General features: G+C 44.0%; 4 protein-coding genes and 1 long non-coding RNA gene across 5 annotated transcripts; 3 read left to right on the top strand and 2 right to left on the bottom strand.

The window, feature by feature from the left end:
* Positions 1 to 11,635: 11,635 nt before the first annotated feature.
* LOC110500752 lies at positions 11,636 to 18,400 on the bottom strand. The gene is made up of 3 exons (XR_002470156.2): positions 17,838 to 18,400; positions 17,591 to 17,687; positions 11,636 to 13,944 (listed from the first exon to the last, which is right to left on the bottom strand). It is a non-coding gene; the product is annotated as an uncharacterized LOC110500752 (long non-coding RNA).
* A 9,047-nt stretch (positions 18,401 to 27,447) lies between these two features.
* On the bottom strand, positions 27,448 to 28,656 carry smim20 (small integral membrane protein 20). The gene is made up of 3 exons (XM_021578449.2): positions 28,421 to 28,656; positions 27,817 to 27,873; positions 27,448 to 27,658 (listed from the first exon to the last, which is right to left on the bottom strand). The coding sequence occupies exons 1-3, from the start codon at positions 28,527 to 28,529 to the stop codon at positions 27,621 to 27,623; spliced, it is 204 nt and encodes a 67-aa protein (XP_021434124.1). The 5' UTR covers positions 28,530 to 28,656; the 3' UTR covers positions 27,448 to 27,620.
* Positions 28,657 to 28,725: 69 nt separating this feature from the next.
* man2b2 (mannosidase, alpha, class 2B, member 2) lies at positions 28,726 to 39,623 on the top strand. Its single transcript, XM_021578281.2, has 18 exons — positions 28,726 to 28,919; positions 29,134 to 29,280; positions 29,461 to 29,566; positions 29,670 to 29,842; positions 30,135 to 30,250; positions 30,489 to 30,666; positions 30,785 to 30,983; positions 31,242 to 31,432; positions 31,613 to 31,781; positions 32,222 to 32,358; positions 32,621 to 32,889; positions 33,101 to 33,292; positions 33,477 to 33,720; positions 33,967 to 34,077; positions 34,149 to 34,341; positions 34,860 to 35,116; positions 38,967 to 39,096; positions 39,328 to 39,623. Exons 1-18 carry the CDS (start codon positions 28,794 to 28,796, stop codon positions 39,423 to 39,425), a joined length of 3,036 nt encoding a protein of 1,011 aa, XP_021433956.2. The 5' UTR covers positions 28,726 to 28,793; the 3' UTR covers positions 39,426 to 39,623.
* Positions 39,624 to 45,570: 5,947 nt separating this feature from the next.
* LOC110500750 (transmembrane and immunoglobulin domain-containing protein 2) lies at positions 45,571 to 51,050 on the top strand. The gene is made up of 5 exons (XM_036958253.1): positions 45,571 to 45,779; positions 46,193 to 46,552; positions 46,681 to 46,794; positions 48,822 to 48,955; positions 49,428 to 51,050. Exons 1-5 carry the CDS (start codon positions 45,722 to 45,724, stop codon positions 49,488 to 49,490), a joined length of 729 nt encoding a protein of 242 aa, XP_036814148.1. The 5' UTR covers positions 45,571 to 45,721; the 3' UTR covers positions 49,491 to 51,050.
* Positions 51,051 to 53,001: 1,951 nt separating this feature from the next.
* On the top strand, positions 53,002 to 53,939 carry LOC110500749 (protein S100-P). The gene is made up of 2 exons (XM_021578278.1): positions 53,002 to 53,358; positions 53,570 to 53,939. The coding sequence occupies exons 1-2, from the start codon at positions 53,221 to 53,223 to the stop codon at positions 53,708 to 53,710; spliced, it is 279 nt and encodes a 92-aa protein (XP_021433953.1). The 5' UTR covers positions 53,002 to 53,220; the 3' UTR covers positions 53,711 to 53,939.
* The last annotated feature ends 3,595 nt before the right edge of the window (positions 53,940 to 57,534 follow it).

Below are 57,534 nucleotides of genomic sequence, written 5' to 3'. Positions count from 1 at the left end.
GTCATAACAAAGAGGGAAAGGACAGAGATGTCAGAACAAAGAGGGAAAAGGACAGAGATGTCATAACAAAGAGGGAAAAGGACAGAGATGTCATAACAAAGAGGGAAAAGGACAGAGATGTCATAACAAAGAGGGAAAAGGACAGAGATGTCAGAACAAAGAGGGAAAAGGACAGAGATGTCATAACAAAGAGGGAAAGGGACAGAGATGTCATAACAAAGAGGGAAAGGACAGAGATGTCATAACAAAGAGGGAAAAGGACAGAGATGTCATAACAAAGAGGGAAAAGGACAGAGATGTCATAACAAAGAGGGAAAAGGACAGAGATGTCAGAACAAAGAGGGAAAAGGACAGAGATGTCATAACAAAGAGGGAAAAGGACAGAGATGTCATAACAAAGAGGGAAAGGGACAGAGATGTCAGAACAAAGAGGGAAAGGACAGAGAGGTCATAACAAAGAGGGAAAAGGACAGAGATGTCATAACAAAGAGGGAAAAGGACAGAGATGTCATAACAAAGAGGGAAAAGGACAGAGATGTCATAACAAAGAGGGAAAAGGACAGAGATGTCATAACAAAGAGGGAAAGGACAGAGATGTCATAACAAAGAGGGAAAAGGACAGAGATGTCAGAACAAAGAGGGAAAGGACAGAGATGTCATAACAAAGAGGGAAAGGGACAGAGATGTCATAACAAAGAGGGAAAGGACAGAGATGTCAGAACAAAGAGGGAAAGGACAGAGATGTCAGAACAAAGAGGGAAAGGGACAGAGATGTCAGAACAAAGAGGGAAAGGACAGAGATGTCATAACAAAGAGGGAAAGGACAGAGATGTCATAACAAAGAGGGAAAGGGACAGAGATGTCAGAACAAAGAGGGAAAGGACAGAGAGGTCATAACAAAGAGGGAAAAGGACAGAGATGTCATAACAAAGAGGGAAAAGGACAGAGATGTCATAACAAAGAGGGAAAAGGACAGAGATGTCATAACAAAGAGGGAAAAGGACAGAGATGTCATAACAAAGAGGGAAAGGACAGAGATGTCATAACAAAGAGGGAAAAGGACAGAGATGTCAGAACAAAGAGGGAAAGGACAGAGATGTCATAACAAAGAGGGAAAGGGACAGAGATGTCATAACAAAGAGGGAAAGGACAGAGATGTCAGAACAAAGAGGGAAAGGACAGAGATGTCATAACAAAGAGGGAAAGGGACAGAGATGTCAGAACAAAGAGGGAAAGGACAGAGATGTCATAACAAAGAGGGAAAGGACAGAGATGTCATAACAAAGAGGGAAAGGGACAGAGATGTCATAACAAAGAGGGAAAAGGACAGAGATGTCAGAACAAAGAGGGAAAGGGACAGAGATGTCATAACAAAGAGGGAAAAGGACAGATATGTCATAACAAAGAGGGAAAAGGACAGAGATGTCATAACAAAGAGGGAAAAGGACAGAGATGTCATAACAAAGAGGGAAAGGACAGAGATGTCATAACAAAGAGGGAAAAGGACAGAGATGTCATAACAAAGAGGGAAAAGGACAGAGATGTCAGAACAAAGAGGGAAAAGGACAGAGATGTCATAACAAAGAGGGAAAAGGACAGAGATGTCAGAACAAAGAGGGAAAAGGACAGAGATGTCATAACAAAGAGGGAAAGGACAGAGATGTCATAACAAAGAGGGAAAAGGACAGAGATGTCATAACAAAGAGGGAAAAGGACAGAGATGTCATAACAAAGAGGGAAAGGACAGAGAGGTCATAACAAAGAGGGAAAGGACAGAGATGTCATAACAAAGAGGGAAAGGGACAGAGATGTCATAACAAAGAGGGAAAAGGACAGAGATGTCATAACAAAGAGGGAAAAGGACAGAGATGTCATAACAAAGAGGGAAAAGGACAGAGATGTCATAACAAAGAGGGAAAGGACAGAGAGGTCATAACAAAGAGGGAAAGGACAGAGATGTCATAACAAAGAGGGAAAAGGACAGAGATGTCGTAACAAAGAGGGAAAAGGACAGAGATGTCAGAACAAAGAGGGAAAGGGACAGAGATGTCATAACAAAGAGGGAAAAGGACAGAGATGTCATAACAAAGAGGGAAAAGGACAGAGATGTCATAACAAAGAGGGAAAAGGACAGAGATGTCATAACAAAGAGGGAAAGGGACAGAGATGTCATAACAAAGAGGGAAAAGGACAGAGATGTCAGAACAAAGAGGGAAAAGGACAGAGATGTCATAACAAAGAGGGAAAAGGACAGAGATGTCATAACAAAGAGGGAAAAGGACAGAGATGTCATAACAAAGAGGGAAAAGGACAGAGATGTCAGAACAAAGAGGGAAAAGGACAGAGATGTCATAACAAAGAGGGAAAAGGACAGAGATGTCATAACAAAGAGGGAAAGGGACAGAGATGTCATAACAAAGAGGGAAAGGACAGAGATGTCATAACAAAGAGGGAAAAGGACAGAGATGTCATAACAAAGAGGGAAAAGGACAGAGATGTCATAACAAAGAGGGAAAAGGACAGAGATGTCAGAACAAAGAGGGAAAGGACAGAGATGTCATAACAAAGAGGGAAAGGACAGAGATGTCATAACAAAGAGGGAAAGGGACAGAGATGTCAGAACAAAGAGGGGAAAGGACAGAGATGTCATAACAAAGAGGGAAAGGACAGAGATGTCATAACAAAGAGGGAAAGGGACAGAGATGTCAGAACAAAGAGGGAAAAGGACAGAGATGTCAGAACAAAGAGGGAAAAGGACAGAGATGTCATAACAAAGAGGGAAAAGGACAGAGATGTCATAACAAAGAGGGAAAGGACAGAGATGTCATAACAAAGAGGGAAAAGGACAGAGATGTCATAACAAAGAGGGAAAAGGACAGAGATGTCATAACAAAGAGGGAAAAGGACAGAGATGTCATAACAAAGAGGGAAAAGGACAGAGATGTCAGAACAAAGAGGGAAAAGGACAGAGATGTCATAACAAAGAGGGAAAGGGACAGAGATGTCATAACAAAGAGGGAAAGGACAGAGATGTCATAACAAAGAGGGAAAGGACAGAGATGTCATAACAAAGAGGGAAAGGGACAGAGATGTCATAACAAAGAGGGAAAGGACAGAGATGTCAGAACAAAGAGGGAAAGGACAGAGATGTCATAACAAAGAGGGAAAGGGACAGAGATGTCATAACAAAGAGGGAAAGGGACAGAGATGTCATAACAAAGAGGGAAAAGGACAGAGATGTCAGAACAAAGAGGGAAAGGGACAGAGATGTCATAACAAAGAGGGAAAAGGACAGAGATGTCAGAACAAAGAGGGAAAAGGACAGAGATGTCATAACAAAGAGGGAAAGGACAGAGATGTCATAACGAAGAGGGAAAAGGACAGAGATGTCATAACAAAGAGGGAAAAGGACAGAGATGTCATAACAAAGAGGGAAAAGGACAGAGATGTCAGAACAAAGAGGGAAAAGGACAGAGATGTCAGAACAAAGAGGGAAAAGGACAGAGATGTCATAACAAAGAGGGAAAAGGACAGAGATGTCATAACAAAGAGGGAAAGGGACAGAGATGTCATAACAAAGAGGGAAAAGGACAGAGATGTCATAACAAAGAGGGAAAAGGACAGAGATGTCATAACAAAGAGGGAAAAGGACAGAGATGTCAGAACAAAGAGGGAAAAGGACAGAGATGTCAGAACAAAGAGGGAAAAGGACAGAGATGTCATAACAAAGAGGGAAAAGGACAGAGATGTCAGAACAAAGAGGGAAAAGGACAGAGATGTCATAACAAAGAGGGAAAGGACAGAGATGTCAGAACAAAGAGGGAAAGGACAGAGATGTCATAACAAAGAGGGAAAGGGACAGAGATGTCAGAACAAAGAGGGAAAGGACAGAGATGTCATAACAAAGAGGGAAAGGACAGAGATGTCATAACAAAGAGGGAAAGGGACAGAGATGTCATAACAAAGAGGGAAAAGGACAGAGATGTCAGAACAAAGAGGGAAAGGGACAGAGATGTCATAACAAAGAGGGAAAAGGACAGAGATGTCATAACAAAGAGGGAAAAGGACAGAGATGTCATAACAAAGAGGGAAAGGGACAGAGATGTCATAACAAAGAGGGAAAGGACAGAGATGTCATAACAAAGAGGGAAAAGGACAGAGATGTCATAACAAAGAGGGAAAAGGACAGAGATGTCATAACAAAGAGGGAAAAGGACAGAGATGTCATAACAAAGAGGGAAAAGGACAGAGATGTCATAACAAAGAGGGAAAGGACAGAGATGTCATAACAAAGAGGGAAAGGACAGAGATGTCATAACAAAGAGGGAAAGGGACAGAGATGTCAGAACAAAGAGGGGAAAGGACAGAGATGTCATAACAAAGAGGGAAAGGACAGAGATGTCATAACAAAGAGGGAAAAGGACAGAGATGTCATAACAAAGAGGGAAAGGACAGAGATGTCAGAACAAAGAGGGAAAAGGACAGAGATGTCATAACAAAGAGGGAAAAGGACAGAGATGTCATAACAAAGAGGGAAAAGGACAGAGATGTCATAACAAAGAGGGAAAAGGACAGAGATGTCATAACAAAGAGGGAAAGGACAGAGATGTCATAACAAAGAGGGAAAGGACAGAGATGTCATAACAAAGAGGGAAAGGGACAGAGATGTCAGAACAAAGAGGGGAAAGGACAGAGATGTCATAACAAAGAGGGAAAGGACAGAGATGTCATAACAAAGAGGGAAAGGGACAGAGATGTCAGAACAAAGAGGGAAAAGGACAGAGATGTCAGAACAAAGAGGGAAAAGGACAGAGATGTCATAACAAAGAGGGAAAAGGACAGAGATGTCATAACAAAGAGGGAAAGGACAGAGATGTCAGAACAAAGAGGGAAAAGGACAGAGATGTCATAACAAAGAGGGAAAAGGACAGAGATGTCATAACAAAGAGGGAAAAGGACAGAGATGTCATAACAAAGAGGGAAAGGGACAGAGATGTCAGAACAAAGAGGGAAAGGACAGAGAGGTCATAACAAAGAGGGAAAAGGACAGAGATGTCATAACAAAGAGGGAAAAGGACAGAGATGTCATAACAAAGAGGGAAAAGGACAGAGATGTCATAACAAAGAGGGAAAAGGACAGAGATGTCATAACAAAGAGGGAAAGGACAGAGATGTCATAACAAAGAGGGAAAAGGACAGAGATGTCAGAACAAAGAGGGAAAGGACAGAGATGTCATAACAAAGAGGGAAAGGGACAGAGATGTCATAACAAAGAGGGAAAGGACAGAGATGTCAGAACAAAGAGGGAAAGGACAGAGATGTCATAACAAAGAGGGAAAGGGACAGAGATGTCAGAACAAAGAGGGAAAGGACAGAGATGTCATAACAAAGAGGGAAAGGACAGAGATGTCATAACAAAGAGGGAAAGGGACAGAGATGTCATAACAAAGAGGGAAAAGGACAGAGATGTCAGAACAAAGAGGGAAAGGGACAGAGATGTCATAACAAAGAGGGAAAAGGACAGAGATGTCATAACAAAGAGGGAAAAGGACAGAGATGTCATAACAAAGAGGGAAAGGACAGAGATGTCATAACAAAGAGGGAAAAGGACAGAGATGTCATAACAAAGAGGGAAAAGGACAGAGATGTCATAACAAAGAGGGAAAAGGACAGAGATGTCAGAACAAAGAGGGAAAAGGACAGAGATGTCAGAACAAAGAGGGAAAAGGACAGAGATGTCATAACAAAGAGGGAAAAGGACAGAGATGTCATAACAAAGAGGGAAAGGGACAGAGATGTCATAACAAAGAGGGAAAAGGACAGAGATGTCATAACAAAGAGGGAAAAGGACAGAGATGTCATAACAAAGAGGGAAAAGGACAGAGATGTCATAACAAAGAGGGAAAAGGACAGAGATGTCAGAACAAAGAGGGAAAAGGACAGAGATGTCATAACAAAGAGGGAAAAGGACAGAGATGTCAGAACAAAGAGGGAAAAGGACAGAGATGTCATAACAAAGAGGGAAAGGACAGAGATGTCAGAACAAAGAGGGAAAGGACAGAGATGTCATAACAAAGAGGGAAAGGGACAGAGATGTCAGAACAAAGAGGGAAAGGACAGAGATGTCATAACAAAGAGGGAAAGGACAGAGATGTCATAACAAAGAGGGAAAGGGACAGAGATGTCATAACAAAGAGGGAAAAGGACAGAGATGTCAGAACAAAGAGGGAAAGGGACAGAGATGTCATAACAAAGAGGGAAAGGGACAGAGATGTCATAACAAAGAGGGAAAAGGACAGAGATGTTATAACAAAGAGGGAAAGGGACAGAGATGTCATAACAAAGAGGGAAAGGACAGAGATGTCATAACAAAGAGGGAAAAGGACAGAGATGTCATAACAAAGAGGGAAAAGGACAGAGATGTCATAACAAAGAGGGAAAAGGACAGAGATGTCATAACAAAGAGGGAAAAGGACAGAGATGTCATAACAAAGAGGGAAAGGACAGAGATGTCATAACAAAGAGGGAAAGGACAGAGATGTCATAACAAAGAGGGAAAGGGACAGAGATGTCAGAACAAAGAGGGGAAAGGACAGAGATGTCATAACAAAGAGGGAAAGGACAGAGATGTCATAACAAAGAGGGAAAAGGACAGAGATGTCATAACAAAGAGGGAAAGGACAGAGATGTCAGAACAAAGAGGGAAAAGGACAGAGATGTCATAACAAAGAGGGAAAAGGACAGAGATGTCATAACAAAGAGGGAAAAGGACAGAGATGTCATAACAAAGAGGGAAAGGGACAGAGATGTCAGAACAAAGAGGGAAAGGACAGAGAGGTCATAACAAAGAGGGAAAAGGACAGAGATGTCATAACAAAGAGGGAAAAGGACAGAGATGTCATAACAAAGAGGGAAAAGGACAGAGATGTCATAACAAAGAGGGAAAAGGACAGAGATGTCATAACAAAGAGGGAAAGGACAGAGATGTCATAACAAAGAGGGAAAAGGACAGAGATGTCAGAACAAAGAGGGAAAGGACAGAGATGTCATAACAAAGAGGGAAAGGGACAGAGATGTCATAACAAAGAGGGAAAGGACAGAGATGTCAGAACAAAGAGGGAAAGGACAGAGATGTCAGAACAAAGAGGGAAAGGACAGAGATGTCATAACAAAGAGGGAAAGGACAGAGATGTCATAACAAAGAGGGAAAGGGACAGAGATGTCATAACAAAGAGGGAAAAGGACAGAGATGTCAGAACAAAGAGGGAAAGGGACAGAGATGTCATAACAAAGAGGGAAAAGGACAGAGATGTCATAACAAAGAGGGAAAAGGACAGAGATGTCATAACAAAGAGGGAAAAGGACAGAGATGTCATAACAAAGAGGGAAAGGACAGAGATGTCATAACAAAGAGGGAAAAGGACAGAGATGTCATAACAAAGAGGGAAAAGGACAGAGATGTCATAACAAAGAGGGAAAAGGACAGAGATGTCAGAACAAAGAGGGAAAAGGACAGAGATGTCAGAACAAAGAGGGAAAAGGACAGAGATGTCAGAACAAAGAGGGAAAAGGACAGAGATGTCATAACAAAGAGGGAAAAGGACAGAGATGTCATAACAAAGAGGGAAAAGGACAGAGATGTCAGAACAAAGAGGGAAAAGGACAGAGATGTCAGAACAAAGAGGGAAAGGACAGAGATGTCAGAACAAAGAGGGAAAAGGACAGAGATGTCATAACAAAGAGGGAAAGGACAGAGATGTCATAACAAAGAGGGAAAAGGACAGAGATGTCATAACAAAGAGGGAAAAGGACAGAGATGTCATAACAAAGAGGGAAAAGGACAGAGATGTCAGAACAAAGAGGGAAAAGGACAGAGATGTCATAACAAAGAGGGAAAAGGACAGAGATGTCATAACAAAGAGGGAAAAGGACAGAGATGTCATAACAAAGAGGGAAAAGGACAGAGATGTCAGAACAAAGAGGGAAAAGGACAGAGATGTCAGAACAAAGAGGGAAAGGACAGAGATGTCAGAACAAAGAGGGAAAAGGACAGAGATGTCATAACAAAGAGGGAAAGGGACAGAGATGTCATAACAAAGAGGGAAAAGGACAGAGATGTCATAACAAAGAGGGAAAGGACAGAGATGTCATAACAAAGAGGGAAAAGGACAGAGATGTCATAACAAAGAGGGAAAGGACAGAGATGTCATAACAAAGAGGAAAAGGACAGAGATGTCATAACAAAGAGGGAAAGGACAGAGAGGTCATAACAAAGAGGGAAAAGGACAGAGATGTCATAACAAAGAGGGAAAAGGACAGAGATGTCAGAACAAAGAGGGAAAAGGACAGAGATGTCAGAACAAAGAGGGAAAAGGACAGAGATGTCAGAACAAAGAGGGAAAAGGACAGAGATGTCATAACAAAGAGGGAAAGGACAGAGATGTCATAACAAAGAGGGAAAAGGACAGAGATGTCAGAACAAAGAGGGTTATATCTCTCCACTTTGTGTAAATTCTTATGAGATATTCATGTACAGTAAACTAAGCTCAACAGCTGGTTAAGCTTGGGTTTAGTGCCCTTATTCTGCAATGTGCTCCTGACACAAAGTTGGTTCAGTCACATGTAGCGAGAACTTAACACCATATATATTTTTAGAGCAGTCCCAGCAATTACAAAATACTAATACAATCCATGGATAAAACCAACTCATAAAACCTTGCTTGAACCAAAATAAAGCAAAAACCTTTCCTTGATGTTGTTTTAGGTCGTCAGAATGGCAGTGGCGATACCTTACTTTTCAAGTTGATCCTGTCTAAAGTCCCATCACGGTCTCCCTCTCTGTGTGGTGTATTACATGACCCATGTTTCCTCCTTGTTGCTAACGCTAAATGCTATCGTTGTGAAGAGAGTGTTTGGATGGACTGCTTTACTTTGTCAACTGCAGCATTTTTAACCCTGACCTTTGATTCTCTGCCACACACACACACACACACACACTATAAAACACACAGAAAAAAATACAGCGTCACACAAATAGACATAGATTAACACAAAAAAGGCAAACACACACAGCCCCACAGTATGAGCCTGCCAAGTGAGCTGCAATGAGGCCTTGACCCTCTGGTTCCCCCTCGTCCTCCATCTCTCTGACTGTCAGCCGGGGGGCCCAGAGAGTCAGGAAGAGCACTGGTGATTAGGAGAGGGGGCCCGTCGAGGGGGTCCGGTGGCCCTCTGACCCACTGTCCAATTCCTGGCAGCCAGCCGTGGATTCTGAAGAGGCCCCGGAAATGTTTGTTGGAGGATGCATACCCCAGACTAGACAGCAGGGACTGTTATGTGATGAGCAGTAGGAGCTACTAGGAGGACAGAATGTATAGTGATTGTTATGGTAGGCTGTTAAAAGGGAATGAGTGGGTGAGGAGGGAGGAAGAGGGGAAGAGAGACAAGGAGAGGAATAGGGAGGGGAAGAGGAAGCGGGAGGAGGGGAAGGAAAGGAATATGGAGGATGAGAGGAAGAGGAAGACAGACAAGGAGAGGAATAGGAAGGAGAGGAAGAGAGAGGAGGAGGAGGGGAAGAGGGAGGAAGATTGACATTGACAAGGAGAGGAAGAGAGGAGAAGGAGAGGAAGAGAGAGGAGGAGGAGGGGAAGAGAGACAAGGAGGAGAGGAAGAGAGACAAGGAGAAGGAGAGGAAGAGGAGAAGGAGAGTGAGCTAGAGTGCTAGAGGAACAGGAGAGCAGGCCATTCAGCGGGAGAGCTTTTGAAACACAGGTGCCTCATTTGTCTGCCAATAAAGCCCCTACTGAATGAGCAAACCTGTGACTGAATGTTTATTTGAGCTTTTGAGAGCAAGATGAATGCGCAAGGGTGTGAATGAATGGATGAAAGAGAGAGAGAGAGAGCGAAGGAGTGTTTGTAAAAAGAGTGAAGTTGCCATTGAAGGAGCACTCCATGGAGACTGTAGTTCCAGCTGTTAGGGTAGAGGGAGGAGGAGAGAGGAAGGAGGAGGGAGACAGAGGGAGGGGGGGTATAGGGAGGAAGAGAGAGGAAGGAGGAGGGAGACAGAGGGAGGGGGGGACGAAAGAGGGAGGAAGAGAGAGGAAGGAGGGAGATGGAGGGAGGGGGTAGAGAGAGGAGGAGAGAGGAAGGAGGAGGGAGACGGAGGGAGGGGGGGAAGAAAGAGGGAGGAGGAGAGAGGAAGGAGGAGGGAGACGGAGGGAGGGGGGGGGGAGAAAGAGGGAGAGGGAGACGGAGGGAGGGGGGTAGAGGAAGGGGGAGAGAGGAAGGAGGAGGGAGACGGAGGGAGGGGGGAAGAAAGAGGGAACAGGAGGGAGACGGAGGGAGGGGGGGTAGAGGGAGGAGGAGAGAGGAGGGGTTGGAAGAAAGAGGGAGGAGGGAGAAAGATAGAGAAGGATGGAGAAGGGGAGTAGAGGCAGCAGAATGAGGCAGAGAGGTGGAGTGAAAGAGAGGGAAGGCCAAGGCAGAGGGAGAAGTGGGAAAGAGGAAGGGTAGTGAGGGAGAGGAAGGGTAGGGGTAGTGAGGGAGAGGAAGGGTAGAGGAAGAGTAGGGGTAATGGGGGAGAGGAAGTGGAAGGGTAGGGGTAGTGAGGGAGAGGGGTAGAGGAAGAGTAGGGGTAGTGGGGGAGAGGGAGTGGAAGGGTAGGGGTAGTGAGGGAGAGGAGGGGTAGAGGAAGAGTAGGGGTAGTGGGGGAGAGGGAGTGGAAGGGTAGGGGTATTGAGGGAGAGGGAGACAGCAGAGGGAGGGAGAGGGGGGCAGTTTGGTTTTTAGGCAGCCCGTCTCAGACAATGTGACATGGCACACGCTATTAATTCTGGCTCAGCAGAGCCCCTGCCCAGCCATCTGCTCAGGGTCACAGCCCCCCCCCCCCCATCCCTCCCCTTTTTAACCCCTGCCTAGCAGACACCCAGTCAGCACCCGCGCCCAATCTCCATAAACAATGCAGCCAACCTGCTCCTGTGGCGGGGCGCAGGCCCACACAGAACAATGGTCTGTCAGGTGACAAGGGCCCCCTGGAGTTAATATACATTACAAAAGGGCTTTTTTTAAACGCCAGGCTTGCTCTTGCTCTTGCTCGCTCGGCTGCCCGTCATGGTTGAATTTGAGCTTGGCGTTCGGTTGTGTTAGTTTGGCCGTTTGTTTTCTTTCTTCTGGCCCCCCTCTCTAAGCGTGGCAGGGTGGTGCTGTTGAAAAAAAAAAACACTAAAAAAGGAGGGAGGGAGAGAGACAGAGAGGGATGGTACATGTCCCCCCCATCTCAAATCAATGAATTTATGTAGGTTTTAATATATTGTTTTTCCGTGGACTTTTAAGACAGTTGGCAAACCAACATTAATTAATGGTGAAAATAAGTATATATTTGACCTCTAAAACAAACAGGTCCCTTTCAACCTTTTAAGTAAAGGAGTTGGGTGAGGCCAGCTTACAGCTAAACGTTTGGGATCTTTAAATCGTAGCAAGGAGGGGAGGGACCGAAGCCTTGGCTGATCAGACATCTTTACGAGCTATCTACATGTCAACGTTCCCAAGGGGGTGTGTGTTTCCTCTCCTCTTCCATTCTTCAACCCATCTTTTTCCCTCCATCTAATGTTTAATTGGAGAAATAATAGAGACGTGGCAGAGTCAACACACTGATTTTAATTGTGATTATGCGTGTTGCTAGGCTGTGGTTTAAGGCTACATCCCTAGAAATCTGTTCATCGTGTCTGGAGAGAAAAAAAAACAAATCAGACTTGTTGTCACAGATCACAGACGGACACTCCCATAAACCTGCAGAGTGCAAACCACCATGACAACAATGCTGGCCTGAACATCTCTCCCTGTGTAAACACCATTTATAACATACAGTACATTGTGTACATTACAAATTCACTTCAGTCTCTTTTCTGGAGCTACGAGTTCCGTCTGATTCGATGAATGACGACTAAATAAAAGTAGGAATAATCTCAGACATTAGTCCCTTAAACTCAGTTCACATCTAACAGCCGAGACGACACGGTTTTAGTCTCTGGTATCTTCAGATGACTCAAATTGATGGAGTGTGTCTATGTGGACACGACAGTAAGTCATTATATGGATATAGTAGCTAAACAATAGTTAAGGTGACAATAACTTGGTCAGACATCATTTCACTATGCCCATTGCTTCTTGTTTTAGAATTGAAGGGATGGCGAAGGTCCTTTGGGTCAGGATTAGGGTTGGAAGATACCTGGAATCAGGGAAGGAATAATACAACAATTGGGAATTTTAGGAAAGTTACCAGAACAGTGCAATTCTAGTTAGGATGGTATATCGGAAAATCAGTCGTTTATTCCCAAGAGGGACAGACTGATCAATGTTGTGTTTGTACGGCAGTTTTTCCACGTTCCTAGAGAGAAGACTGAAATAGAAGAGGTGAAAGTTCAGAGGTCAGAGGGGCAAAGTGAGCGGGTGTCATCAACAACAGCAAGTCAACTGATGACTGCTGGGAACACAGAGAGAGGGAAAGCGAGAGAGAGAGAGAGAGACATTGAGAAAGAGATGGAGAAACGGAGAGAGGAGGCAGCTGGGGCCTTGTGAAAGGACGCAACAAAGTATGAAGTGAGACAAGAAACTAAAACAAAAAGTTTTAAAAATAAAAAAAACAGATTACAAAAAGCTGTAAAGTTTCCAGACACAAAAGCTAACAATGAACCTGTCTCTGCTTAGTATCACAGCACAGCAAACGTTTTGTCTGTTTACAGACACACCTCGGACTGCCTGGGTTGGGTTTGAGGAGAAACTAGGCCTCTGCCATAACAGCCTGTCCTCTCTAGGACAAACCTCTCCGTCTTCTCCTCTTATCCGTTTAAAGACAGATGATTACTTTTAAATAAAAACAGATTCCAGTCTTTCCCCCTCTTCTTCATTTGGTTTCATTTTTAGACAGTCTTCTTCCTTCTCTGTGGGTTAGCGCCTAACTCTAGAGTGTGATTGGGTGAGATGAGTGATGGGCCAATAGGGTGATGTCATGGATGTTCTTTCAACGGGTGACCTCATTGGTCCAAACCACAATGACTGCATGGCATCCAAGTGTCAGGGAACAGTCTGGGCCTTCTGAGGGTAGTTAGCAAGCTCATCCACATCATCTGTGAAATGGATTTGTGTGACAAGCTCCTTTCTTCTTCTCTCTGCTGGCTAGCTCTGTGATTGTTTGTGGGGATGCTGGGCAAGACATGAGTGAAGGAGAGAGGGAAAGAGAGTGGGAGAGAGAGATGGGCCTCTCATTTGCCCAGAGAGATAGAGGGGGGAGAGAGAGAGAGAGATGGTCCCCACCAGAGGAAGAGAGAGAGAAAGAGGGGCGAGAGAGAAGGCGAGGGGAGAGGGAGGAGGAGAGTAAGAGATAATGGGCCTCAAGCTCCACCAGAGATAGAGAGAGCGAGAGAGGAGAGAGATAGGAGCGGGGGACTACAGGCTAGTTAACCATAACATGGAAACAGTGACACGACCGTCCACAATGTCCCAGAACCCTACTGATAGAACCCTGACTTTGTTGCCTTCTCTTTTAGTCTGGTTCCACTTACTGAAGTTTGAAGACCAGGTCCTGAGCTGGCTCCTGTTTAGCCTTATTGGGTAACAGAGAGGAAACCATTTGACATAAATCAGGTTATTCTATTGCAAACATCGCAAATTGCATCATACACACATTCATTGCTAAGCTGTGGAGGAGACCCGTGGCTGCCTGACCCCATTGTTGTGTGTTACAGAGACAGAGGAACACAGACAGAGGAACACACACACAGGGTCAGTCAGTCTGGTCTCAGGGACAGGAACGTGGAGGGAGTCAAAGGAGATGTCTGGACATACTGCCAGTCACCCAGAGGTCCAGCAGTCACCCAGAGGTCCAGCAGTCACACAGCCCCGGGCACTGCCAGCCTGCACCCTTCTGCACAATAGGCCATCACTACCCTGCATATTTGAAAGAGAGGGTGGGGGTGGGGGGGGGGGGGGCAGAAACAGACATGAAGGGTGTCAGAGAGATGGGGTAAGAGAAAGAAAGGATAGAGTGAGAAGAGAGAAAAGAGAAATTGACAGAGAGAAACAGAGGTAGAAGGGAGATTGACAAGAGAGAGATGAAGAAAGAGATAAACTGATAGAGATCATCTGTTTATTTGTGTTTCTTTATCGGTTTAACAGATGAAGGGATAAACAGAGGTAAACAAATGAACAGATGACAGATCAATTATTAAATGGATGTTTGGCAATGGCCCTCAACAAGGTCATTGTCATTTTCTCAATAGTGTCAAGTGTGCCTCTTGTTCTCCTGTAGCCCCGTCTTCAGTTGTACCCTTAGCCTTATCTCTTGTCTGCTCAGTAGGAGGGAGGGAGGGAGGGGCGAGACAGAGAGGGTGGGTGGACGAGAGGGCAAAAGAGAGACTTTTCAACCAGAGAGAAAAAGAGAGAATGAGATAAAGTACACAGAGAAAGAGAGACACATGCAGACAGAGAGAAAGAGAGATGGAGAGAGAGTGAGAGAGGCAGTGAGAGAGAGAGAGAGGGAGAGAAATAGAGAGAGCGGGAGAGTGAGAGAGAGAATATGTGAGCATGTACCAGAGAGAGGTATAGGGTTTCCTGTGGCTTGTTTTCCTGACTTATCTGTTCTTGTAAGTCCTACGTCCACTCCCCCTCTCTATGTCTCTCCCTCCCTCTCCATTTCTCTATGTCTCTCCCTCACTCATTCTCAATTTCTCTATGTCTCTCCATCTCTCTCCACCCCTCACCCCCTCTCTATCACACTCTCTCTCTATGTGTCTCCCTCGCTCACTCACTCTCCATTTCTCTATGTCTCTCCATCTCTGCCCCCCACCCGTTCTCTATGTCTCTCCCTCCCTCCCTCCTTCTCCATTTCTCTATGTCTCTCCCTCATTCTCAATTTCTCTATGTCTCTCCATCCCTCACCCCCTCTCTATCACACTCTCTATGTGTCTCCCTCCCTCGCTCATTCTCCATGTCTCTCCCCCCCACCCCCTCTCTATCGCGCTCTCTCTATGTCTCTCCCTCACTCACTCTCCATTTCTCTATGTCTCTCCATCTCTCTCCCCCACCCCTCTCTATCGCGCTCTCTCTATGCCTCTCCCTCTTCCTCCCTCACTCTCCATCTCTCTCCCCCCCACCCCCTCTCTCTGTCAGAACTCATTCCCGTCTCTCTGCAGATCATGCTGACATTTCGCAGGAGATAGTTTGGAAAACAGAGCTCCGTTCCTCTCTGGCTAATCCCCAAAACAGTGTTCGGGTTACACAGCAAAGGTCCAGGAAGTCATTCCACAGCGCTCCTCCCATTACCTGCGCTCTAAATCTGTTATTGTAGCTCCAATCTAGAATCAGCCCCGTTTCATCCAAATATTATTGGAGGCAACGCTAACAAATGTGTGGGATTACATTGTAAACTCGTAAGTCCCCATTTCTCACTAGAGGCTTAGTGACGCAGTACGCTGTGTACAATGGAATCATGATAACCTATCCACACGTATGGATTACATACAGGCAAGTATGCATTAATATTGTATATTGATTATACAAAACATAATTTACTACATAGAAATACCAGGAGAGAGACACCAGGAGAGAGACACCAGGAGAGAGACACCAGGAGAGAGACACCAGGAGAGAGACACCAGGAGAGAGACACCAGGAGAGAGACACCAGGAAAGACAGGCCTATAATTGTTCTCTTCTTTTATCAAAAGTGAACAGTCATTGTGCAATAGGGTCACACAGCATTTACCATGCAATCCAAACATACATTTCAGATGTCTGGAGTGGACAAGACTATAGAAGGACTCCAGAAGACACAAACACAAGCTCCATTTATTCTAAACCTCTCCTCTCTTACAAGAAAAGCCCAAACTATCTGATCCTGCTGCCTCAACGATTCATCCATCCACCTAAAAACATTCAAACAAATGATAAGTGTGATTTAAAACAGTGAATACTTTTCCAACCACACAATCATTCATACACACACTGCTACTGTTCTCTGCAGCTTGCCACCCCTCCAATTTCTTCATGATATAATCTGTAACACACACAGCCCCAGCGAGCGCAAAGCCAATGCCGAGCACCCCCACTACAGGCAGACAGCCGCGTTCCAAACCAAACCAGCAATGCCATCATACCTCACTCTCCTCCTTCCTATCCACACCATTGTTCTCCAAACAATGGGCCCTGTCCAACATCCACCGTCAGCCTCCCTGTCCGCCCGTAATTACAGGGCAATCTCAGCCATGCCGGGAGGCAGAGAGGCAGAGAGAGGCAGAGAGAACTCCACTTCTGTCATGGTCCCCTGCCCGTCTGGGTTTCTACACAGAAATATGTGGTTAGTGTTTCTTTCTCTGAATGTAGGGGAGGAGAAGGACGAGGGAAGGGAAGGAGGGAGGTAGAGAACATAGAGCACTCGGGTACAGAGGAAGACGGCTTGAATGTTCAGGTGGGATGTTTAACTTCTATTCAGTGAGTAAAACTCCTCTTCTGCAATGGCACCAGTGCAGTTAGTATCCTCGACGTGGCACGGCTTCACACATTGTGTATGCTTCCATAGAAGGGGATAAGGATGCATAGAGAATGACGTGAACAACACCACGTCATTACTTTATTGCAACGTCACTTCATAGATCATGTCTGTTGCTCTACCGACTGAACTGTCCTGGCTCTTTGACATAACTGGTTTGCTTTGAGGGGACCTCAGGAGCGGTTCTAAACACAGTTGTGATTAAACGTAAAGGAGTCATTATGCTGGGTCAGATCTTTCTGGTCTGGAAACTAAACCCAGCGCTGTGGCCGCTCCCCCAGTATGCACAAAGAGAAGGCCAGGCCAAGAGCAGCCTGTGTTCCATCAACAGTTCCAAAAGTGCATGATTTTCCCAGAATCCTCAGTCCAAGCCAAGTCAAATATTCTGTTGTCATCCACAGGGCTCTAATGAAAACCCATGAGAAAAAGAAGATGTGTGTGTGTGTGTGTGTGTGTGTGTGTGTGTGTTTGTGTGGTTTAGGCTTGGTGACTTCGATAGAAACAGATCCCGTTATATGATTCACGATAATTCATCGTCGATATTAAAACATCCCATTAGCTTGTTTCATTTTGTTCTGTCAGTGGTATGTAAGACAGCGTGGTTGGAGTTATTGAATTAGACAGATAAAGATAATTGGAATTTATGAACATTGATTACAAAATTACTTAACAATCACTAATAATAGGGTACATTGTTGGACAAGACAGACCTGCGCACCAGAGACCTGCGCTCCAGAGACCTGCGCACCAGAGAGCTGCGCACCAGAGAGCTGCGCACCAGAGAGCTGCGCACCAGAGACCTGTTTACCATGACAGGTTCACTCTGGTTCAGTCCAATTCAAACAAAGTGTTCAGTAACATACTATCTAAAAAGGTGGAGGCTGGTGACTTAAAATTGAGGATGGGAGACCCACGGTATAGGCGCGTAACAGAGACGTCAAAATGTGTTTCAAAAATTGTCAAAGACTAACTATTTTAACCTAAAGCATATGATAAAGACATGTATAGTGCAATATTATGTGGAATGGGAATGAGAGGGGCTACTTACACCCTGTTGGAAAGGGATCCCAGCAGTGGTTAGATGAGGGTATGAGGCATGAGATGAGGTGTTCAGAGGCTTGACTTCAGGGCAGGACAGGATTTGACTGGGAAGACAAAACAAGAACACAACACAGTAAGACCAAAGAGCTCCGAATGAGTCAGTCCAAGCAAGGAGTAAAATCACTGATGTGTAATATTGTGTTTGTGATTGACTCCACATACAGGAATGACAGAAAATGTATAGGGGTACTCACAGTGCTTGGATGGGAAACATGCAATGTGTCAGTGGATGAGTGGGCACCATAGGTCCCAGAGTGGTCAGACTGGTGGCACCATAGGTCCCAGAGGAGAGAGTTGACAATGGTAGTGGAGTGGAGTGGTCATCACCTCTTAATCAGGGAACTGAGCTGTAAATACAAACGGCAGATCTACTCCATTACAGCTGCACCATCATAGGTTTGGACAACACGTTTCTCTATCAAGTTAAACTCATCTCATTTTGACATCTCAAAATCCATAAAGTCAAACACAGACTGCGTGCGCATCTTGCTAAGTTCCCACTTGAAACAAAGTATCCCAAGAAATGTTCCTGACCAAAGCCCTGATCATCCACATACCTGACGATAACTGACAACTGCAAGCAGACTGGTGGCACTATAGGTCCCAGAGAAGTCAGGCTGGAGGCACCAGAGGTCCCAGAGTAGTCAGACTGGTGGCAGGTCCCAGAGTAGTCAGACTGGTGGCAGGTCCCAGAGTAGTCAGACTGGTGGCAGGTCCCAGAGTAGTCAGACTGGTGGCAGGTCCCAGAGTAGTCAGACTGGTGGCAGGTCCCAGAGTAGTCAGACTGGTGGCAGGTCCCAGAGTAGTCAGACTGGTGGCAGGTCCCAGAGTAGTCAGACTGGAGGCACCATAGGTCCCAGAGTAGTCAGACTGGAGGCACCATAGGTCCCAGAGTAGTCAGACTGGAGGCACCATAGGTCCCAGAGTAGTCAGACTGGAGGCACCATAGGTCCCAGAGTAGTCAGACTGGAGGCACCATAGGTCCCAGAGTAGTCAGACTGGAGGCAGGTCCCAGAGTAGTCAGACTGGTGGCAGGTCCCAGAGTAGTCAGACTGGTGGCAGGTCCCAGAGTAGTCAGACTGGCGGCACTATAGGTCCCAGAGCAGTGTGGCAATTTTTACTTTCTGGGGCCTGGAGCTCTTCCTTATATGTTAACCTAACTAGGAAAAATCTTGACCCTAAGTGATTAATCAGCTGTAAAGTTTTTATATGGGCTATGACGGGACCAGTTTTTCCTAATCAGGTCACATGACTTTTAAATGAAAACCCTGTCAAACTGCAGCTACCTTATATTTGTTCATATAAATTATATTTAGACTAGATTAGGAGGGGGATTTCCTCTACCCAAACATCAACTGATAGACAATAGAACTCAAAGAGCTGAGCATTATGCATGTTTGCATCAAGCAGGCCTATGCAACTGTAGGCCTTACAAAACATTTACTCACATCCGTCATCACTATTATGTTGATTAATTCATTCCAGTTAATCATTATTGGTTAAAAACGTATAGGCAGCCTAGCCAGCCCAATTTTGAATATAACCTTAATTTGATCACATTCACATTTTTTCCTGACACACAAACGGACTATAAATACATAACGTTACCAATGAGTTTACCCTGACTGTCACGGTTTTCTGTATGTGAAGGAGAGTCGGACCAAAATGCGGCGTGTAGATTGCGATCCATGTTTAATAAACAAACGTAAACCACGAATCGATACAAACACTACAAAACAAAGACCGTACCGAAACCCGAAACAGCCCTATCTGGTGAGAACACAGCGACAGGAACAATCACCCACAAACACACAGCGAAACCCAGGCTACCTAAATATGGTTCCCAATCAGAGACAATGACTAACACCTGCCTCTGATTGAGAACCATATCAGGCCAGACATAGAAATAGACAAACTAGACAATGAAACATAGAATGCCCACTCAGCTCACACCCTGACCAACCAAAACATAGAAATATACAAGGTAAACTATGGTCAGGGTGTGACACTGACCAAATGGACAGCGAACATAGGTTGTATGCATCTGCTCTTATTAGTAGCCTAGTCGTGGCCAAAACTTTTGAGAATGACACAAATATGAATTTCTACAAAGTTTGCTGCTTCAGTGTCTTTAGATATTTTTGTCAGATGTTACTATGGAATACTGAAGTATAACTACAAGCATTTCATAAGTGTCAAATGCTTTTATTGACAATTACATGAAGTTGATGCAAAGAGTCAATATTTAAAATCAAATCAAATGTATTTTATATAGCCCTTCATACATCAGCTGATATCTCAAAGTGCTGTACAGAAACCCAGCCTAAAACCCCAAACAGCAAGCAATGCAGGTGTAGAATCACTCACAGTGGCAAGGAAAAACTCCCTAGAAAGATTTGCAGTGTTGACCCTTCTTTTTCAAGACCTCTGCAATCCGCCCTGGCATGCTGTCAATTAACTTCTGGGCCACACTGATGGCAGCCCAGTCTTGCATAATCAATGCTTGAAGTTTGTCAGAATTTGTGGGTTTTTGTTTGTCCACCCACCTCTTGAGGATTGACCACAAGTTCTCAATGGGATTAAGGTCTGGGGAGTTTCCTGGCCATGGACTCAAAATATCAATGTGTTGTTCCCCGAGCCACGTAGTTATCACTTTTGCCTTATGGCAAGGTGCTCCATCATGCTGGAAAAGGCATTGTTCGTCACCAAACTGTTCCTGGATGGTTGGGAGAAGTTGCTCTCGGAGGATGTGTTGGTACCATTCTTTATTCATGGCTGTGTTCTTAGGCAAAATTGTGAGTGAGCCCACTCCCTTGGCTGAGAAGCAACCCCACACATGAATGGTCTCAGGATGCTTTACTGTTGACATGACACAGGACTGATGGTGGCGCTCACCTTGTCTTCTGCGGACAAGCTTTTTTCCGGATGTCCCAAACAGTTGGAAAGGGGATTCATCAGAGAAAATGACTTTACCTCAGTCCTCAGCAGTCCAATCCCTGTACCTTTTGCAGAATATCAGTCTGTCCCTGATGTTTTTCCTGGAGAGAAGTGGCTTCTTTGCTGCCCTCTTGACACCAGGCCATCCTCCAAAAGTCTTCACCTCACTGTGCGTGCAGATCCACTCACACCTGCCTGCTGCCATTCCTGAGCAAGCTATGTACTGGTGGGGCTCCGATCCCGCAGCGGAATCAACTTTAGGAGACGGTCCTGGCGCTTGCTGGACTTTCTTGGGCACCCTGAAGCCTTCTTCACAACAATTGAACCGCTCTCCTTGAAGTTCTTGATGATCCGATAAATGGTTGATTTAGGTGCAATCTTACTGGCAGCGATATCCTTGCCTTGAAGCCCTTTTAGTGCAGAGTAATGATGACGGCACGTTGCAGGTAACCATGTTTGACAGAGGAAGAACAATGATTCCAAGCACCACCCCCCTTTCGAAGCTTCCAGTCTGTTATTCAAACTCAATCAGCATGACAGAGTGATCTCCAGCCTTGTCCTTGTCAACACTCACACCTGTGTTACCTCTGCAAGCTCCTTGTAGTTGCCCTTGTCGCCGGAACTTTCTATCTCGTAGTGTCCTCTAAATGCTCATTCTTGCATGCCCAAAAACGCAGGCAGGGCCAGCAATACAGTAGACTTGATGAATGGCTCCCTGTTAACCAGCTATACTTTTGATATCAGGTGGTATTGAACACCCTCACCTTTTCATCCTTCTTCATGAAACTGATCTCAGGCAGAGGTCAACCCTTGCTTTTAATTCACACCTTTTCCGTAAACCCCAGAGAATGAAAGGGGTTCTTCAACAAAAAGTCAACAACATTTTCGGCAGCATAGACCATTCTGGCGCAGAAAACTGCACACTCGTGCTGGTAGCTAGCTACTTAAGTAAGCAAGAACAATTTAAATAAATTGCACTAACGGGACACAAAAATAAAGTTCTAAAACCAAGAAAACTATTTATAATATACCTCCTCAGTATCCTATAATTTGAAAAAACGAATTTGAAATTAATAATTGTAACGACCCTGGGTTTATAAGCGCGGATATCGAATCTGGCGCTCGAGCATGCTTTTGCAAAACAGTAATATTTTGTGGAGATGTGGAAAATAGTTAGCTAAATACACGTTATAAAAAATTTAAAAAAATTAAAACACACGTTCAAGACCTCAACTCCCTTTTCCACCTCAGTCTTATGTCTCATTCACCAGCCGTAAGGAGACCCTAAGAGCCTACCTTCCTCCCACTTGCAATGTAGCCTTAAAACTTGCCATCAACTTCCTTTAAGAACCCTTCTGAGCTTAACCCATACAATTCCATAGAATGGCGAAGGAGAACCTGTTTTACATGAGTAAGAGGTTGCTGAGTGTTGTCTCTCTCGCTACCTCACATTTGTCAGATTTTTTTAAATCAGGGTGAAAGAGAGAAATAGTTATTCTGTGTGGAGGGTGGTTGTTATTGTGTAGGTGACACACTTACGAAGCCAATGGGCCGGATAGGTCAGGAGGTCAGTTGTTGGGACTGGAAGAGAGTGAAAAATCACCTTCTGTTGTGCTCACACAAATGTGCTCGGGCGCATGACACATGCACACACACACACAGAGAAAACGTATGTACACACACACACACACACACACAAGCACACACAAGCACACACACAGACTCTTCCATGATGTTTCCACGGACCTCAGCATGTGTCTATTCATTTCAAAAAGACCTCAAAACACAAACAAACACAAACAGTAAGAAAAGGGAGAGCGTCAATACGTCAGTCACATTTCAACGTCTCTGCCCATGGACATGGCTTCCATTAAAGATTTGCTGAAATAAACAAATTACACATCTCCACAAACAGAGCAGAAGAGATGGAACCCAACACTGACCATAATTATGTATTGCGGTTCTTCGCAGAACATTTTTTAACATAGTTCAACACAAGCACACACACACAGGCCTTCCAGTGAGTATAACATTACTGTTTAGTTTAGAGTTTCTGTTGTCATCCACAGTGCTCTGATTAAAACCCAGGAGATACAGAAAATATATGTGCGTGTTTGTGTGAGTTGTGTGGCGTGTGCGTGCGTGAATGCGTGTTCGTATTTGTGTGTGTGTGTGTGTGTGTGTGTGTGTGTGTGTGCTACTGTGTTTTCCAACATGCTTCTTTCTATGTTTCTGGCATTGAGATGATGTAATGTTAGGTAGCTGTTAGCTCGCCCAGGAACACACTGTCACTTGGCCTGTTAGACTGCTTGCTAGGATGTGCTTATTCCAGACATTGCTAAATACTTACGGTATCAGTTTCCACAGCGTTTAGGCCTGGTAACCCAAGATGTGACCCAGCGCTACGGTACACTGTTTTTGAGGGCAAGGAGTAGTTATACTGGAGAACAGGAATTCAGATATGGACCATGGTTAATTGGCCGTGTGTGAAATGGAGAGTGCGAGAGAGAGTGAAAACACAGGCGAGAGAGAGTGAGAGAGCAAGAGAGTGGGAGTGTGTGTGATAATGAATGGAGATGTGGTGTGTGTGTGTGTGTGTGTGTGTGTGTGTGGTGTGTGTGTGTGTGTGTGTGTGTGTGTGCGCGTGCGTGTGTGTGTGTGCGTGTGTGTGTGTGTGTGTATGGACGCGTGCATGCCTGTGTTTTGTGACAACAACAAAAAACATGTTGACACAATTGTCCTCACAACAACCGCAACTTGGACACATGTGTTCCATTGATCCACAGGATCCTCCAAAAGTGACAGTTGACAACAAAGTGTTCACACACTGTAGAGCTGTAAAAGTCATCCCAATTTGATTTGGAAAACTTCCCCAATAACAGAAGCAACATGCCTCAAAGCTCGCTCTGTCTTTCATTAGCGACTGTTAGAACTCTTTACAGTTGTTTGGTTTGTTTATTTTCATTTCCTGTATTCACTCATTTCGTACTCTCAGTTAATTTCCTGTATTCACTAATTCCGTACTCTCAGTTCATTTCCATGCATGACAGATTCCCCATTAGAACTCAAGTAGTATATTACGTTCAGTTCCTCCCCCTCCTAGATGTAAATAAATCCTGCTGCTTCTCTGTCTTTCAACCCCGGGTCCCATAGTAATTAGGGGGAGGAACGTTGCCAATTACCGGCACTCTTGAAGGTGGGCAAAACAACTGGTCGAATTTAAGTCACCGTTGAGTTCAGGAAAGATTCTCAATAGGTATGATTTGTGTAATGGATCGATTGTTTGGTGATAGAACTGTTACGGAGACGCAAGGTGTGGCTGTTGTTGGTTATAGCGGGTCGGGGTCGCGACCTCTATTCAGAGGGCTGTAGAACCAACAGGACAAGATTATGCTATAGGCCTAGGAGTGAGACGTTTGACATTTAAAAGACTTGCCCCAGGTAATTGGAGAGTCAGGGACTTCTTTCACCTAAGTGAAGTGAGAGATAGACTTCAGTAATGAGAACTGATTAATTGAGGTAAACTGTACAGTAAATTGTTCAGTGATAATGCCCGAGAAGCAGGTGTTTGGAGGATATATTGGCACGGGGCAAACCGTTATCACTTTTATACAATGGATTACCAACATATTAAAATGATTGCCATATTTTCATAAAAGCATGTATTTTGATGAATTTATTCATACTATTTCATCCTACCACAAGATATAGTCCCGCAATTTCATTTCTTTCTGTTCAGTGTGTGTGGAGGTGACGAGTACCTTGCAAGAATGTGGTTCTCTTCCTCTCCAGCACTGATTTCTCCTCTGTCGTCTTGCTTCACTCACACACGCCGGGAGCTGTCATTGGAAGAATCTGGAAAACACCAGCGGGGGAATGAGAGGAATTTCGCCTTTCTTTCTCTCCACTCTTTATTTGGATGTGGCTACGCTCATTGGGCTCTTTGAGTTTTCCTTTGTTTCTGAGAGCAGACAAACAATAACAACATCTCATAAACAATGGGGCTTGTTAATTGGGGGGGGGGGGGGGGGGGGGGGGGGGGTTGAGAGGGAGGGTGAGTGTAAGGCCTTGGCACTGGGTTTTGTTGGCAGAAGGCCCCAACTAGAAGTTTTAGACGTAGGCTACATTGTTGTGTGGACTGGACTGCTTATAACTTAGGTCATCTCTTTAGGGAGGTAATCAAATCCCATAATTTATCCAGACCTCTTTTATTTCTCAAAGATTTTGCAGGGACTGTTCTTGGTCCTGCAATCTGATGGGAAAGTTAGGGTCAGTCACAGTGAAACCTCACAAGGCAAAGCTAAACATTATTTGGACATTTTTCAGATCAGTGCCCTTGTTAGATCACATGGGCCATGATGTTTTTGTGCATGAGATATAGAGTTGAATCAGAAGTTTACATACATCTTAGGCAAATACATTTAAACTCAGTATTTCACTATTCCTGACATTTAATCCCATTAAAAATTCCCTGTCTTAGGTCAGTTAGGATCACCACTTTATTTTAAGAATGTGAAATGTCAGAATAATAGAAGAGAGAATGATTTCTTTCAGCTTTTATTTCTTTCATCACATTCCAAGTGGGTCAGACGTTTACATACACTCAATTAGTATTTGGTAGCATTGCCTTTAAATTGTTTAACTAGGGTCAAACATTTCAGGTAGCCTTCCACAAGCATCCCATAATAGGTTGGGTGAATTTCCTCCTGACAGAGCTGGTGTAACTGAGTCAGGTTTGTAGGCCTCCTTGATCGCACACACTTTTTCAGTTCTGCCCACAAATGTTCTACAAGATTGAGGTCAGGGCTTTGTGATGGCCACTCCAATACCATGACTTTGTTATCCGTAAGCCATTTTGCCACAACTTTGGAAGTATGCTTGGGGTCATTGTCCATTTGGAAGACCCATTTGCGACCAAGCTTTTAACTTCCTGACTGATGTCTTGAGATGTTGCTTTAATATATCCACATAATTTTACTTGCCCATGATGGCATCTATTTTGTGAAGTGCACCAGTCCCCCCTGCAGCAAAGCACCCCCACAACATGATGCTGCCACCCCCATGCTTCACGGTTGGGATGGTGTTCTTCGGCTTGCAAGCCTCCCCCTTTTTCCTCCAAACATAACGATGGTCATTATGGCCAAACAGTTCTATTTTTTGTTCATCAGACCAGAGGACATTTCTCAAAAAAAGTATGATTTTGTCCCCATGTGCAGCTGCAAACCGTAGGCTGGCTTTTTTATGCCGGTTTTGGAGCAGGGATGTCTTCCTTGCTGACCAGCCTTTCAGGTTATGTCGATATAGGACTAATTTTGCTGTGGATATAGACACTTTTGTACCGGTTTCCTCCAGCATCTTCACAAGGTCCTTTGTTGTTGTTCTGGGATTGATTTGCACTTTTCACACCAAAGTACGTTCATCTCTAGGAGACAGAATGCATCTCCTTCCTGAGCGGTATGACGGCTGCGTGGTCCCATGGTGTTTATACTTGCGTACTATTGTTTGTACAGATGAACGTGGTACATTCAGGCATTTGGAAATTGCTCCCAAGGATGAACCAGACTTGGGGAGGTCTACAATTGTTTTCTGAGGTCTTGGCTGATTTATTTTGATTTTCCCATGATGTCAAGCAAAGAGGCACTGAGTTTGAAGGTAGGCCTTGAAATACATCCACAGATAAACCTCCAATTGACTGAAATGATGTCAATTAGCCTATCAGAAGCTTCTAAAGCCATGACATAATTTTCTGGAATTTTCCAAGCTGTTTAAAGGCACAGTCAACTTAGTGTATGTAAATTTCTGACCCACAGGAATAGTGATACAGTGAATTATAAGTGAAATAATCTGTCTGTAAACAATTGTTGGAAAAATGACTTGTGTCATGCACAAAGTAGATGTCCTAACCAACTTACCATAACTAGTTTGTAAACAAGACATTTGTGGATTGGTTTAAAAATGAGTTTTACTGACTCCAACCTAAGTGTATGTAAACTTCTGACGTCAACTGTATCTCACTAATCTCATTATGACACAATTTCCAGTCGTGAAGCAAAAGTATCCAATTCCGCAAACTGGGCCTTCTAACAACTACGGAATAGTTGAGTGTGCGAGAGTTTGAAGTGGGCGGAGATTTTGAAAGGTCTGCAGGTGTTCCAAGTGTAGGTGCATTCCCGTTGTCGTGGATACAGTGCTGGCCTCTAGCAGCACTAGTCTAGATGAGCTTGGCTCAAGTTTAACTTTATCATTTGCCTTTTAGTTGGTTCTAAAGCATGTGCACCTCTGTCTAAAACATTGTTCATGTGAAGTGGACATCTGTCAATACAAATGTATTGACAAATATAGACTGGGTGGTTCTCTGAATGCTGATTGGCTGACAGCCGTGGTATATGAGATTGTATACCACAGGTATGAAAAAAAGTTTTTACTGCACTAATTACATTGGTAACCAGTTTATAATAGCAATAAGGCACCTCTGGGTTTGTGATATACGGCCAATATACCACGGCTAAGGCTGTTCTTATCCACGACGCAACTCGTAGTGCCTGGATACAGCCCTTAGCCGTGGTATATTGGCCATTATTGGCCTAGGGTCTTTATTATTATAGGCCGAAGGCCTTATTGCTTAAATATACCCAGAAGAAGAAAAAACAAATTGGTTTTATTTGAAAGCAATAAATCTAGGATATAGGCCTACTGAGCACATAATGTACCAAACTGCCTCTCTGCCACTGTCTGAGCAAATAGTGACACCTTGTGTTCATAATGCATATCACATCCAATGCACTACAAGTAGCCTAAAGAAATGAAGTGACCAATTGAATTCCCAAATACATAGGCCCAAACACTTCCAAAAACATAAAGAGAAAACACAGAGGTCTTTAAACTTTATTCATAGGATAAAGTGGTAAGCATCCATCCACCACACCTAAGCATTCACTCACACAAACACACTCCAATTGGGATTCAGAATCATCTTCAGTGGACAGTCTTCATCAGCATAGCGTCTTCTTTTTCCATACCAGGGACAGTTGTCTCGGGCATCACTTTGGCTTGTAGGGATCAGACCATACTTTGACACCTGAAAATACACCAAATTATAACTGATTTATATATGGTTAGTGAAAATGTAAAGTTTGCTGATAGGACAGGGGATGGAACAATACAAACAAACAACAAAGAAGAACAAAGAAGAACAAAGAAGAACCATTGCATGAGAGAAGTTAGCAGGCTACTTACCCACTGGTTGCACGTCTGCTTGATTGATCCCTGCTCGGTTTGCCCTCTGGACTTGATCTGCAGAGAAGTGAGTGAGTGGGGTTTTCAATTGTGTTGCGGGGGACTGGGGGGGGGGGTTGAACCAGGATCCTTATAGACAAGGCAAGTGCACTAGCACTGTCCACTGGTGCAATCAGACCACTGCTTGAGAGAACTTGTAGTATGATCACAATTGTACAGAATTAAAATAAACTGTCTATACTTAAAAACAGAAACCCGTTATACTGAGACCATGTCGCAATTGTAAATGAGAACTTGTTCTCAACTTGCCTACCTGGTTAAATAAAGGTAAAATAAAAAAAAATAAAAAAATAAAAAATGTAGCTACGTTATTACATGGGTTTTTAGCACACACGGCTACAACTTCAAACAAATGGCATAGCTAATTTGTCAATGCAATGTTTACGGTCCGACTGGCCAGGGCAAAATTATGTCCACATGAGGATACTAGCAGTTATAAAATAAAAAGTCGCCTAACAAGACTTCCTAGCTAGCATGTCGTTGTGTAACAAGACTCTGTGACAGAGTCGACTAGTACATTCCTCGAATAACGATAGTTACTTACTGTAGTCAGCTGTGTGCGTGAGTGGGTGGAAAAATATAGGGTAAAATGCAGCAGCAACTGCTGTTATAAATCCTCCAAATATTAACGTGATCCTTCTGTTCCTTGACATATTTGTTGCGCATTCACCTCCAAATGCCCAGTATGTGTGTTTCCCTGAATGTTTTCCGGGGTAAAGTTTACCAGTTAAACTTTGTTCACAATCACGAAGTTCTGCGCTGTTTAAAATGGTTGGTTTTAATTTGCGGCTTCACATTATTTTTGACCTTTGCGGTACTCCGTACATCAAGGGGCGGGGCGCCGCCTGATTGTCACATGCTGCAAAACCATAATAAGGACGTGGGTTAGGTTGCTGTGAGCTCATGTTTTGACAGAGATGGGGTTTTTAACTTTCCCACTGTTTTTATTTTTCACGGTTATCTGTGCAGAGAGAAATGGACCAATTCAGACGTTTGTTATCCCGCACAGTCACATGGATGTTGGCTGGGTATATACTATTCAGGTTTGTTACTAGCTTAATGAGCTAACGTTTATACAATAGTACAGGAGTTAGGTTGGTTTCTTGGACGTTAGAACTAGGGACATTTTTATTTTGGGAGGTTCAAGAATGTCACAAAATGAAATGTCAGTCCAAATGTAGTTACGACTCTATACTGTCAGTGTTCACAGTATACAGCATTGAACAGGGTGTTTTTCTCTCTTTAATCTTCAAACAGGAGAGCATGCATGCCTATGCAGCGAACGTGTACTCCAGTGTGACAGAGGCGCTGACACAGAACAAACAGCGCAAGTTCATCGCAGTGGAGCAGGAGTTCTTTCGGCTGTGGTGGGATTCTGTGGCTACAGACAAGCACAAGAAACAAGTACTATAGAATAATCGTATATACCCCTCCATGTGAATTCCGTGCTGCTCATGCAGAAGTCTCATCTTTCTATGACTGTCTAGTCACCTATTCCCCCTCCCTCCTCCCCCCCACTGCCCCTCCCCCCTCCCCCCCACTGCCGCTCCCCCCTCCCCCCCACTGCCGCTCCCCCCTCCCAAGGTGCGACAGCTGCTGAAGGAGAGTCGACTTGAGTTCATCATCGGGGGTCAGGTGATGCATGATGAAGCTGTAACCGATCTAGATGACGAGATACTGCAGCTGACAGGTGAAGTGGTTTCATGCTTGATGTATAATATTTGTTTTGTTGGTTGGTCTAAATGAGCATGGACTCAATCTCCCTTTCTGTCTCACTCACACACTGTAATTAGAGGGCCATGGGTTCCTGTACGAGACGTTTGGGGTGCGTCCCCGGTTTTCGTGGCACGTGGACCCGTTTGGAGCCTCTGCCACCACCCCTGTCCTCTTCGCCCTGGCTGGGTTCCATGCCCACCTCATCTCACGTATTGACTATGACCTCAAAGATGTCATGCAGAAGAGCAAGGTATGGTAGTCACCTTAGTTTCAGCTACAGCCTACCAGGCAGTTCACCAGCTAGTCTTGACCATGATCAGTCACTTATAAGCAGTTAAATGGTTTAGAGGCTTGACTTAATAACACATGCCATTTTAGCAGATGTCTTTATCCAAAGCGACTGAGTCATGCATACATTTTTATGTACGGGTGATCTGAGGAGTTGATCCTACTATACTGGTGTTGCAAGCACCTTGCTCTATCAACTGAGTTACAGTATATTTACACTAAGTTGTTGTCTTGGTCTTGTTATTTTGGAACAGAAACTACAGTTTGTTTGGAGAGGCTCCCCCTCCTTGAAAGAGCAGCAGGAGATCTTCACTCACACCATGGACCAGTTCAGCTACTGTACTCCATCTCACTTGCCTTTCTCTAACAGGTCTCCTAAATATCTCCTTTCCCCTCTCACCATTTTCCATGTCATAACTCTCCGAGCATATCCTACTGTCTTAGACTTACCCTTACATGCTGTAATTGAATTAAGACTCCAAATGTTTTTTGTTGTTGTTGAGAATCAACAAAAATCTCCATTTGATCAGTTTTGCCTATCACCATGGGCTGTTAACAGATTACAGGCACATTTGTCTCGGTGAAACTAATCAGTTGTTCTCTCTCAGCTCTGGTTTCTATTGGAATGGTGTGGCTCTGTTCCCTGACCCCCCTAAAAACGGCATCTACCCCAACATGAGCCTGCCTGTCACCAAAGAGACGCTGCACTCCTATGCCAAGACCATGGTGCAGAACATCCAGCAGAGGGCAGCGTGGTTCAGGACAAACCATGTCCTCTGGCCCTGGGTGAGTCAACTTTCAGGAAGCGATCAGGAAACTGTTTCCAATCACAATTTAATGAATGTTCTTTCTAGTTACTTCACCATTGAGCAATGTATGTGTCTCCTGTTATTTCACTCCATAGGGTTGTGACAAGCAGTTCTACAACTCCTCTGTGCAGTTTGCCAACATGGATCCCTTGGTGGAATACATCAACCAGAACAGCAAGGAGTTTGGAGTGACAGTCCAGTACGCCACTCTCAGCGAGTACTTCCAGGCTGTCCACCAATCAAATCTCACCTGGGAGGTGAGGGGAAGTGAGGACTTCCTTCCTTACTCCACTGGTGGGTTTTTCCATAAATGTGCTTATCTATTATAAGTTTCAAATATGTAAATGGAATATGAATAAAACTTCTATAACAAAATGTGTGTAGATAGATATATATATCTCTCTCTCACTCAATGGTTCCAGTGACCAAGAGTTGGCACACTAAAAACATGTAGCAGTAAAAACTACTATGAAGCCAAGGGACTAAAATGCTTTTTTCACAATTCCAATCTGGTTCTTGTAGTTCTAAAAAGGAACCTTTTTATCTCTCCAGAACCTTTCCAGGCCTGGACTGGGTTCTATGCCTCCCGGAATGTTCTGAAGGGGATAGCCAGGAGAGCTAGTTCCCAGCTGCATGCTGCAGAGACTCTGTTCACCCGGTACCGGGTCAGCTACCCAGATGGACCGGTCCCTAAAGAAGAGGCCCTGCAGAAGCTGAAGGCCCTCCGCTGGGCTGTCTCTGAGGTGCTTGATCAAAATACTCATCGATTGTGATTCATTGTAAATTAATCATCGCTATTATTGTAACCCAGTGATTAAACATTCTGATATCCCGTTTCTGTCACACAAATGTAGAAATAAGACCCACAAAATGAATTCTAAAACCAGTACTTCTCTATTGTTCTACCTCTGTCTTATCTCCAGGTACAGCACCATGATGGGATCACAGGGACAGAGTCTCCCAAGGTGTCTGACATGTACATAGAGCACCTGACCCAGGCTATGATGGGAGTAGAGGAACTCCTGGCTGCCCTCTTCCTCCTGCCCCAAACCCTGGGCACCGCTAGCAACCCTGAAGACTCTCATAGCAAGGGTAAAGTACTGTACTTCAACATAATAATGAATCATTGAAATCTATTTATACTTTATTTGACATGAACGCAGACATGTGGCTTTGTGAAAGTAGTTGGATGGGCCGCATGTTTTCACTTATCCAATCACACACTACAGATCAGTGAATACACATCAAGGAATGGGGAGGATATGTTGTGTTCTAACAAGGCCCAAGGTTCAGCTTGGTCCAAGGCATCATTTAATGACTTCATCAACTACAACATGTTTTCACTTATCCAATCACACACTACAGATCAGTGAATACACATCAAGGAATGGGGAGGATATGTTGTGTTCTAACAAGGCCCAAGGTTCAGCTTGGTCCAAGGCATCATTTAATGACTCTTCATCAACTACAACATGTTTTTTATTTATTTTTTACCTACATTATCAAAATGTTGTTAATTTATGTAATTGCAGGCTCCCATCTGGACCTGGAGCAGCACATCATTGTGTACAACCCCCTGGCATGGAACACCACCGCCATCATCAACGTCACGGTAACCTTGCCCATGGCAACCGTGTTCGACGACCAAGGACAGGCCATACCTGCACAGGTAGTGTGGATAGATCCACTCCATTTCCAGTTAAACATTTGTAGAACAATGAGTCACCAGTATATCATGTAAAAGCCATGTGTCAATGGAACTGCAGATATACATCCTACCTTATAGACAAACTCCGTTTTCAGATGACTGATTGTGTTCATTGGAAGATGAAAGTATGTGTTTCTTATTGGACAAGTCCAGGTATTCCCTCTCTGTTTTCGTCTGTTAGTGTCTAATGAACACGGCCTGTGTCTCTCTCTGCTCCCAACAGACCCAGAGTTCAGCTGACTCCAACACGACCTATGACCTGTTCATTGTGGTGAACCTTGGGGGTCTCCAACACAGGAAGTACCTCATCAAGTTCTCAGAGAAGCCGGGTAAAGAGGGGTCCTCGACCCACCATGCCTGGGTTGTGTCGTTCAAGAGACTAAATGTTTCACAGGAGTTGAAGACAGGAAGGAGACTCTTGCCGGTTCTGAATGAGTGTTATAAGATCATGCTGGACCAGGATACTAACCTACTGCATAGCATCACCGACAGGTAATTATGTTCAACATTCACATTAGGGGCACATTCAACAGGATAACGTTGTGGAACGTTGCAGATACAAAGATAATTAATAGAGCTGATGTGATTTATTCTCCATGTCAGAGAAGCATGTTTATTTTACTGAACGTTGTACGTTTTCCTTTTGAATGCAGCCCAGGTGTTACGTCAACAATGTCCTCTGACCTTTCTGTGACCCTGACAGGCATGAGAAGAGAACGGTGAGAATGAGTCAGGATTTCTGGGAGTACCAGGTCAATGGGAATGTCAGCGCAGGGCCCGTCTCTGACAACTACATCTTCAGTGCCAACGGCTCGGCAGTGAGGGCATACAAGGCCGTCAAGATGGAGATTGTCCCTGGGAAGATCGTCACGGAGATCAGACAGTACTTCTACAGGTGGGAATGTGAACAACTTTCTGTCAGTCTTTGGTTTCCACGCACCCTCCTTCCGTAGCTACTATCTCTTTTTATATTCCATCTATCACCTCTTTCTCACACACTCACTCGTACCACACTACATCTTAGTAAGGTTCAGGTCTAATATCGGGTGGCTCACATTAATAATGGGTTGTGTCTGCAGGGAGGAAGCAGATGAGGACTACACCTACTCTGTCACCACCAGAATACCACAGAGTTTCCCCAGCGGCAGGCTGTGTTACAGGATGGAGCAGAGCTACTCGCTGGGCCCCCTGGTGGTCAACACCGAGGCTGTCCTCAGGATCAAGACCAGCCTGAAGAACAACAGGACTCTGTTCACCGACGACAACGGGTACCAGATGATGAAGAGGCCTTCCAGGACGTTCGTCAATGATACTGTTGCCAGAGTGAGTGGGTTGTAATTTAAGGACAGTTTGGTGTAAAGGGTTAAATGTACACTGAACTTCCACAGTACCTTGCCAGCCAGAGGAAGATGGGCTACACTTTATGAGCCTGGTTCCTCGAGGTTTCTTCCTACTCGGGGCGTTTGGGTGTTTGGTCTCATCAGCTTTCCTTTTTGGTGGTTCAGGCCTGGGTTACTTTTCAGGACTTTGTGACAATTGCTTGTGTTTCTTCCTGTCTGTGTACTGCAGAATTACTACCCCATGGTTCGAATGGCCTACATTGAAGATGACTCTAGCAGACTGGTCCTCCTCAGTGAGAGAGCTCATGGTGCATCCAGCCAGAGTGAGGGAGAGCTGGAGGTGAGTGTGTTTTTTATGTATGCGATGCATACACACTCGCACACAACCTCAAGCCCTTGTATCTGTCCTAGGTGATGCTCCACCGACGTCTGTGGAACAACCAGGAGTGGACTCTGGGTTATAACCTGACCCTGAACGACAGCTCGGTGGTGAGGCCTGTCCTATGGATGACACTGGGCTCCCTGGCTGCTACCTCCTCTCTCTACCAGAGGGAGGCGCTAGAACTGCAGCACCGACCGGTGGTCATGCCCATTGACAGGCCACGTGAGTCCACTCCTTATCATTCCCCTGTTGAACTACTCTATCGAGGCTCGCAGGTTGACCTTTATTGTCATGAATCTTGACCTGGAGGCAGAACTGAGGGATTTTCCTCTAGATGGTACAGTTGCAAAGTGAAAATTGGCTATATCGTAAACATTCATGACAACAAAATGTGCATTTTGGTCTTAATTTAAGATTAGGGTTGGTAGTATGATTAGGGTTAAGGCTAGGTTGGGTTTAAAAGCAGATTTGATGACTTTGTGGCTGTGCCAGTTAGTGACCACTATGCAGAGCTGCCTTCAGGACAAGATTCATGACAGTAACTACCAACCTGTTTAAAGCACGCACAGCTACTTTCCCCTAAACTTTTCCCTGGAAATCCATAACGTGGAATCCATTCTAAAAACAAATACACAATTGAACGTTGCCAAATGGAGTCGACCATGTTTTTGATCACCTGTACAATGCCTTGTCACAATGTATGATCTCATACCCACAATGCCATTCACTTCCCCCTTTAGAGAAGGCCTGGAGGAAGGAGCCTCGGACCGGATCTCCGATTCGCCCCGTGGTCCTGCCTGACAACCTCCACCTGCTGACGCTTAGTGTCCCGGGCTGGTTCTACAGCTCCAACCACACCCTGCACCTCCGCAACATGGAGACCGGTACCCCTGGATCCACACAGCCGGACTACGATCGGGTCCTACTGAGGATCATGCATCTGTATGAGAAGGGGGAAGACCCGGTTCTGTCTCAGCCGTCCACCATTAACATGAAGGTAACAGGAAACACAGCTTGATGAGATCAATATGAAGAGGTGACTTCAATAACAGAGATATATGTTTGTGTATTAAATGCTAAATTAAGTGAACAAGTAGATGTGATATTGACATTTGGTCTCTCCTTGGGCTGTGGCGGTTATGAAATTTAGTCAGCCGGTGATTGTCAAGCAAATAACTGTCGGTCTCACGGTACCTGACTGTTAATTAACATAAATATAGGTAGCATCTCCTGGCTTCCACACAACCTACAAGCCACTGGTGCAGACCTATGGACCATCTACCATTTCAAAAGTCTAATAAATCCATGTAATATAGCCTATACCTTCACAATAAATCCATGTAATATAGCCTACACCTTCACAATAAATCCATGTAATATAGCCTACACCTTCACAATAAATCCATGTAATATAGCCTACACCTTCACAATGAATCCATGTAATATAGTCTACACCTTCACAATAAATCCATGTAATATATCCTATACCTTCACAATAAATCCATGTAATATAGTCTACACCTTCACAATAAATCCATGTAATATAGTCTACACCTTCACAATAAATCCATGTAATATAGTCTACACCTTCACAATAAATCCATTATTTTAGATGGGTCTAAAACATGATATTAAGAAAATATAGTCTTATTTCAGAAGAACAGAGTAACATACTCTTGAGTTGTCCTGATGTGGCTATACCATATGGCTGTGGGCTACACTCGTTCATTTAGCAGACAAGATTTGCTTATGATTCAGTGGCATTATTTTATATTATAGTTTGAAGAATAAAATTGAACAAAGCTGAATAAAATATATTTCCTCAACGATGTGAGGGAGTGAGCACAGGCAGAGTTGAGCGGTTAACAAAGAAATGGGTACTCCTACAGCACCAGTCAAACGTTTGGACACACCTACTCATTCAAGGGTTTGTCTTTATTTTTACTATTTTCTACATTGTAGAATAATAGTGAAGACATCCAAACTATGAAATGGCAGATATGGAATCATGTAGTAACCAAAGAGTATGAGATTCTTCAAAGTAGCCACCCTTTGCGTTGACAACAGCTCTGGACACTCTTGGCATTCTCTCAACAAGCTTCACCCGGAATGCTTTTCCAACAGACTTGAAGGAGTTCCCACATGCTGAGCACTTGTCTGCATTTCCTTCACTCTGCTGTCCAACTCATCCCAAACCATCTCAATTTGGTTGAGGTCAGGTGATTGTGGAGGCCAGGTCATCTGATGCAGCACTCCATCACTCTCCTTCTTGGTCAAATAGCCGTTACACAGCCTGGAGGTGTGTTGGGTCATTGTCCTGTTGAAAAACAAATCCATAGTCCCACTAGGTGCAAACCAGATGGGATGGCGTATCGCTGCAGAATGCTGTGGTAGCCATGCTGGTTAAGTGTGCCTGGAATTCTAAATAAATCAGACAGTGTCACCAGCAAAGCACCATTACACCTCCTGCATGCTTCACGGTGGGAACCACACATGCTGAGATCATCATCACATGCTCTTCATCTCTAAAGACATGGCGGCTGGAACCAAAAATCGCATATTTGGACTCATAAGACCAAAGGACCGATTTCCACCAGTCTAATGTCCATTGCTCGTGTTTCTTGGCCCAAGCAAGTCTCTTCTTATTGGTGTCCTTTGGCCATGAAGGCCTGATTCACGCAGTCTCCAGTTGATGTCTGTTACTTGAACTCTGAAGCATTTATTTTGGCTGCAATTTCTGAGGTGCAGTTAACTCTAATGAACATATCCTCTACAGCAGAGGTAACTCTGGGTCTTCCTGTGGCGGTCCTCATGAGAGACAGTTTCATCGTAGCGGCTGATGGTTTTTGCTACTGCACTTGAAGAAACGTTCAAAGTTCTTAATTTTCTGGATTGACTGACCTTCATGTCTTAAAGTAATGATGGACTGTTTTCTCTTTGCTCATTTGCGCCGTTCTTGCCATAATATGGACTTGGTCTTTTACCAAATAGGGCTATCTTCTGTATAACACACCTACCTTGTCACAACACAACTGATCGGCTCAAACACATTAAGAAGAAAAATTCCACAAATGATCTTTGAACAAGGTACACCTGTTAATTGAAATGCCTGAGAGGTCTACACCTGTTAATTGAAATGCCTGAGAGGTCTACACCTGTTAATTGAAATGCCTGAGAGGTCTACACCTGTTAATTGAAATGCCTGAGAGGTCTATACCTGTTAATTGAAATGCCTGAGAGGTCTACACCTGTTAATTGAAATGCCTGAGAGGTCTACACCTGTTAATTGAAATGCCTGAGGTCTACACCTGTTAATTGAAATGCCTGAGAGGTCTACACCTGTTAATTGAAATGCCTGAGAGGTCTACACCTGTTAATTGAAATGCCTGAGAGGTCTACACCTGTTAATTGAAATGCCTGAGAGGTCTACACCTGTTAATTGAAATGCCTGAGAGGTCTACACCTGTTAATTGAAATGCCTGAGAGGTCTATACCTGTTAATTGAAATGCCTGAGAGGTCTACACCTGTTAATTGAAATGCCTGAGAGGTCTACACCTGTTAATTGAAATGCCTGAGAGGTCTACACCTGTTAATTGAAATGCCTGAGAGGTCTACACCTGTTAATTGAAATGCCTGAGAGGTCTACACCTGTTAATTGAAATGCCTGAGAGGTCTACACCTGTTAATTGAAATGCCTGAGAGGTCTACACCTGTTAATTGAAATGCCTGAGAGGTCTACACCTGTTAATTGAAATGCCTGAGAGGTCTACACCTGTTAATTGAAATGCCTGAGAGGTCTACACCTGTTAATTGAAATGCCTGAGAGGTCTACACCTGTTAATTGAAATGCCTGAGAGGTCTACACCTGTTAATTGAAATGCCTGAGAGGTCTACACCTGTTAATTGAAATGCCTGAGAGGTCTACACCTGTTAATTGAAATGCCTGAGAGGTCTACACCTGTTAATTGAAATGCCTGAGAGGTCTACACCTGTTAATTGAAATGCCTGAGAGGTCTATACCTGTTAATTGAAATGCCTGAGAGGTCTACACCTGTTAATTGAAATGCCTGAGAGGTCTACACCTGTTAATTGAAATGCCTGAGAGGTCTACACCTGTTAATTGAAATGCCTGAGAGGTCTACACCTGTTAATTGAAATGCCTGAGAGGTCTACACCTGTTAATTGAAATGCCTGAGAGGTCTACACCTGTTAATTGAAATGCCTGAGAGGTCTACACCTGTTAATTGAAATGCCTGAGAGGTCTACACCTGTTAATTGAAATGCCTGAGAGGTCTACACCTGTTAATTGAAATGCCTGAGAGGTCTACACCTGTTAATTGAAATGCCTGAGAGGTCTACACCTGTTAATTGAAATGCCTGAGAGGTCTACACCTGTTAATTGAAATGCCTGAGAGGTCTACACCTGTTAATTGAAATGCCTGAGAGGTCTACACCTGTTAATTGAAATGCCTGAGAGGTCTATACCTGTTAATTGAAATGCCTGAGAGGTCTACACCTGTTAATTGAAATGCCTGAGAGGTCTACACCTGTTAATTGAAATGCCTGAGAGGTCTACACCTGTTAATTGAAATGCCTGAGAGGTCTACACTTGTTAATTGAAATGCCTGAGAGGTCTACACCTGTTAATTGAAATGCCTGAGAGGTCTACACCTGTTGTATTCGGCGTTTCACTGAGAGGTCTACACCTGTTGTATTCAGCGCACTTGACAAACTTTTTGATTTGACATGGAATTTGACTGCCGGTAATACGGTCACCGCAACAGCCCAGGTCACTACTCCATTTACACTGTATTTGTTTTGAAAATCCATTTCCTGTGTGAAACAGGAAGTGCTGCGGGGCATGGGGGAAGTGAGAGCGTTGGAGGAGCGCTCTCTCACAGGAACCTGGGATATCTCCGACCTCCAGAGGTGGAAGTGGAAGGCTTCAGAAGACCCAGGGAGGGGTGAGAGTGTTGGTAAGCTTCAGTTCAGCATTGGTGGGTGTGAAATATTACATCTGGATACATACCTTTTTGTTAAACGATGAGAGAAGCTACTGTATCAGTGTACCTTTGAGATTCAGGAGCTGTCAATTCAGTTGGACTAGGCTGTAGTGTTTGAGATGTCAACCACCTGTGAAATCTGAAGGAAAAAAGTGTTTACAATTGTTTTTTGTCTACGTCCTAGTATTTGTTTGTCTGTTTCAGGGGTCAAGAGGTCAAGTGTTGGTGTGAGAGGAGAGTTCAACGTGACCATATCACCCAAAGAAATCAGGACCTTCTTTGTTTACTTCAAGCTCAAGTAGAACGTTCCTGTTACCCTTCAGTCTTCTGTGAAGATGGATGACTAATCTGAAGAGAGGCCTTCTGACATGTAGAACGTGGGATTAAACATTCTGTCATGTACTTTCTCTAATGTAACACGGGACATTGTATGACCAGGATGTGGATTATCTTGACGTGCCGGTCTACTTTTTCTGTATTAAATTGAGTATAATCTAAAATAGGGAGTCGCTCCATTTTTGTGTCTATTTCTTTATTTTCCTCAGTTGAAGTGCTTCTGTTTTTAAGGCCTTGGAGAGGGGAAGGTCATTATTGACACCTCAAGCATCTAAAACCCTCATAACCTAACCCAGTAGTTATCTCACTGTTTGAGTAGCGGTAAGATTGTTCATCTGAATGGCGTTAGTGAGAAATGTTCTTCCTGTTTGCAAGTGAGCGCAGCGCTGACAGTCCACAGTAGACCACACGGCCACTTCCTGTTATTGGCCTTAAAGAATAAGTACTTTCCATAGGATGACATCAGTCTATAAATCAAATGTTATTGGTCACATGCAGATGTTAATGTGAGTGTTTGCGAAATGCTTGTGCTTCTAGTTCCGACCATGCAGTAATATCTAACAACTACCTTACACACGTAAACCTGTAGCTTCACTTGAATTGGCCCTTTCCATTGGCTCTGAAATGCAACATTCAAATCAAGAGCACCCAGTGATCAATCTGAATGTTTTGTTGTGGAATTACACCTCTAATGATGTGAATAAATATACAGTGCCTTGCGAAAGTATTCGGGCCCCCTTGAACTTTGACCTTTTGCCAAATTTCAGGCTAATAATAATTTTGCATGCCCAATTTTTCAGTTTTTGATTTGTTAAAAAAGTTTGAAATATCCAATAAATGTCGTTCCACTTCATGATTGTGTCCCACTTGTTGATTCTTCACAAAAAAATCTTTGTTTGAAGCCTGAAATGTGGCAAAAGGTCGCAAAGTTCAAGGGGGCCGAATACTTTCGCAAGGTACTGTATATTTTTTTAACTAGGCAAGTCAGTAAAGGACATTCTTATTTACAATGATCGCCGAACAGTTGGTTAACTGCCTATTTCATGGGCAGAACGACAGATTTTTACCTTGTCATCCAGGAAGAGCTTCGTGAACAAACAATGCCTTTTCCAGCCTGATGGAGCACCTTGCCATAAGGCATAAGTGATAACTAAGTGGCTCAGTGAACAAAACATCAATATTTTGGGTCCATGGCCAGGAAACTCCCCAGACCTTAATCCAATTGAGAACTTGTGGTCAATCCTCAAGAGGCAGGTGGACAAACAAAACCCCACAAATTCTGACAAACTCCAAGCATTGATTATGCAAGAATGGGTTGCCATCAGTCAGGATGTGGCCCAGAAGTTAATTGACAGCATGCCAGGGCGGATTGCAGAGGTCCTGAAAAAGAAGAGTCAACAATGCAAATATTGACTCATTGCATCAACTTCATGTAATTGTCAATAAAAGCCTTTGACACTAATGAAATGCTTGTAATTATACTTCAGTATTCCATAGTAACATCTGACAACATCTAAAGACACTGAGGCAGCAGACTTTGTGGAAACTAATATTTGTGTCATTCTCAACTTTTGGCCACGACTGTAGGTGAAGCCTCTGAAGGTTGACGTGAGGGATACCCTGGATACACTCTGGGCCCTAGTTATGATTCCTGTAATACAGATTGTGTGACTGTCACTTTTCTACAGTATTTTTTTCCAAGCTTACTGTAATTTCTAGGTCAATATTCCCTATACTTACGCAAGGGGAGATGGGTAGTGGAGTCCACAGCAGTGCTGGCCGTACAACGGAGAGAGAGAAATGACAAGCTGTGGTTGGCTGTGAAAGTGTGAAATAAATAAATACACAGAGAGAGAGGGAGAGTCTGAAAGGTGATGGTAGAAGTGAGAGAACAGATCATCCCATCAGTCATCTGACATGAGGTACTTTTATAACTTGTTGTGTTGCTGCCTGCTCCGCTCGCCTATCTGTTTTCTCTCATCCAACGGTAAAGTGCAGACCGTTCGTATTGGGTTCATCCAAACCTAACTTATACATTACGAATATTTAGAAAATAACTGGTTTTGTCCTTCCACGTGCTTGTTTTACGCGTAAGATGTAGAACTCTTCAAACCTGTTTGTTTGGAAGAGGTTGGGTGTTTGTTAGAAAATGGTGTTGTGATTCTTATTGATTATACCGACTCAATAAAAATCTATTTTAGACCGAAAATAAAACCTTGTTTATACCATGGTAAGAATAAGTGAATAATGATTGAGATGTGGGTGTGTTATAAGGATCTGTGCCTAATATGAATACATTACATTGGATTTTATGCGTACCCTTGTCACTTGATGTTTCACCAATATGTTGTTTTCTCTCTCTCTCCACAGGGATAAGAGACATGTTGGTGGTGATCCAGTCTCCTCATAATGTAACAGTAACAGAGGGGGACACTGTTCAGATCCAGTGCTGCTGGAATCAACATGTGTCAAGAGGGACAGTTCATTGGCATAAAGAAGGACACATCGAGATAAAATATAAGAGTGTCCTGGTCACCTACAGTCAGTGTTATGACAGGGCATCTCAGCAGACTGTAGCCTGTAACTGCTCAAATTGGACCATCTCAAACCTCACTAGAAATGACTCAGGTACTTACATCTGTAAAACTACTAAAGAGATCCCATCTCTGATTGAATCCGTGGGGGATGGGACACAGATAACAGTTACTGCTAGAGAGCATAAAAGCCAAGGTGAGTAGTCTGATTTGGTCTATATCTTTGTCAAGCATAATGTGTACGTACCACTGATGTACAGTAGCTCTGGGTTGCTGAAGCGTAAGGTTTTGACTTATAGACTATTACACTTTACAACAATATCCACTTCTCAATTCTCCTGAATACCAATATTCCATGTATAGTCTGTCAGGATTTGTATAATAACTTGTGTGTATTGACACCATGAATGTGCTTCCAGTGGTTATTGAGACCTCAGAGGATATAGCAGTCTTGTCACTCCCTGGCCATAGAGAGGCTTTTATTCTCTATTTTGGTTAGGCCAGGGTGTGACTAGGGTGGGCATTCTAGTTTCTTTATTTCTATGTTTTCTAGTTCTTTGTTTTTGGCCGAGTGTGGTTCCCAATCAGAGGCAGCTGTCTATCGTTGTCTCTGATTGGGAATCATACTTAGGTAGCCTTTTTCCCACCTGTGTTTTGTTGGTAGTTGTTTTCTGTATAGTGTATTTGCCTTACAGAACTGTTTGTTTTTTCTCTGTTATTTTGTTCGAGTGTTTTGAGTCATAAAGAATCATGAACACTTACCACGCTGCCTTTTGGTCCAGGCCTTCCGACGAGAGCAGCAGGGATCCTGGGCCAGGGAGAAGAGTGAGTGGAGGACCTCATGGACATGGGAGGAGGTTATGGCAGGGGACAAGACCCTGCCATGGAAACAGGCGGAAATAGCCAGGGAGGAACGGCGGCGATACCAGGAGTCACGGCAACGATGCAAGCACGAGAGGCAGCCCCGAAAAATGTTTTTGGGGAGGCACACGGGGAGAGTGGCAGAGTCAGTGTTCAGACCTAAACCAACTCCTCCTAAGGAGTGAGTGACCGGTCAAGCACCATGCTATCCGGTTCTGCGCACCATGCCTTCAGTGCGCATCCACAGTCCGGTGCGCTCTCTGCAAGATCCCAGCAGTGGCCGGGCTAGAGTGGGCATTCAGCCAGGACGGATTGTGCCGGCTCAGCGTTCCTGGCCTCCGGTGCGTCTCTTCGGCCCAGGTTATCCTGCGCCAGCTCTACGCACGGTGCCAGTGCGGCCTGTTCCAGATAAGGGGTGTATCCAGCCAGGACGAGTTATGCCAGCTCTGTGCTGCAGACCTCCGGTGCGCCTCCACGTTCCATTGTGTCCTGCGCTGGCTCTACGCACTATGCCTCCAGTGCACCGTCATAGCCCAGTGCGTTCTGTGCCAGCTCTCCACACTCACTGAGCTAGAGTGGGTATCCAGCCAGGGTGTGTTGTGGCAGCTCCACTCGCTAGGCTGCCAGTACGTCTCCTCAGTCCGGTGAGACTTGTCTCCGGCTCCACGTTCGAAGCCTCCAGTGATGATCCATGGCCCGAAGCCTCCAGTGATGATCCATGGCCCGAAGCCTCCAGTGATGATCCATGGCCCGAAGCCTCCAGTGATGATCCATGGCCCGAAGCCTCCAGTGATGATCCATGGCCCGAAGCCTCCAGTGATGATCCATGGCCCGAAGCCTCCAGTGATGATCCATGGCCCGAAGCCTCCAGTGATGATCCATGGCTCGAAGCCTCCAGTGATTATCCATGTCACGAAGCCTCCAGTGATGATCCATGGCCCGGAGCCTGCAGTGAGGATCCATAGCACAAAGCCTCCAGCGTTGATCCACGGTCCGGAGCCTCCAGCGACGGTCCCCAGTCCGGAGCCTCCAGCGACGAGCCTCCAGCGATGATCGGTGGTCTGGTTCTTCTGGCGATGATCTGCGGCCCGGTTCCTCCAGTGAAGGTCCATGCACCAGGGCTGCCACCAAAGTGAAGGGATCTGCGGGCGGAGGGGGGTCTACGTCCCACACCGGAGCCGCCGCCGTGAAGAGATGCCCACCCGGACCCTCCCCTTTAGAGTCAGGTTTTGCGGCCGGAGTCCGTACCTTTGGGGGGGGGGAACTGTCACGCCCTGGCCATAGAGAGGCTTTTATTCTCTATTTTGGTTACGCCAGGGTGTGACTAGGGTGGGAATTCTAGTTTTCTATTTCTTTGTTTTTGGCCGAGTGTGGTTCCCAATCAGAGGCAGCTGTCTGTCGTTGACTCTGATTGGGAATCATACTTAGGCAGCCTATTTCCCACCTGTGTTTTGTGGGTAGTTGTTTTCTGTATAGTGTATTTGCCTTACAGAACTGTTTGTTTTTTCTCTGTTATTTTGTTTGAGTGTTTTGAGTCATAAAGAATCATGAACACTTACCACGCTGCCTTTTGGTCCAGGCCTTCCGACGAGAGACGTAACAAGTCTCCTACACCTTGAGATGTCTCCCAGTCATACTGGTGGCCATATTCTGTTACTATAGCTACCAGTGGAAGAAAAGTCTATGTAAGTCTGTCAATAATTGTAATTCATAATGTAAGGATCCACAAAAGTATTATGTACTGAACAACATTATAAATGCAACATGCACCAATTTCAACAATATTAATGATTTTACTGAGTTCCAGTTCATATTAGGAACTCAGTTATTTGAAATAAATTAATTGGGTCTCCCGAGTGGCACAGACGTCTAAGGCACTGCATCTCAGTGCTGGAGGCGTCACTGCAGACCCTGGTTCAATTCCAGGCTGTATCACAACCGGCCGTGATTGGGAGTCCCAGCGTCGTTAGGGTTTGACCGTTATTGTAAATAAGAATTTGTTCTTAACTGACTTGCCTTGTGAAATAAAGATTAAATAAAATTAGGCTGTAATCTATGAATTTCACATGACTGGGCAGGGGCACAGCCATGGGTGGGCCTGGAGCCAGGCCCAGCCAGTCAGAATGAATTTTTCCCCACAAAAGGGCTTAGTTACAGATAGAAATACACCTCAGTTTCATCAGCTGTCCGGGTGGCTGATCTCAGACAATCCTGCATGTGAAGAAGCCGGATGTGGAGGTCCTGTCTGGCGTGGTTACACGTGGTCTGCAGTTATGAGGCCGGTTGAACGTACTGCCAAATTCTATAAAACAACGTTGGAGGTGGCTTGTGGTAGAGAAATGAACATTCAATTCTGCAGTCACCATGTCAATTCCACGCAGAAATGTTTGCTTTATATTTTGTCTTTGCTACATTTTTACATCAGATGTTGTTGGAAGGAAGATAGACTTGTGAGTGACACAACAATGGACATTTCACAATCTTCACATTTAGTTCTCTGCTTTCCCCATAATTTTGCCAATGCCGAAACTTTTGACTAGATCTTTAATCAACAAATACAGCTGGTTCAGAACTGCAGATACTTGAAATCAACTGGTATAGAGCAGAGCAGACAGCAGGACCAAAAGAAGATGACATTACTGGGTCATAGGTTCAGCATGAAGAAAGAACACATTACTCACATAAAGAAGAGAGAGAAAGATGGAGAGAAGCGACTCTGTGGTTAACATTTCAGTGCGTCATCAGAGGAAGTCCACAGCGAGTGTGTGTCAGTTGTGATTCTCATGCCCTGGGTGTGAGTGTAGAGGGGGAGGCCACAGCACCTGAAGGCTGAGTGACTGGCCTCATTCTGATATCCTTCCAGAAAGATGAAGCATCTGTTGGTCTGGCTGCTCCTCTCCTCCCTCTGTTCCCTCTCTTCTTGGGGTAGGTTACAAAATATTGAGTTACACATTTATTTGGACCATCATTATCTTAGATTAAACCAACACCATCTTGGCTCATCGGGCAAAGACATCACAATGTTTTTAAAGGAACGGTAATTTACATTCTACTGGTCTGGACATGACCTTATGGATTCTCTTAACTGGTTTTCATTCATTTCACTGTAGTCAATGCATTTATTTTGGTGTCATTAACATCAACAGCAATGCTTGTAGAATTAATAAAACTATGTTTTATACCCCATTTCATACCATTTTTTTATGGTAATAATGATTCAGATTTGGCAATGGTACCACGCTAATTTGAATACATTACATCAGCTTCATGCATATCATCCTATTTAGCCTTGTCATTTGATGTTTCACCAATATGTTGTTTTCTCTCTCTCTCCACAGGGATAAGAGACATGTTGGTGGTGATCCAGTCTCCTCATAATGTAACAGTAACAGAGGGGGACTCTGTTCAGATCCAGTGCTGCTGGAATCAAAATGTGTCAAGAGGGACAGTTAATTGGCATAAAGAAGGACACATCGAGATAAAATATAAGAGTGTCCTGGTCACCTACAGTCAGTGTTATGACAGGGCATCTCAGCAGACTGTAGCCTGTAACTGCTCAAATTGGACCATCTCAAATGTCACTAGAAATTACACGGGTACTTACATCTGTAAAGTTTCTTTAGAGATCCCATCTCTTATTGAATCCGTGGGGGATGGGACACGGATAACAGTTACGTCCCAAAATACGACAAACAATGGCGAGTATTGATTACAGACAGTTAACATTTCTTTGGGGAAAGTTATACATTAAGAACAAGTTAAACTGGTTATAGATCCAATCTTATTGCAATAGTTTGCTAATAACTCCACTCTTTCTGCACAGCAGATTCCTCAGAAGAAAAACTGCCCCAGCTGCTGCCTATCATGATTCCACTTGCTGTCCTGCCACTGTTCCTCCTCCCTCTCATCTGCCTGTACAGGGCATGGAAAAGACACCAAGGTCAGAGGGCATTGTGATATTATGTTTAGTTTACATCTTTACATCAGTGTTTGACTGGAGCTGAGTACCGACACCTCACATGTTCTACTGCTTGAGCTCCTATTCCTCTAGTAGAATATTATCTCAAAGGTTTTGTGGAGCTACTGTATCTAAATATTAAACAATACCGGCCCCCAACATGAGAAACGGCACCTATTTCAGTCCAAGTCAAACACTGCTATAGGATACTACACTCGTGTGCTTATAAAATAGTTTGTAGCTTGTCAAACAACGTTTACATATGTGTACATTCATAGAGTAGATCAGAACCTTACAATCCGACGATGTACATTTTTCATTTCTATAGAGCAGCCACGGAGTCTTGTCTTTTCAAGCCGTTTCAACGGAAACTTGCAACAGTCCCTAGTCTTGTCTTTCAAGCCCATTTCGCAACAGATCAGAGTTACAGTATATATTCAATGCTGTATCACCTTGTTACCGTGCAAGACAGTGAGTTGACGCATCCTGTTATTTGGTTGTTTTTCTGTGTACGCCCTTGATATCTACAAACCCGTGAAAAAGTATATACCTGTGGAAAAAGTATTGCGCCCTTTCTGATTTTCTAAATGTTTGCATATTTTTAATAGTGAATGTTATCAGATCTTCAACCAAAACCTAAAATTAGATAAAGGTAACCTAAGTTTACAAAAAACATCTACATTTTACAACATCCAATTCCCCTGTGTGAAAAAGTAATTGCCCCTTTATACTCAATAGCTGGTTGTTCCACCTTTAGCTCTAATGACTGCAACCCAACAGTTCCTGTAGTTGTTGATCAGTCTCTCACATTGCTGTGGAGGAATTTTGGACCACTCTTCCATGCAGAACTGCTTTAACTCAGCAACATTTGTGGGTTTTCAAGCATGAACTGCTCGTTTCACGTCCTGTCACAACATCTGAATTGGGATCAAGCCTGGATTTTGACTAGACCATTCCAAAACTTCATATTTGTTGATTTTTAGCCATTTTCATGTAGACTTGATTGTGTGTTTTGGATCATTGTCTTGCTGCATGACCAACCTACGTTTCAGCATCAGCTCACAGACGGATGGCCTGACATTCTCCTGTAGAATTCTCTGATAACAATTCAGTGTTTGGTTTTCGCCAGACATAATGGGACCCATCTCATCCAAAAAGTTGACTCATGTTTGCCAGGAAGCACCTGGATGATCATCAAGACTCTTGGAAGAATGTTCTATGGACAGATGAGTCAAAAGTATAACTTTTCGGACGACATGGGTCCCATTATGCCTGGCGGTAACCAAGCACTGCACTCCACAGTAAGAACCTTATACCAATGGTCAAGCATGGTGGAGGTAGTGTGATGGTTTGGGGATGCTTTGCTGCCTCAGGACCTGGACGACATGAATTCTGCTCTGCATCAGAGAAATCTACAGGAGAATGTCAGGCCATCCGTCTGTGAGCTGAAGAGCAGCTGAGTCATGCAGCAAGACATTGATCCAAAACACACAATCAAGTCTACATGAAAATGTCTAAAAAGAAACAAATTTGACATTTTGGAATGGCCTAGTCAAAGTCCAGACCTAATCCCAATTCAGATGTTGTGGCAGGACTTGAAATGAGCAGTTCATGATTGAAAACCCACAAATGTCACTGAGTTACAGCAGTTCTGCATTGAAGCGTGGGCCAAAAAGCCTCCACAGAGACGTGAGAGACTGATCAACCACTACAGGAAGAGTTTGGTTGGAATCATTACAGCTAAAGATGGTACAAGCTGTTTTTTTTGTGTAAGGGGGCAATTACTTTTTCACACCCTGAGGCATTGGGTGTTGCACAACGTTGTTAATGGAATACATGAAATAAGCATGTAATGTTGTTTTATTTGTTCACTCAGGTTCCCTTCATCTAATGTTCTGTTTTCTTTGAAGATCAGATAACATTCAGCATAAAAATATGTAAAAGTTGAGAAAATTAGAAAAAGAGGCAAATATTCTGTTCACAACACTGTATGTGTATGGTGTATACAGGTGGTGCCAAAGACAGAACAGTCAGGGTGATCCACGAGGCTCCCAACCATGAGGACGAGGAGTTGAAGATGGAGGAGCTGGAAGAGGCGGCCAACCAGAGCTCTTCCTCCTCCTCCAGAGGATCCACCCAATGGGTGAGTCTCATAATCAGTACACATCATACCACCTATTGCCACGGTACACCGTCCAACACCCTACTGACAGGCTAATCACATCATACCACCTACCGCCACGATACACCGCCCCACACCCTACTGACAGGCTAATCACATCATACCACCTACCGCCACGATACACCGTCCCACACCCTACTGACAGGCTAATCACATCATACCACCTACCACCACGATACACCGTTCCACACCCTACTGACAGGCTAATCCCATCATACCATCTATCGCCACGATACACAGTCCAACACCCTACTGACAGGCTAATCACATCATAGCACCTACTGCCACGATACACCGTCTCAATCTCTTTCTCTCTTTCTCTCTTTCTCTCTTTCTCTCTTTCTCTCTCTCTCTCTCTCTCTCTCTCTCTCTCTCTCTCTCTCTCTCTCTCTCTCTCTCTCTCTCTCTCTCTCTCTCTCTCTCTCTCTCTCAGTGTCAAGTCCAGGTGTATGAATCACTGGATTACTTGGCTTTACCAACCCAAGACAAAGGTTAAGGACCGGCTGTGAATGTATTTTCTGTGAATTTATTTTTCTATTGCGTTTCATGTGTCAGTCATTTCTGTAGGTATTTTACAGTATGTATGTACAGTGTATTTTTGATGTGTGTGTTTTTTTATTTGATTGCAGTAGGTAATTACTGCTATTGTTTCTTCTTTAAACCATTTTTACTGTGTGTGGAATGTACTTTATTCTCCAGTGAGGAAGTGAAAGAGAAACTCTTGTAAATGTAGGTTGTGCAATGAGGTACTTTTACAAAGATCTGTGAATAGTTACTCTTTATTTAACTCTGGTTTGTATCTTAGACCTATGCAAAAGCCAGTGTTCACATGAAACGTGTGTGTGTGCGCACGTATGCATGTGAATGTGTCCATGTGCCTGACAAGAGAAAGCGAGTTAAAAGAGGAAAATGATACTACACAAGAGACATATCACTGAGTGCGTTTTGACAATACTAATGACTGCAAATGGAAAATACAGTAGAATTGGAAAATGCCCAATGATTGAGCATCATCCAGTCGAGGGATGCAGCCTTAAGGTTCTCGGTTCAACTGGTGTTATACCACCAGTGGAAATGATGGTATCTGGGGGCTCTCTCTCATAGGTCAGTGACAGGAAATGGAAACAGAGCACACGGTGGTGACAGTATATGCTTATATCTCAGGTAGTAACCATGGCCCCTCGTCTGCTGTCGACTACAGGATGAACAGAAATGAGAAACAGAACAGTTTTACAATAACAGTAGATGCGATTGCCTTACAAATTGACACACACTCATACACATTGTGAAATTATTTGAGTAACAGATCATGTACATTTCAGCTATTTTAGAGCTGTTTAGCTGACACTCTTATCAGTTGCTCGCGGCTAACAAATGATATGCTCACAATAGTTGTCAACGCTTATTAACACATTATATATATTAATATATTATCCTACAACTTGCCCCAATGAGTCACTAGGTCCTGCAGTTACAAAGTAAGCAGACACACACCTACTCACATCTTATAAAAACAAACAACAGTTTGTAACCATGGCTGCACTCCTACCAAGACAGAATTGTTAGGCACGGTAACACATTCTCACTGCTTATGCCTTCTGGCAACATCCTTGGTTTCCTATTTACACGTTTACTTGTTATCATCTGAGATTATTCTGATATATGAAGTTGTGTTTTGATAATGAATAAACATATTTAATTCGGCGGATTGATTACTGCAAGATGCAGAAGAATGAAAATGTTTTGATTTTGCGATGCACGCAGACACACAGGTTGTCTTTTGAAGAAAGCGTCACTATATAGGGATCATAAATGTTTACCAGAAAAGAGAGCAGCATTTCCAGGAAACAGTGCTACAGATGACCAGATACACACACAGAACAGAGACACCCAAAGATTTTCACAACTTAACCAAGATAGACCACAGCTTGTCGTTTCAAATGGGAACAAATGAGTCAGAGTGTGCAGAACAGGTGGGCAGAGCCAAGCACATATCCTATTGGCTCGTTCTAGTATTATCTGCATATTTCCGTTACGGAACGCCTACTCTGTGAAGTGTGCAATAACTCAATGCGCCTTCGCATTTTTTTTAAACCTTTGAAAAGAGTGAAGTCTATAAAACGTAGTTTACTTTGTTCTTTAACAGATTCTAGTTTTGGGAACAGAAAACTGTATAAAAATCAATTGTTTAATCGATGAGAAAATGTGCAGAATGTCGGCCAAAAATCCACCTCATTCCATCTTTTCCCACTGCCCGCCAGTGGGCTTCCTCTCACGACCATATTTGGTAGTGAGTGGAAACACCAACCGGGTGCTTCACATTTATACATCCAGTGAAATATCTGTCTCATTGTTCTGTCTGTGGGGATACCCTCTTCTAGCCTGGCTCCAGATATGTTGGCTAAACAGCACAAACAGAACTAACACTTCATCTAAGACTAGGGAAACTACGCTAAACAAAAATATAAACACAACATGCAACACTTTTAAAGATTTTACTGAGTTACAATTCATATAAGAAAATCAGTCAATTGATATGAATTAAATAGGCCCTAATCTATGGATTTCACATGACTGGGACATGTTGGTCACAGATACCTTTAAAAAAAAGGTAGGGGCGTGGAACAGTAAACCAGTCAGTATCTGTTGTGACCACCATTTGCCTCATGCAGTGACACATCTCCTTCACGTAGAGTTGATCAGGCTGTTGATTGTGGCCTGTGGAATGTTGTTCCACTGCTCTATAATGGCTGTGCAAAGTTGCTGGATATTGGCAGAAACTGGAACACGCTGTCGTACATGTCAATCCAGAGCATCCCAAACATGCTCAATGGGTGACATGTCTGGTGAGTATGCAGGCCATGGAAGAACTGGGACATTTTCAGCTTCCAGAAATTGTGTACAGATCCTTGTGACATGGGGCTGTGCATTATCATACTGAAACATGAGGTGATGGCTGCAGATGAATGACACGACAACGGGCCTCAGGATCTCGTCACGGTATCTCTGTGCATTCAAATTGCCATCGATAAAATGCAATTAATTGAAAAATGCCTGCCCATACCATAACCCCACTACCACCATGGGGCACTCTGTTCACAACATTGACATCAATAAACCGCTTGCCCACACGATGCCATACACGTGGTCTGCGGTTGTGAGGTCGGTTGGACGTACTGCCAAATTCTCTAAAACGACATTGGAGGCGGCTTATGGTAGAGAAATTAACATTAAATTATCTGGCAACAGCTCTGGTGGACATTCCTGCAGTCAGCATGCCAATTGCACGCTCCCTCAAAACTTGAAACAACTGTTGCATTGTGCTGTGTGACAAAATGGAACGTGTTAGAGTGGCCTTTCATTGTCCCCAGCACAAGGTGCACCTGTGTAATGATCATGCTGTTTAATCAGCTTCTTGATATGCTACACCTGTCAGGTGGATCTTGGCAAATGAGAAATGCTCACTAACAAGGACGTAAACAAATTTGTGCACAAAATCTGAGGGAAATAAGCTTTTTGTGCGAATGAAACATTTCTGGCATCTTTTATTTCAGCTCATGAAACATGGGACCAACACTTTACATGTTGCATTTATTTTTTTCGTTCGGTATATAATCTATATTCTCTCGTACACTGCAACAAAAGTCCCGCATTTTGCCTGGTCAGGTCATGTGGTATTGATCAAAGAACATGATGTGATCTTATCTCACCTCTAGTTACAGAATATTCGTGCTCCTACAGAAACACTCTGATCGGAGCCTAACCATTTAATGGCCACCAATGCCAACCAAAACTCATCAGGCCTGTGTCCAAAAAGCCACTCAAAAGTAAGTTAACAGCAGCTCTGAAGGAAAACAGTCACAACGCACAAGGATCCAAACACCTCCCTAAGAACACTTGAACTATTCTTGAATCAAATCCAATTTTGACAAAGTGGCACGACAGCATTCAATGGAGCCAGACATTGAGGTAAAGTTTGCAATAGGCGTTTTGATGTCAACTCCCCCAAATCAAACACTATCGATCACTGCCACCTCCCAAGCACTGAGCCAACAGTGGCTTTAGTAAGTTCCCCTGATTCAAACATCAGTCAACATTAATACATAGGCAGAATATAAAGCAGACTTCAATTCCACCCGGTCTGTACCTTCACCTCTCCTCCTGTCCGGTCGCCGAAGCCTTGCCTTGGAGTTGTTGCCCCAACTTTATCATCACCAGTAGCAGTCATGTCCCAACTGGAGACAGCGATGGCCATCCTCCTGAAGACCTTTGACAAGTACTCTGGAGCCGAAGGCAACAAGGGCACGCTGAGCAAGGCTGAGCTCAAAACCATGATAGAAAAGGAGCTGCCTTCTCTCCTGAAGGTACTGTACACTGCACTGTCGGCCAATGCCACACTGCAGAAAAAATGTATTAGATTCAAAAACTCTTTATTGTCCCATCCAAAGGGCAAGCTGTTTTCAGATTTACTGATTTATCATGAAGTCAATTCTAGTTCATTTGTGTGAATAACAGTCGTTGAGATGAATCCTGTTGTTTTGTGGAACCTCCTTGTTCTCCTCCATCTCTCTGCAGGCTTCTAAGAACCCTGGGGACTGTGACAAGCTGATGAAGGCTTTGGACCATAATGGAGATTCTGAGGTGGACTTCAATGAGTTCGTAGTCCTGGTCGCTGCTCTCACCTGCGCCTGCCACGACCGCTGCCCCAAGAAATGAGCTCCTCATGCAGAATTGTGTGGTCGAGTCACGCCCTGCTGCAAGTAGCAGGTGCCTGTCCGCCGGACCAGAGTTCCACCAATCTCCCTGTTTCTGTTTATAATCAGTTAATAATCATTTTCTTACTAAATGCATCTTTATCCATTTGTGTGGTTGTCTTGTCTTCCAATTGTGGCTGTAAATGTGAATAAATCTTGTGCCTGTGAGGTGGGAGCATTTTAAACAGTGACTATCGAGTAGGCCTGTATTTACTCACTTTTACAAAAAATATGTTTATTTTGTCTTTTCAGTCTTTTTTTATTTTGTGCACCACTTAAAGAACAAGTGGACATATAAACTCAGACACTTTATACACGGTCGGGTGTTAAGTAGGGAAACCTGCCAAGAAAAGGCAGGAGTTTTGGCGGGTGACCACCGGTGAATGGCAGGCAGCACAGGTCATTTTGCCCTCTGGTGCAACAGGTATGTTTAAAACTGAATTAAATGAGTGGCACTCTCCCCATGAGATGAGAGACATTATAGAGACCAATACTTCTGCAGAACGACAAATCTTTCGCATGAATTGAACGTGCAGCCAGAGGCTTCACACCGAATTGAACTTTTCAACCATATTAAAGAGAATAGAAGAACACAGGTGTTCAGTTGAAAACTAGCCGTTCAGATCCAATGCCTATTTTTAGCGTGTGTAGGTCTTAACGCGCACGTTAAACCTCGAAACAAACCACTTAGGAGGTGAACTTTAATCCAACCACAACGGTATCATATCTCCTACACAGCATGGGAACCAATATTACACCTCAGAGCGATTTCCTTGCACATTTCCTATATAAATGTAAACGTGAAAAGCTGCACATATGTGATGTAACAAACGTGTACTTTACATTGTTGTACACTACTTTGTTGAAGCTGTAACTATAAATATAGACATTGGGGATACTGTCCTGTCTACATACCCCTTATCGTAGACAATCAGTGATGTAAAGTTCTTAAAGCAAAAAATACTTTCAAGTACTACATAAGTAATTTTTTTGGGGGGGGTTATCTGTACTTTACTTGACTATTTATATTTTTGACAACTTTTACTTTTACTTCACTCTACATTCCTAAAGAAAATAATGTACTTTTTACTCCATACAATTTCACTGACACCCAAAAGTACTCGTTACATTTTGGCAGGAAAATGGTCCAATTCACACACTTATCAAGAGAACCATCCCTGGTCATCCCTACTGCCTCTGATCTGGTGGACTCACTAAACAGAGAACATCCTTGGTCATCCCAACTGCCTCTGATCTGGTGGACTCACTAAACAGAGAACATACCTGGTCATCCCTGCTGCCTCTGATCTGGTGGACTCACTAAACAGAGAACATACCTGGTCATCCCTACTGCCTCTGATCTGGTGGACTCACTAAACAGAGAACATATCTGGTCATCCCTGCTGCCTCTGATCTGGTGGACTCACTAAACAGAGAACATACCTGGTCATCCCTACTGCCTCTGATCTGGTGGACTCACTAAACAGAGAACATCCTTGGTCATCCCTACTGCCTCTGATCTGGTGGACTCACTAAACAGAGAACATACCTGGTCATCCCTACTGCCTCTGATCTGGTGGACTCACTAAACAGAGAACATACCTGGTCATCCCTACTGCCTCTGATCTGGTGGACTCACTAAACAGAGAACATACCTGGTCATCCCTACTGCCTCTGATCTGGTGGACTCACTAAACAGAGAACATACCTGGTCATCCCTACTGCCTCTGATCTGGTGGACTCACTAAACAGAGAACATCCTTGGTCATCCCTACTGCCTCTGATCTGGTGGACTCACTAAACAGAGAACATACCTGGTCATCCCTACTGCCTCTGATCTGGTGGACTCACTAAACAGAGAACATACCTGGTCATCCCTACTGCCTCTGATCTGGTGGACTCACTAAACAGAGAACATACCTGGTCATCCCTACTGCCTCTGATCTGGTGGACTCACTAAACAGAGAACATCCTTGGTCATCCCTACTGCCTCTGATCTGGTGGACTCACTAAACAGAGAACATACCTGGTCATCCCTACTGCCTCTGATCTGGTGGACTCACTAAACAGAGAACATACCTGGTCATCCCTACTGCCTCTGATCTGGTGGACTCACTAAACAGAGAACATACCTGGTCATCCCTACTGCCTCTGATCTGGTGGACTCACTAAACAGAGAACATACCTGGTCATCCCTACTGCCTCTGATCTGGTGGACTCACTAAACAGAGAACATACCTGGTCATCCCTACTGCCTCTGATCTGGTGGACTCACTAAACAGAGAACATCCTTGGTCATCCCTACTGCCTCTGATCTGGTGGACTCACTAAACAGAGAACATACCTGGTCATCCCTACTGCCTCTGATCTGGTGGACTCACTAAACAGAGAACATACCTGGTCATCCCTACTGCCTCTGATCTGGTGGACTCACTAAACAGAGAACATACCTGGTCATCCCTACTGCCTCTGATCTGGTGGACTCACTAAACAGAGAACACACCTGGTCATCCCTACTGCCTCTGATCTGGTGGACTCACTAAACAGAGAACATACCTGGTCATCCCTACTGCCTCTGATCTGGTGGACTCACTAAACAGAGAACATACCTGGTCATCCCTACTGCCTCTGATCTGGTGGACTCACTAAACAGAGAACACACCTGGTCATCTCTACTGCCTCTTATCTGGCAGACTCACTAAACAGAGAACATACCTGGTCCTCCCTACTGCCTCTTATCTGGCAGACTCACTAAACAGAGAACATGCCTGGTCATCCCTACTGCCTCTGATCTGGCGGACTCACTAAACACACATGCTTCGTTGTAAATTCTGTCTGAGTGCTGGAGTGTTGCCCCTGGCTATCCATCAAAAAAACAACAAAAAATAATTGTGTCATTTGGTTTGCTTTGTATATGGAAGTTGAAATGATTCAAACTTTAACTTTTACTTAAGCACATTTTAGCAATTCCATTTACTTGATAATTAAGTATATTTAAAACCAAATCGTTTTTGACTTTTACTCAAGTATTATTTTACTGGGTGACTTTCACTTTTACTTGAGTCATTTTCTATTAAGGTATCTTTACTTTTACTCAAGTATGACCATTGAGTACTTTTTCCACCACTGTAGACAACGACTATAAGGCCCAATCCCAAATCGCCCCCTAACTCATTATGTACTTGTGGAGAACAGTTAGTATTGTTGGTGGATTTCCGTATTGATTGTCTTACCTATCTTACCTATTACCTATTGATCGTCATTGGCATACAGTTGTACAATGAATGCAAAAATACCATGCAAGTGCTGCCCTCTTGTGGTACACTGCCCTCTTGTGGTACACTGCCCTCTTGTGGTACACTGCCCTCTTGTGGTACACTGCCCTCTTGTGGTACACTGCCCTCTTGTGGTACACTGCCCTCTTGTGGTACACTGCCCTCATGCTGTGCGTGCACAATGTAATCAAAAAATATATCGAATATAATCGGCACATACCATGTGTCCTAAATCATGCTAGTATAATGCAAAGTAATTGTAATTGAGAATCAAATTCCCTTTTGCAAATAACACTGTACTAGATTATTGTTTGAGTTGGAGAGATAAGCAAATTCCTTAAATTCCTCCAACTTCTCCGGGACTTACAGGGACCATGAAGGACTGTTTGGAAACGTGCTGAGACTGTAATCGGATTGCAAAGTTGTTAAGCGCAACCTCACTCTTACATATCCTCTCTCTCTCTCTCTCTCTCTCTCTCTCTCCTCTCTCTCTGCCCCTTTCTCTAAATCT

Source organism: Oncorhynchus mykiss, chromosome 21, assembly GCF_013265735.2.
Source record: "Oncorhynchus mykiss isolate Arlee chromosome 21, USDA_OmykA_1.1, whole genome shotgun sequence".
NCBI classification, from domain to species: Eukaryota; Metazoa; Chordata; class Actinopteri; order Salmoniformes; family Salmonidae; genus Oncorhynchus; species Oncorhynchus mykiss.
The sequence above is the reverse complement of the archived record's forward strand: the minus strand, read 5'-3'. Positions and strand labels throughout refer to the sequence as shown.

Excerpts from the sequence above, each read along its gene's own strand:
- smim20 (XM_021578449.2), bottom strand. The coding sequence starts at position 28,529 with ATGTCAAGGAACAGAAGGATCACGTTAATATTTGGAGGATTTATAACA. Across the intron at positions 27,874-28,420 it reads CACGCACACAGCTGACTACA|ATCAAGTCCAGAGGGCAAAC; the intron begins GTAAGTAACTAT and ends ACTTCTCTGCAG. Across the intron at positions 27,659-27,816 it reads AGCAGACGTGCAACCAGTGG|GTGTCAAAGTATGGTCTGAT; the intron begins GTAAGTAGCCTG and ends GTGTATTTTCAG.
- man2b2 (XM_021578281.2), top strand. The coding sequence starts at position 28,794 with ATGGGGTTTTTAACTTTCCCACTGTTTTTATTTTTCACGGTTATCTGT. Across the intron at positions 32,359-32,620 it reads GACAGGCCATACCTGCACAG|ACCCAGAGTTCAGCTGACTC; the intron begins GTAGTGTGGATA and ends TGCTCCCAACAG. Across the intron at positions 34,078-34,148 it reads AGAGTGAGGGAGAGCTGGAG|GTGATGCTCCACCGACGTCT; the intron begins GTGAGTGTGTTT and ends TATCTGTCCTAG.
- LOC110500750 (XM_036958253.1), top strand. The coding sequence starts at position 45,722 with ATGAAGCATCTGTTGGTCTGGCTGCTCCTCTCCTCCCTCTGTTCCCTC. Across the intron at positions 46,553-46,680 it reads CCAAAATACGACAAACAATG|ATTCCTCAGAAGAAAAACTG; the intron begins GCGAGTATTGAT and ends TCTGCACAGCAG. Across the intron at positions 48,956-49,427 it reads CCAGAGGATCCACCCAATGG|TGTCAAGTCCAGGTGTATGA; the intron begins GTGAGTCTCATA and ends TCTCTCTCTCAG.
- LOC110500749 (XM_021578278.1), top strand. The coding sequence starts at position 53,221 with ATGTCCCAACTGGAGACAGCGATGGCCATCCTCCTGAAGACCTTTGAC. Across the intron at positions 53,359-53,569 it reads AGCTGCCTTCTCTCCTGAAG|GCTTCTAAGAACCCTGGGGA; the intron begins GTACTGTACACT and ends ATCTCTCTGCAG.